The 72,089-nt window shown below is 36.6% G+C and overlaps 1 protein-coding gene across 1 annotated transcript; it reads left to right on the plus strand.

Moving 5' to 3' along the window:
• Positions 1-4,850: 4,850 nt before the first annotated feature.
• Positions 4,851-38,770, plus strand: SYT10 (synaptotagmin 10). Its single transcript, XM_035550875.1, has 7 exons — positions 4,851-5,001; positions 17,337-17,694; positions 23,112-23,676; positions 35,394-35,514; positions 35,873-36,044; positions 37,458-37,587; positions 38,699-38,770. The coding sequence occupies exons 1-7, from the start codon at positions 4,851-4,853 to the stop codon at positions 38,768-38,770; spliced, it is 1,569 nt and encodes a 522-aa protein (XP_035406768.1).
• The last annotated feature ends 33,319 nt before the right edge of the window (positions 38,771-72,089 follow it).

Below are 72,089 nucleotides of genomic sequence, written 5' to 3' on the forward strand. Positions count from 1 at the left end.
TATGTTGGAATCATGTGCCAGACTTTCACTTTAGCAGAACACTTTTTTTGAGCAGAGGCCTAGTTGTGACCAAAATGATCTGATCTCCATTCAATTAGGATGAAAAAGAATAAAGAACAGTAGCATTCTTATATCCACCTGACATAATGTTTCAGTCTACTATTAGATGCACCTCTACATAGCTTACAGTACCTTCTCTCTAATTTGCAGGCTAGAAAAATTCCTCTTTGACTGTCTCCTGTATTGCTGCATAACTGTAATAATGGCTTTTTTTTTTTTTTTTTAACATTAGTAGGGAAACGTGCTTGTTACTCAAAATTAGACAGTTAAAACTATTCAGACAAAGTACAGCCATCTTTAATGTTTTACAGTTTATTTTTCTATATATATGGGATTTAAAATTTAAAAAGATGCTATCAGGAAAAATTTGTACGTGTAACTGTTACAAATAAAAATCATATCTGTAACCTGTATCTTCACTTTCTTTTTCTACTGGCAGCCTCTTTAATGCTGAAAGCTGAAATTTTTCTTTTTTTTCCCCAAATCTGTTGCTTTTTTGGTATCATCACTGAATGCCAAATCAAGAAACCAAGGCCAAATTCTCAGATGAGGTAAGAAGATACAGAAATACTTGAAGTTTACAGTTAAGATCAGGGTGCCATTTTGTTAAATATACAGAGTGCATCCTTACAAAAAGAAGTTAAGACATGATGAACAAGAAACACTGAGGACAGCTGGTGAAAACTGCACAAGTCAAGACCTAACCATGGTTCTCTCCAGCTGTATCTACAGAGCCTCTAGTTGGCCATGCCCAGCAGTACCCTCATGGCCAGTCTCTACTTACGAGACTATCTACTAGACCATCTTTCCTTTGTGAATTACCAGTTTTTCAGACATTTACACTAGATAAATTGTGGCCTTACACTTAGCAGTGCAGTTTAGTTCTGTAAGACATCTGAACTATATCTGTCTTTAGGCTATCCATACCGACTGAACTTCAGAAATCCTTATACAGTGTCTGTTGAAGAATACATCTTACAAAACTGGGTATTTCTCCCATGCTTTTTCCAGTCCAAAGTATAATACCTTAACCACTGGTTGGATATTTCATTGACAATATGGGGATGTGAACATATGGAAATAATGTAAAAAAATTTGATTTTTTTTTTCCTTTGTCAACGTCAGTCACCAGAAAGCAGTCAAGCCAGTATGAATTTGGTAATGACCAGCAGTCAGCATAGTAAGAGTGGGTATGGTCTGGTGCAATCATGGAAGCCATGAGGCATGAGTCCACCATGTCTTACCAAATCACACGTGGTGAGACAGCCTGGGAGCACTTCCAAATGGGAAATAAGATAACTGGGCTTTGTAGACACAAGGGCACACAATGCAATTGCATATTCACTTGAGAACTGGCAGACTATTAAAAATACAAGTTTTGGAAGCTGAAATTAGAAAGCAAGCATGTATTTCCTTTCAGATGCAGAAAAAAAAATAGAATCATAGAATCATAGAATATCCCGAGTTGGAAGGGACCCATAAGGATCAAGTCCAACTCCTGGCACCACACAGGTCTGCCCAAAAGTTTAGACCATGTGACTAAGTGCACAGTCCAATCTCTTCTTAAATTCAGACAGGCTTGGTGCAGTGACTACTTCACTGGGGAGCCTGTTCCAGTGTGCAGCCACCCACTCGGTGAAGAACCTCTTCCTGATGTCCAGCCTAAACTTCCCCTGCCTCAGCTTCACACCATTCCCACGGGTCCTGTCACTGGTGATAACAGAGAATAGGTGATCTGCCTCTCCACTCCCTCTCACGAGGCAGTTGTAGACTGCGATGAGGTCCCCCCTCAGCCTCCTCTTCTCCAGGCTGAACAGGCCCTAATATAATTAAATATTAATTAAAATAAAATAAAATAAATAAAATAAATATTAATTAAAATAAAATAGTAGTTTTCCACTGAAATAACATGTTGAAGAAAAATGCCATGATTCCTAACCTGAATTCACATTTTTGACTAAACTTCTCAATACAGATGGGAAGAATTCCCTTCATGAACAACTTGTCTCCAACAACAAAAGGTATGTCTGAATAGGACTTAGGATAAGACTGTCATGTCTCATGAGAAAAACCGTTCATCTCCTACTAAAACTCATCTCATAGTACTAAGGCTGAGAAAAAAAAAAGATACTCTGTTGATGAAACAGAGTTTAAATCAATGCTACTTACTAAAGAATAGGATAAAGATGCAGTGATACTACTGACTGTGGCTGGTACTTTCTGTGTACATAAAAACATTTTCAAAAGTACTTAGGACAGCTAAGAGAGGTATCTGTCTCCAGATATCTATCTGAAAATCTCATTCTTCATAAATTTTTCATATATACCGATGTTGAGTATACATAGAATAAGCTTTTCCTTATGCATGTACCTATCAATACTACCAATGATAACAGCAATAAGACAGTATGATCTTCACTGAAACAAAGCTTTTGTGTGCGAAGGCAAACAATGTAAGAATGTACCTAGCTCTCATTATATAAGTGAATAAGCAGGGTTGCAAACTAATCTACGTGTGAAATGTTGACTTAATCGTATTCAATGGCAACAATGCCAGTAACCTGAGACGAAAGACTTCACTCATGAGCTCTGATACATCCATAGGCACATAGAGTCTGTAGAAAAGTTCAGAAGTAGAACAGCTTAGCTCTCTGGCTTTAAATGCAGTCCTCACTCTCTTTAAAACCAATTTCTGGTCAAGACCCTTCCTTCATCAGTCTGTATGTGTATCTCCTGTAAGCTTCTGTTAGAGTTATGAATTTGTCTCAAAGATAAACAGACTGCTTAATTATTAGTTGGTGGTGCATGACGGAATTTTGGGAACAGCACTGTTAATGTCACGTGAACAGTAAATATGCTCATACTTTGAAGTTTGGAAGTAGGTACCAGTTGCCTTCACTATAACGAAAAATATGTACTTTTTTATTATTATTATTGCTAGCAAGACTATTTTCATGAGATAATCATACTGATTTAGATCCCTATGAAGGCTAAAGGACTGCTCAAATAGGGCTCCTCAATTGTGTGCCCTGAATAGTTATAATAAGAGTCCAATCATTCTAGGAATTGTCAGAACATTTTGCAGCAATAACATAGAGTTTTGACAATGCTAGTCTCAGTAAATGCATGAGCAGTGAAAGATGTATTTAGTAGCATCTGATATTTTTGAAATGCCTGCTATGTGTATGAAAAAGCTTTGAGGAACATAATTTCTGTAGCTGTTACAGTTTGTGTACTACAGAATCTATTGGTTTCCTAAGATTTTGAAAAATACCTGTGAATGAATTAGTATGCATAAACGCATGAGCCGTCAAAATGCCAAATGGCTCTTTTTTAGAAGCAACTTTTCTTTTTTACAAGCATCTATACTATACAAAGTACAGAATTTCTGAATTAAACCTAGGTAAACATTTCTTTAGTATTTCATAATTTACAGTTATTGATGGTTATAAAGCTTTCAAATGTTAAGCTTTGCATTTTGTTAGAGAGAGTTATTAATATTCAGGTAACAGATAAAAAAAATAAAATCAGGGGAAGAAAGCACATCAGTACACTCATGCTTATGAAACCAAGCCACACTAGCAGTAGACTACAGGCAGTGCTGTTAAGCAATCTGCTAGCGGACTTCCTTTCAACTATGCCTAATTAGAATTAAGTATTGAAAGACACATATGCCATCGAAGTAGAAACATTTTTCTTCACAAACATAAAAAAAAAAATCAGAATGTCAGGAAGTATACTAACAAAAAGCATAAAGTCCTGTTCTGCTATGCAGCCAGTAACTGAAACAACTACTAGCAGTATATGCTGTACTGATTTCTCAACGTGTGTTCGAACACACACAGTACAGGGAACTTTTTATCCATAAACAAACTTAAAAAAGAAGAAGAAGAAAGAAAGAAAGAAAAAAAAACACAAAACTTTTTGAGGAAATACACCAGACAATTGCAAGCTTACTCTAACTCCTTTGCAAGTTAGAGGAACAGCCGAAGTCAACTGTTTCATAACTCTGCTGCTGAAAAGCATCTTGGAGATCTTTTATTATTTTGTTGTTGCTGTTAATGAAATTATCTGATGTTGCTCAGCAGACAGTATTGAAGATTACACTGCCCGGCTCATCTAAGAAATGATGTCCCGGGAAAAACGACGGGGCCGGGTGCTCAGTAAACTCTTCTTCTTCCTTCTGCGACCGAAGAGCCCCGCAAGACCCCCGAGTCCCCGGGTGGAAGCGGGGGGGATTCGTGGGGGCCCCCACCCGCCTCCCCTAGCGGCACCCCCCCCCCCCCCTTCCCCGAGCTCCCGGCGCCCCTGAGCGCCGCCGCCGCCGCCCCGCCGCGCTCCCGCCGGGCGCCGCCGCCCCTCACCCGGCGGCGGGGCGGGGAAGGCAAACTTTCCCCGAGGGATGCGAGGGGCCCCCCCGCCACCTGCGCCCCCCTCGCCGGGCTGCCATTGGCCGAGCCGCCTACCGAAGCCCGCTAGGCACAAAAGGCGTTGCTAAGTGGATGCTTTTTTTTTTTTCCCCTCTTTTGATTTTTTTTCCCTCCCCCCCCCCCTTCTTTTTTTGGTGTCTACCCCCCCCCCCCAACCTTCACTACTTCTTCGGATGAGAGCGCGGTTTTACTCGCTCCTCACCCGCCGCTCCGTCGCTCCCCGCTGCCGCTCCGCTCCGCCCCGCTCCGCTCCCCGCGGGAGGCTGCGCGGGTGCCGGTGCGGTGCGGCTTCGGTGCGGTGCCGGTGCGGAGCCGTCCCGCGCCGGCCATGGCTTAGAGCGGCCGGCCGGGGCAGAAGAGATGAGTTTCCCAGCGGAGGACGGCGTGGGCAGCCTGTGCCACAAGGCGCTGCAGATCATCTCCGAGCTGTGCCTGGGCGGGCAGGTGGAGCGGGAGAAGTGCGCCGGCATCTTCCCCCTGGAGACCGCCCGCCAGGGCATCGGCGGCACAGGTACCGCGCCCGTCCCGCCGCCGCTCCCGTCCTGCCGCCGGCGTGGGCGGCCGGAGAGCGCAACTTTTTCCTTTGCCTTCCCTGCGTGCCGAGGGGGCGGATGGGGGGGGATTAGGGGGGGCAGGCTCGCAGCCCGCTTTAAAATCCTCTCCCTCCCGCAACCGACGGCTGCGTTTGATGCTTGGGCAGCAGAGTCGGGAGAGCTTCAGTGCCACAGGGGCTTTGCGCCCCGTCGTCCCCTTTTTCTCATCTCCTCAGCTGCCCTTCGGGGCGCCCCGTTACGCGCTGGCGGTCCCCGGGCTCCAGGCACCGTGCGGTGACCCGTGGCAGCGCGCTGTGGGACAGGGGTGCGCATCCCCTCTGTTAGCTGGGGTAGAGCTCTCTGCCTGCCGGCAGGAGACAGTAAAGTCAGCGCTGCCCTCCCGGTCGCTCTGGTCCAGGACTCGTCCGGGAAAAAAATTTTTTGGGGGGTGGGATGAGGGAGTTCGTGTAAATTTAAATATTCCGAAGCCAGAAGAAAAACATGTCGGGGTCGAAACCAGCCAGACTCCTTATGGGTTTGTCTGCGGTCATTGATTTCTGGACAGTCTGGATCTTGTGGAACCGGCTCTGCTCATTTGCGTTTTTCTGTTCACTACACTCCGGAGCCGCTGTTTTGCCATGGTGCTGGTTTTGAGGACGGGGTTTGAAAATTAGTCCAAGTTCTTAATTTCTGCCAGAACTGATCGGTAACCTATTCTGTAAGTTCATAAATGCAGCAGGACAGCTTGCATTATGGCCAACAAATAACAAGCGTACAGCGCAAATTAAATAAATTGACACCAAGTCATGAAAAGCAGCAGGTTCTGAGCATGTGCTCCAGCTGCACTGTCGCTACCACGGCAGCTGTTAGTATTTTTTTTTTCCTTCTAATGCCCACATATTTTACTGCAAATACCAGGATATTTAGTATCTCAGCACAAAAAACAACCAACCAAACAAAATAACTGTTGCTGCTACCTTCCTTAGAGAGGAGCGATTCTTCTTTCAGACTTCGGTACCTGCACTGTTCTCCTGGGGCTTTGTGCTTGAGGCAAGTGCTCAGTTTGCAGCCAGTAAAGGCTGCAGGAGGGGCCCGGACGGACCCATCAGGGCTTGGACAGCCAGGGCACCAGGGCACGGGGGTGTAGCATGCTTCCACCAGCACGGTTTGTGGATTTGCTGTGCTTCGTAAATACCATCTGACGAGTATATGTACACTCTTTGAGCTGTCTTGTCCAAATCGTAAAAGGTTGCATGAAAATAACCTGATGAAGCTTTGAAAACTGGGCTCTGAAAAGATTAGTTTCTCTCTCTGATTTTTAGAGAGTACTGCACAGGGAGTCAGTATTAGGTGTAGTGTAAAAAACAAGTGAATATATAAACAGGTGGGTAGTGAAAGATACAGAAATGTCCCACAAGGTAAACCAAGTGTTGCTGTCGAGCAACTTTGAATCTCCAACACTTGCCTTCATGTTGCACTGTATATTACAGAAGTTTCTTTTGAAGAATTGTCTACATTTTTGAACAAATATCTTCATTTCCTCAAAGTCAACAATATTCTTGGTGATTTACATACAAAAACCCTAACAAAGTTGCAATTGTGAGATTAGAAAAAAAAAAAAAAAGACAATTAACCAAGAAGGGGCTTGAATCACATGGTCCCACATCTCAACTGAGTTCCTAAATCTAACTTTTTCCTCCTAAAAGAAAAACATTAAGGGTGTCGATTTTATTGGCACACACATTAAATTAAACATTGTCTCATCAATTACTAACAGTGCTAGTAATCATATTTTAATACTTTATGACTCCAGAGGAAGAACAGACACACAGTCATTGTTGATAATTGACAATATTTTAATATGTAAACACTTGGATAGACAAGATGTAAATATTACTCTCATGAATTTGCTGAAGTGAAAGATTGTAAATACAGTATCTAGGCTGAGAAAATGTGGTCATTGAAAGGTAAACCATGCCGTAGCCAGGTATTTATTCTGCTCTTCAAATGCATGTGGAGTACCTTTCCATCTCTATGTGTAAAGTTAATGTTGTCCACAGTGTTGAACATCCACAGCTGCTGTTCATTAAAGGTAGAAACCTAAAGTGTTCTCCATCTTCATTCTGAGAATAAAGCCATAAATGTTTGTGTTTTCCTGAAACTTTGGTGTCTGGTACATGGGCTGGTAGTATTTGGTGTGAGAGTCTATATCAGGTAGATATATCCTGCTGTGGCTGAGTAAATTCTCCACAGTTCTGGTGTCATGCAGCTGTAGCTGTAGGGTAAAGAAGAGCAATGGCTAATTTAGCCCTATTGGTTTTGCTGTATTTTGCTGTAGCCTTCCCCAAATGATGATGTGGGAAGCCCTTTCCCAGTGTTTGCCCAAGCTAGATAACACGCATCATCAGTTATTTGCTGGCTGGGTCTTTGTGCAGCATGTCAGGCATTAGCCCCTGCAGCAAGCACTGAAGAGTGTGGTGAAGAATCTACTGTAGTAAGAGTAAGAAGATACTTGAACTGTGAGAAGGAGTTCTGCAGGAAGTGGAGCTGATAAAGAAAAGACTGAGAGGGTGATTACAGAATGATGGTTTATTATTGTATGTTGTTATATTATAGAATCGGCTAAACTTTCAAATCCAAAAAGCAAAGAGTCAATGAGACAGCATAAAAAGAGGTGCAGAAAGGATAAATAAATAAATAAATAAATGTCTGTATAGGGTTAGTATATTGTCCTTTTGAACACTGAATTCATTTACTTTTTCTCATCTCAAAAACAAGATACCTAGAAGTGTCACAAATGTAGTATAAGGAAGAATCAATAAAGAGATTTCATGGGAGGAAAGAAGGCTAAAAGATGAGGAGACCTGTATTTGGACAGGAAAGGATAGTACAAGAAACATTTCAGAAAGAAATAGAGTAGATGTTAAAAAGGAAATAAAACCTTTTCTATTTAATACACGAATACAAGCATGTTCTGGAATTTGAAAATTTTAAAATAGGTAACTAAAACTGCTGTGATCTGGTTTTGTTGGTGGGTGTGATGATGTCTTTCTGTTCAACTGGACTGTAAAAAGCAGCTGAGCTTCTCAGAGGAATCACCATCAATTCACTGGCTCAAAGCAAAATATGGGACAACATTGACCCTGTGACCCAGGATGCTTCACTGGCAAGTGGAGAGGCTGGGTACTGTTTGTTGTTGTTGTTGTTGTTTTGACAGTGTAGGTGTCTACATATGAGAAAGAAGCAAGACAAGGGTAACAGAATCAAACACACAAGAGGGAGCTAGAGACACAGTACAAAAAACAGAGGGTATGGCTTTAGAAGGGCAGAATAAAAAATAAAAAATAAAAAATAAATAAATGAAACAACAAATCAGGAAAGAGAGCTACTGAGGTTTACTGCTAGCTAAGAAAAAAAAATAACCTCCATATGTTTGGTTCCCCTTTTTCTCACAGAAATAAGAGTTTGGACATTCTTTGTGGACAAACGGGATTACATCAAAGAAATGGCTGATTCTTCAATACATTTTTTTTTCTCAGTGACAGCAACAAAACCTTAGGACCCTCAATTACTGCTCACTGCTTGGGTCAAGAAGGGGTAATCATATTTAGTGTAATGGATAATTAATCCATGGAACTCATAGGAAAGAGTCTTATTGAGAGAACTCATTTTGTAAATTTCCAAGAGCTTTAGACAATTAGTGAAACTACAACATCTGCTGTTATATCTTCTGCCCTGGTAATTACAAGGACTATTAATTCTCTTATCTCAGGGGAATGCTCAAGAAAAAAGATTAGGAAGCTGTTTACATTTATGGTACTTCTATATAGTTAGATGACAGTGAGATTTCTTCTGGAGTATAATGGTTTTGGTAAAATGCTGAATTAGATGTGCAACTGGTTTATTTATTTTTTACACCTCCTTTATGCCCAGTAGATTCGGGCAAAATTACTAAGATGTTTGTCAAAAAATGGGAAGAGTTCAGGTAGAAAATATATGGGAGCTAGATGTGTGCAGGACTGCACCTAATAAAATTCATCTTTAATGCAAATAAATTATCTTCTAGAAATGCCCAAAATTCATAGGTACAGCTTGGTTATACCTGTATTTACATTCAGGCTATATGATCAATAAGGAACTCCATTTTTTTTGTTGTTGTTGTTTATTTGTTTTGGTTTTTGTTTTGTTTTGTTTTGTCAGTTAAGCATCCCTCCTCATTTTAAGGAGCCAAGCATATCAAAGTCCCAGCTGGGAGCATTTCTGAAGCCAGTTGCATAAGGCGTACTGAGAGGAAGTTAGGCTTCCTGCTCTAGGGACATGTTCAAAATTCACTGCTATCACATATCCTCTGCAAATAGTGGGCACTTACTGCTGTCTTTGCTTTGTTAGGCCTGCTGGTCCTGCAGAGCTTAATAACCTCATTATCCATTCTTATGGGGAACCAATGTTCATAACAGAGCTGGGAACACAGTTCTTTCCCTGCCAGGAGGGCATTTTAGTCATCTGGTGAGTGGCTAGAGAGTTCTTGAGGGTGATGTTTGCTCTTGCTCTTTTGATTGTCAGATAATGATTTTTTAATTTTTATTTTTAAAGTTGACCATGCAACAAGAATCACCTTCTACAGGATTGTTTTCTATTCACCTAAATATTCCACTCACAATTATTTTACTACCATAGAACTTTAACCTGACATGTCTCCAACCCCACCTCTGATTCACAGTTTACTACAGAAGTACAGGAGTAAGAAAACTCAAGAGCATCCTAAGCATGGCCATTCTGTAATATAGCCTCATGCCTCCCTGAAGAGCAATGTCATGGGGGGTCCTTCTGCTGCAGCCAGCATGAGTCTTCTGTTGGCTGTCAGCTCCTTTTCTGCCAGTTCCCATCCTGATTATGGCAGTTGGTGGTTTATATCAGCCCTGGTTCCTTTAAACATACTTGTGTGTACATGCATGTGAGGGTATACACATGAAGAGTATAAGCTGCAGATATACTTGAACCACCTGGTTACATTTAGGGGGATAGAGGAAAAGATTTATCCAGTAGTGTGCTTATAAGTGCTTCTCAACTGTGCCAAAAGCAAGCACAAACGGGACTACAAATGTGAAGACTACTGTGATCAGTGTGAGATTATCATACAAGAAAGGAACATATTTCTTCATAAGAAAGTAACTGTTGTGTGAAACAATTGAGCATTCTGTTACAAATAAATGTGAGAAAAATAAATAATAAACTTTTGAACAGTTAACAGAGAGATCAAATTGTTTATGGTATAACTCATCACCTGGCCAGAGCAAAATTATTATCAGAGAGAAATATGGTTTGGGGGAAAAAAGAAAAAAGTGAAGGGTTACTGAAAACTGCTTTCTGGAATGGATGTTAACAAGCTGTGAAAAACAGAGAAACAGCTAATTCAGCAATGTAGTTGTAGAACAGAAGGGTAAACGCACCACAGAAGCCAGATTTATTTACAGTAATGTGAAGACAGTCACAACAATGCAGAAGTGCTCAACACACAGACAACAGTGATGCACAGTAAAGGCAAGCATTTATAAAGGAATCTTCCTCCGTACATGTTTTGCAAAGAAAAAATACAGAAATGGTTACAACAGCTGGGGGACAAATCTGTAATAATGCCAATTTTGTGTGTTTTGCTAGGTCTTATCATGTGTGATATGTTCATTATATAATGCTATGTATGAATAAACTTAACCAAAAAATGACACTTAAACTATGTGAACCTGGTTGTAGCTACAACATGCTCATAACTGTTGGCTGTCCAAAGGGCCTATGATGTGTTTTCATGTTTTTTTCTTTTCTGAGAGAGGATAATGAGGTATTCTTGCAGATGTTTAGATATGCTTGCAAGTGTGAGAGCAGAATGGGACCAAGCTCAAAGCTGTTTTGTTTTTTGTTTGTTTAATGGAAGGCAGAGGGGGGAAAGGGGCTGAGCAGAGATGGAAATTTATCTCCTTTTGAGATTAAGTGAGAACTAACAAGTAGGAAAGTAGCTTAACAGGTAGGCCAGAAAAAGCCTTGGAAGTGGAGGCTTAGAGTTTACATTTGGTATGTTGGAGTGGAGAGGCCAATGTTCAGTCCAATGTCTTTTGCTTCCTACACTACAGGCAAAACACAATGATCCAGCCAGGCAAAGTAAAAGCCATCCTTTTTAATTATATACAGCATGAAAATCATGTACCAAGACTTATGGATACACTGCTGCTGTGGCAAATTCCTTCTCATTTCTGGAAAGCAGAAGGTGATGTATAGAGATAGGAGAAAGCTAACAAGCTTCTGGGAAATACCCGGGATCTACTGTACATCCTAAAGTCTAAAGGCCTATATAGGGAATTTTAATTAGTAAAAGAGGATGTTCCATTTGTGGTTAGACAGAAGTAGATTATCAGATGCATTAATAAACAATATAACAGATAAAATGATTTTGACAAGAGATTAATAATTTTATTTGCTCTAAAGATGCAGTAAATCACAGTCATACCTGACTTCATTCGATTCCCTTGCTGCTAAGAAACATTCTACCCTAGAGTTCTGTTAGCACTAAGTGATATATGAGCGAGGAGGTGGTGATGGCTATTTTGAACAAGTTCAGACATCAGACTGAATTAGCAGCATAGGAGGGAACATATTCACAACAGGGCAAGAGTCAAAAGATTTGAGGAAGTTCTTCAAAGTGTGTTTCATTGTGAGAACAGTAGAGGATACTACATACTTTTAAGTGAAAGATTATTTTTGTAGTTTGAAGTGTAAGTCAGGTGTTTTGACAGGTTCAGGTTAAGAGAAAATATGAGAGACTGCGCCTGCCACTTTGTGAGGTATGCTATATCCCTATATGTGGTGATTTAGACGATACAGAGGTAACTGTGGAAGATCTGCTAATGCCAAGTGAAAATGAACACCTGCAACTTTTGATGTTCTTCGGAGTTCCCCAAGGAAAACTTAACAGCAGAAATGATGGGCTGGGACAACTAGTTTATACAAGTAAAGGAGATTTATTGGACCCAGACCATTTATAATTGATAAAGCTCCCGCTTCTCTTCAAACTTCTGGAAAATCAGAGACATATTAATTTATCTGAATGAGCCAACTGCTGATATTCCAGACTACAGAATTCCATTCAGAGTGATCCCTATGGAGGTGGTAGAGTTGCTTATGGATGATTAACAAGAGAGAAAAAAATAGTTAAAGAAAATAGGTTTGAGAAAACCTTATGTGAAGTTGAACTTTAAATATTTAAGAGATCCAAGATCAGCTATAGACCAAGAAGGGGGTCAAAAGAGGATACAAGCCCTCTTTTTCCAGAAGTTCCTTTCCTGCTGTTGCTTTGTTGGCAAAAGTACATTCTCTTTAGCTTGGTCCATGTCAGATGTAATGCATCTCCTGCCTGCTAAGAACACTCACAGTACATTTCTAAAGTCAGAGCAAGGCCGTTGGGCTCTGCAACAGTCCTGAAGTATGAGTCCAATATACAGTCTTGTACTGCAGGCTTGTCCATATCTCCTTTACCCCAGCAGGAGCAATGTGACTGACTGCACTTCTGCATATCTTCTGGCATGTGATGTGATGTGAGAGAGACCAAATATTGTGACTTGACACAAATGTAGGTGACTGCTCCCTCCTTGCTCTGCCTGCCACTTATGCATGTGGACAGCCACATCACCACATAAGCTGGTCTTCTCTTTATATTCAATACCATGTGTTGGTGGAGTATCCTTTTTCCCAAGCTAAGCACTAAGGGCCTTATGTTTTCAGGGCACTGACTGAAATGGAAATGAACTTAATTTGGTCTGCACATGGAAGTCTGCCAGTGTGCATGTTCGAGAATGGATTCATATGCAGAACTTTTCTGAGGCAAATTTCAAACAAAAAATTGTTGCAAATGATAGTACAGAAACCATTGCTCAAAACATTCCTTACACCCAGAAAAAAAAAAAAAAAAAAAAAAGTATGTTTCTGCAGCACTTGCCTAATATCAAACACTGGCTGTCAAGGATCCTCTTATGCTGAATGTGTTTCCAAGGATATTTATAAAAAATGCAGAGAGAAGATTGTGAGGTAAATATAATTCAGGCATTACCCAAGTAGGTGTGTCTTTCTCAAATGAGAAATATAAAATTGTCCAATATTGTGCATCTTCAAATAGTAGTTTTAAATAGAAAACCATGAAGAAACAGGACACTTCATTTCAGTCATGACATTTTATCAAGACTATGAAGATGACATTAAAGAGAGGTCGGTAAAGAAAAATCAGCATGAGTGAAATGTTAACTCCAATGAAATCAGTGAAAGATTTCCCACTGATCAAAAGAGGGTGTGAGAGAATGGGAAATTTCCTCACATTGCTAAAATTATCCAGTATGTGAACAAGAATGGCAAAAACATAATTCTGTACACCCAGATGAGTATGCAGAAAGATGTCCTATTCTGTGCAAACTTATAGCATTGAAGACTAGGTGTAATTACCAGTTTGGAAAAAGAGTTGTCAAAAAAACTGCTTGTGCTTGAAAATTATTTTTTCTTAAGTGAGAACAATGTTTACAACAATGACAGTTAACATTGTCTCAGAAGAGTGAGTGTTCTCCTGCCTCTAAAAACCTAGGCAGTCTTTGAAGTTGTCACCATCTTTAAATAACACTTACATAAGTAAAGTACAAACCCAGCCTAAAGACACAGCCATCCTTTGGTACCCATTTTTCTTACCAAGCAGCTTTCCTTAATGGGGGTGCGAAGAAACTCCTTGTCTGCAGAACCATCTCTTAATGTTTTGGGGGCTTTTTTATTTGGTTTTGTTTTGTGTTTTTTTTTTTTTTTCAAACCAAGCTTCCTCTTAAGAGGTAATACATGAGACACATCCAGCGTAACATGTAAAGTGTCTAGGAAGCTCCATTTACTGCTGTTCTACAGATGATTCCAGTCTTCACATAACAGCAAATCTTTCACAATAGTTACTCAACCAAGGGACTGTCAGAAGTGAGGAAATGAAACAACATGATTTTCACATTAATGTATATGGTATACGGGTTGCTTTTTAGCAATTATGGCTGTAAATGAAATAAATATATTTTTATCCTAATGAACTATTTTTTGGTCCAATTCCTGACAATTACTGTATTTCATGATTTTGTTTAAGTATTTGTTGTACTATCAAGTGCAATATGTGAAACTCTTTAACTTATTATTAAATAGCAAATATGGAGACTGTAATTTGTACAACTATCTCTAGAAATAGCTCCTGCATATTTTTGCTGCTCTTAAGACTTCAGGTGTTTCAAGTGATTATTTAAATGTATGAAATTTACAATGCCTGTAAAGATTTTGGTACTGAGTTAGAAAGAATTTAAAATAGTATAATAAAAATATAAAAAATATATATATATAGAAAGTCGAAGAACTAGAGTAGGTGTTGAAAAGAGACACCAAGTTATTTGAAGGCTTGAAAAGTATCTTGCAGTTAAAAACTTAAAATAAGATTGGCTAGAAATGCTTTGTTAGAACGTTTTTCAGCTGATAGCGTCTGCTCATCAAATTGTAACTGCTGGAAGGCATCTATGATCATATTTCTGGTTTTGAAATGATTTCAGCTATTTCAAAGTAGTTACACATCCTGTTTCAACATTTTCTAAATGAAAAATTATAATTTTCAGTTCTAAAAGCCTTCAATTCAAAACATAACCTAGTTACGCCAACCACATCTAAACTGAGCTGGAAATACTGCAAATGACCCCAAATTGAATTTCTTTTTGGTTTTCTTTTTTGTTGCTTTCTGAAAAAATCATTAACCCTTTGCTAGAGTTTTACATTTGGTCAAGATTTGAGAATGGAGAATTAACCAAAAAGAGTTATTTCAATGGGGCATACCTCTGTATTCACTTCTTAAATTTACTTATGACCGTTCTCTGGCACTGAGGCCAATTCACATGTCACAGACTCTGTCCATATACTTAAAGTCTGTCTTCTACTAAAATATAAGGACCACATCCAAAGTGCCTATAAAGAGTGATTGTTGGTCTTCTGTAATTCCTGATCCATGCCCAGGAATTGTCTGGGACAGTATGAAGTGCCCCAGGTTAAAACCATTCAAGGGACTGGTGTAGGTGATTGACTTTCAGGGTTTGTGGTTTTTTTTTCTCCCAGCACATTTTGCTTAGGCATGTCTTATGAAGCAAATCATAGCTTTTAATCTCTCATACGAAGACATGAAAGAAGCAATGACTGTAAATTAGAACTACAGAATTACAAGTCAGAAATACAAATTTGCAACAAAGCGATTAATCGTTGAAACAAGATGTAAACTCAGCATCTCCTAATGCCTTCTCTTGCTGTCAAGATCAGACACTGCTGCGGAATGTGCACAAGCGAAATAAAAATTATCAGGCTCAGAAAAGATATCAGTGTAAACAGTAGATCAAACCAAATAGCCTAATAACCCATATCAGGCATTAATTCTCTATAAAAAATCATATGCAAAAGTATTGTTTGCTTCTTGTGTTACATTGCTATTAGGTATAATTATGCATCCATTCATTTTATGGACATCTTAAATCAGAATTTGCCATATGAATTTCTCATTAAGCTGACATGGATATTCCAAGGGCTACATTTTGACATTTAACTACAGGCAGAAAAGGATGACACCTTTCCTAGGACTGTCAGAAAAGGTTCATAGAGGCATATTTCTCTTCAAGTCAGGGCAACAGTTAGTGCCAAATGCTTTAAGTGCAGAAGCACATCCCCTGCTGATTCCTCCATGAAGCTGGCCAGGATATATATGAAGTAAGGTTAAGTAGAAGCATGTCTTTCAAATACCCAAACTACAAACATCTTCTGTTTATGTTGACTGTTCTCACCTAGTTTCATGCCGAATGGGCCTTAAGCTCAGTATTGTTTAGTGGGTGATATTGGTGGTAGGGGGATGGGTGGACCAGATGATCTTGGAGGTCTTTTCCTTAGAAGATTTCCTTAATGATTCTGTGATTTGTTACTGATAAATGTATTTGTAAATTAAAGAAAAATTTCCTAAATGATCTTGTGGAAACTTAATATCCCAAAAGTATTTGTGAGATACATATTGTTTCATAGATTCAATACACACCTAGAGGACTATTTTTCTTCCTGTGAGCCTTTAGAAAAAAAATATGCTCAAACTCTGGTTGTACTTTTCCATGAGTTCAGTTTAGTAGTCTGCAGCCTGGAGCTATGGATACAAAATATTAGCTGTTAAACTGTCAAATCTTGTTGTAAGAAGCAGCAGCAGCTATTACTTGAGGGGCATTTAAAAAGAGCTTATTGAATATTTTTAAAGCATAAAAAAGCCTCTTTTCAAAAGGAAAGGGATTTTTAAAGTCGAATTTTATAAGATTACATGATACTGGAAAAATCAAACTGAAACATGTCACACAGAATAAAAATCCTAATTAGGGCCCAATTGGCATTTCTGGTGATCCACCATTTCCTAAAATGCACATCTGTTCCCAGAATTTAGTTGGTATGAAATCTGTTCTCCTTACTTTGACAGTGCTATTGGATATGTTAATCCACTGTGGCAGAAAAAGTCAAATGCAGGGCAGCAGGGGTAGCTAAGTGTACGGTAAGATCTCCATAGAACCCAGGGCATTGTATAGTGTACTCTGAAGCCAGCTTCATTTTCAGAGCATAATTTTAGATACCAACATATATGTGTTGTCATGGTCTATCAGAGCTTAAGATTTAACCCCTGCCACTTGTCGTTTGTGACAGACTATATCTTGTTCCTGCTTATCCAGGTAAATGTTAGGTTTTAACATGTTTATGAAGCCGTTAGCACATGAAGTCACAAGTTTGACAAGTCCTGAAGAAATTTCTGTATCAGCCTCAGTGTTTTGAATTAACCTATCTTCATGTGCACTTATAGAAAATGTTGACTGTTGTTTATTTTTTTTCAGCAAGAAGTGTTCATGAGCAAACACCCTTTGATGACTATGGCTGGGTGTATTTGGGGCCATTTGGGTAGTCCCTTACTTCCTAAGAAGCCTGACTGGCAGTGTGTGGCTAGTGGTATTGTTACTGGCCCCTAGTCTGTGCAACAGTGAATGGAGAATTTAGAAAAGATATAGTGGAGAATGATAACATTTTAAAGGCATTTTAGATATCAATAAGGAAAAACAAACCAACAAACACATAAATAAATAAATAAAACTTTAAAGATTTTCATGGGATAGTGATTAAAATGCTTCTATCTCCTTACCTGTTTCTTTCTTACTTTTTTTTTTCTCCATGTTTGTCTGTTATGATGATCTCTGTTTCTAATTCCTTGCAGACATCTCAGTCAGTCTGTTAGCAGTAGTCGTCAGCTTCTGCGGGCTCGCTTTGCTGGTAGTCTCACTTTTTGTCTTTTGGAAGTTGTGTTGGCCCTGCTGGAGAAGCAAACCCCTCACTTCCAATGCCACTAATGTCCCTCAGAGCAACTCGAGTGCTCCAACAGAGGTTTTTGAGACCAGCGAGAAAAAGGAAGTTAAAGAAAATGGGAAACCTACAACAAAGGTACTTGAAGCTGCATTGAAAATTAGCCACACTTCACCTGATATACCAGCAGAGGTCCAGAATGCGCTGAAAGAACATCTGATCAGACATGCACGCATGCAGAGGCAGATCACAGAGCCCACATCATCATCAAGGTAAGGGACACTTACATTTATGGCACGTTTCCTGGAAAAAGGTACAACCAGAACATTCTGCTGAAAACTTCCAATATCATAGGTTATTTGCTGTGTTTTTACCAGTTATGGGTGAAACGGCAGTCATGTGAAGTTAAACAGAATATTCCAAAATAAGTGGTGCTACCACCTTCATCTACCTCACTGTTTTAACATGTGAAGATCAAATCTCTGTCTTCTTCTTGTAAATACATAGGTTACTGCTACTTTAAGCTTTTCCTTTTTAGGTTTTGTATATAGGAAAATCAATCTGAGTGTGATTTTTCCAAGTACTGCAAGTCTGTCATTTCACAGAGATATTTTTGTAGATATAGGAGTTGCTTTTGCAGTTGAGAGTTTTCTTCTTCATTAAATAAATGGCAGGTTTGTTTTTGATGGCACATTTCTTCAAGACACGGTTTGCCACTTATAAAGGAATTAAAATCCCAGTCTAAGAATGTAGACCCTTACAGACTGACATTAAAGCAGTATAGATTCTATATAGATTTTAAAATAAAAGTCAAGCACATAATATTGCTGCAGTGATTTCTTTTGTATTAAAGTGAAGGACACAAACTTTCATTTTGTCACAGATACTGAGTTATCTTGTAAAGTAGTGAAGAAGAGATGTGCAGTGACCTGTAGTATCGAACAGGGTTTTCTTCAAATACTGTCAGCAATTTAATGCATGGGAAGTAGACAGTGAACTACAAAGATCATTTCTTACATAAAAAATAAATACACAAATATTTTTTAAAAAGAAATGTTTTATAAACACAATATGGGAAACTGAAAGTTAAAAGAGGCACCTGAAGTATTGCATAATGCTATAAGTAAGAGTACAAATGCTATATAAGTGGCTTTCACTCAATGGACTATTTGCTAAATCAACGTAAGCTACAAAAGCAAAACAAAACAAGAAAAAGAAATATCCCTCACATTCACAATAATCATTGGAGGCACAGGACTAGAGAAGACACATACTTTACCTTTAGTGGGCACATATTTTGCTGGCTTTCTGAGAGTCCCTAAGACAGTGTTTTGCTTGCTCAGTGCATTCATTGAGCTGGTGAGTAGAGAAAGGCATTTTTTCCAGCTATTCTAACAACGGGGAACAGCCAACAGGCAACCACAGAAGGCTCCCAAAAATTAGAATACTCCATCCAAAGGAGGTCTGACTGTCTCTAGCAGCTGAACTATGCTGAATGGTGAGACTATACAGCTGGCTTGAGGCCACATTGCCCTGGTTGTGCCTGACTCCAACTACTATATCCATCTGCTAAGAGGGGGAGCACGGTATCCAAGTCTCTCTTAGGAACAGTTCCAAAATACTGGAAAAACAGCTCTGACATGGTAACTGCTATAGGAGACACAGAGGGACCAAAATTGACACAGCTTAGCATGATAAAGATATTATGCAACTGGCTGCTATCTAATTGGATATTAATTGGAAGAGTTTTATCCATCATGTACCAACAGGTAAATCTGTAGGTGATTGGACTCTCTGACCTCCTGAACAGACAGAAGAAATAGCTAGCTGGCAAACAGACTTGAAAACTCTCTGTGGTAATATAGGGGAAAAAAGTTCCAGGGACATGATCCAGAGCTACTTCAGGCTATGACAATATTCCCACAGGCCTCCAGAGTGATTTGGACTGGGATCTAAATACATAAAATATCCCTGAGGCCAAGGACAGTTTTACAAAATTAAAACCTGTCATCAATCATACTCTTCCTCTACGATGTAAGGGAGCTTTTTCTTTTTACCCTGTCTAGATTACCAGTTTTAAATCTTTCCTGAGAGGGACAGTTCCTTTCCCTTGTGTAGCCTTGCTTGTCCCACTTTAACCAATTAATAGTAGGGCGTAAAAAGCAAAACAAAAACAAACAACAAACAACAACAAAACACCTTGTTACAAAGTGTTTAGAATGAGATGTATCTTCAAAAGTACCTAGAAATCATCCTTTCTGTATTTGCAAATGCATTTTTTCTATAACCCTGCATGTCTGCTTGGTGAGTCTAAACCTTCCCACAGCCCATATTAATTATTATTGCCAAGAATGGCATATATAAGATGAAGGCAGGATATTTAGACCAGTTTTCTGGATTACTTCTTCTCTTTAGTGTGACAGAATGTTGGATGACATAATGATTAAAAACTGGCTCTGGTGTCTGATATCTGTGATACATGTTAGTGCAGGGAAATGATAAATTTCTGCTTAAGTAGAATGATACCATTTTCGTAGTTCCTAATAATAAGAAAAGGCCTGCTAGTTTAAAAGAAAAAAAAAAAGAAAAGAAAAAAAAAAAAAGTCCTTCAGTCCTTGATCCCAATTAGCTAGTAAACTACTACAATAGAAGAATTCCTGCATCAGTGGTGTTCATTAACATGCATTTTTGCTCTGTGTTAGAGAAAGACACTTTTCCCAGAACTTTGTGAAGTTATTCTGTAATATAGTGTATTGTTTCTATGATATTTCGTCCTTCAAATGCTCACCTTAACTTTCAGAGTGCTTTGAGCTCCTTGGTGTTAGGTGGGAGAGAAACTTGCCATTCAGTTCTACAAGAGTAAGTCTGCTCCCAAGAGGTATAAATGCAAAAGTGAGGTGCTTGGAAATGTTAAGTTTAAAGAAAAACAAGCAAGTCTCGAATTTGATGACTGCAAGGAGGAAACAGCAGCCTCAGTTCTGTCTAAATACAATTTAAGTGCTGGTGTCCATTCCTGGATTTGTTCCAAAACATCACTCTAATGTCATGTAGTAAAGCTAGACCAGAGTCACATGTCATAAATCTCAAGTCATATCATAAATCAGCATCCTATCCTACTTTTTAGTCTTACATATGTCAATCTTACTGAGTAAGAAAACAGCTTCACACTATCATTATTCCTGTACGAGCACATTTTATATTAGAGATTTATGTGCAGACTTACTGTCACTCAAAAAGTGTTTGTTCTGTCATAGAACACGTCTATTATAGGAGTGGTATGTAAAAGCCAGTAGTGGTCAAAGTGCCTGGATTTGCACACATTAGTAGCTTCACAGCACCTTCACAACCTGGTTGCCTGACATCCTTGTACTTCATTATAACAGTCATTAAGTCTTTTGTTATTGCAGAACAAAGGAAGACAAATATGTTGCCATGACAACAATGAACCATCTTAATAATTAACAGACCGATTAGCCATCTTGGTGAAATGCTGTGACTCAGAACAGATACTAGGCACTATGTAATTAGGGCATTGGCTTACTAGAGCAAAAGCACTGCTGGTTCCCATGGGGCATAGCCATACAGCTGCACTGTTCTACTTAGCGACACCTCACAACAATGACTGTCTTCACTAGAGGATCTTTTGTACGCAACGTTTGACAATTTGAAAGGAGGTTGGCACCTTAGAAATCATAGATTCATGTTTTTACATGTTACATTTACAAGTATTAACTCAGATCTTCATAAATGCAACAAATTCTAGGGAAAAAAAAAAAAAAGAGTTTGTCATGTATCCAATTTCATTCACACTGGAAATGGCATGCAGGCATTTTCACTGTTTCCCCTGCATAGGCAGAAAGTCAGAGATACTAGACAGCTAGCACATAAATCACTGCATGCCCAAATTTTTATTGCCACTACATTCTGGGTGGATTTCAGTTCCTCCCTTGTGTTTGGCACACCTATGAGACAGGACTTTCCAGTGGGCAAAGGCTCAAAGGAAGCCCTGAAACTCCCTGAGGACATGGTTATGTTTTCTGTCTAGTTAGGGCCTTCCTAGTCCTCACTCCAGTCCAGCATGGACATCATATGCTATGAATTTGGGGAGCTTAAACATTTAAGAAACAAATGAAAGGTAGAATGTATTATGAGAGGGGTGTATTATTCATCTAAATTTGAGATCAAAACACCTGGGTTTTTTGGAGCTACATCAAACCTGGCCTATGAAGTTCTCCCTCCCCTATTCTTTTGTTATAGCCGGACTGTTCCCTACACCTAGCAGTACTGAAAGAGCCAAAATGGGAAACATTCTTGTCTATTATTTAATGGCTGCAGATTACCCTCTTGTATCTCTGCCCAGCTAAATTGCAGTAGTTTTGTGCTATGTGCCTTCTGCAACCACTTCACTTACAGCAAAAATACAAATAATATCTATAAAATGAGTCCTGGTTGCTTTCAAATGGACAATTTGCATTTCTGATTTAAAGAAAGAAACACACAGCTGTGACACCTCTTGTTTTCAGAACACAACACCACAGGGAAACCAAGCAATAAGGCAAGGCTGCATTTGGCATTAATAAGCAATTGATTGCAAAAAGCAGAGGAAATTCTGACAATTAAATTGTTTTTTAATGGCAACTAAGTACGCTCACAGGAGGAGGTAGTGAGTATTTCCAGTACAGATTGTAAGGGTAGTGAAGTACCAAGGAAATATGAAAATGTCCAAAAAATAAACCGGACAGTATGGTCATAATGGAATCTGCTAATGATTAATTCTATGAAACCTTTTGGTCAACATTTTTATACTACTTTAAAACTGCATGGCATACCAGAGGTTTGATTTCAATCTTAGAAAAGGTAAAAATTTCTATTGATGTTCGTGAATCAGGATAAGTCCATAAATATGTACATATATGCTACACAGTATTCAGAATTACAATGATTTAAACATAATGTTTCTTGGTACGAGTACATGAATCAGTTTTCTAATATAATACGTAGAGGAGTATGAAAACATAAGGAAAATAAAAACTATCACAGAAAAATGTTACCCAAAACTTTGAAATGTATTGCAGCCAGAACAAAATGTTCACACTGTTATTGGAGAAGGCAACCTGTACCTCAGTGTACTGAATACCCAATAGATACACATAAAATGTTGTATGATGGCAAAGCACTATGCTGAAAACTTCCAAACTAAGCTTTGCATGGCCTTTTCAGGCCTTTCACAGCAATCAGTGTTAAGCATGGTAAACATTTAATTGGAAAACAGCCAACGAATGCCTCCAAACAACAAAGGAGGAAGTCTGTTGTCTGTAGGTGATTTTTTTTTTCTTCATGGCTACATTTTGTCCATGCAATAGCACAGTGGGATCAAGTAATGCTGGAACTGTGAACTTGTTCTCCGAAAGAACCTCAATGCAGTTTCAGCTGCATAGCTTGAAAATGAGGTGATAAATATATGTATTGCCGGGACACTGGATGTCTCTCGGGTCAAGAAGTTCATTCTGAATGATCATTTCCTCTCAAAGACATTTTAACACTTGTAAAACCTTTGGGGGATTGTTTTAAAATTATTTTAAAGATACAAACCCTTATTAATTTAGTCTTCTCGGTGTATTTTCTATTTAGTAATAGCCAGGTCTTTTTCTGGAGGTAACTATGGCTCATTTTGTGTGTGTGTGTGCAGGCACAATTCTTTCAGGAGGCACTTGCCAAGACAGATGCAAGTGTCCAGTGTTGATTTTAACATGGGGACAGATCCAATTTTACAAAGGGGAGAGACAACAACCAGCATTGGAAGAATAAAACCAGAACTCTACAAACAGAAGTCTGTGGATTCTGACGGGCAACAAGAAGATGTGAAAACATGTGGAAAACTTAATTTCACTCTCCGGTATGATTATGAGAATGAACTTCTGGCTGTCACAATTATCAAAGCCTTAGATCTGCCTGCTAAAGACTTCACAGGAACATCCGACCCCTACGTTAAGATATATCTGCTTCCAGATAGGAAAAAGAAGTTTCAGACACGAGTTCACAGAAAGACATTAAATCCTGTCTTTGATGAAACCTTTCAGTTTCCTGTAGCCTATGATCAACTCAGCAACAGGAAATTGCATTTCAGTGTTTATGATTTTGACAGATTTTCTAGACATGACATGATTGGGGAAGTAATTCTTGATAACCTTTTTGAAGTCTCAGATCTCTCCAGGGAAGCCAATGTATGGAAAGACATCCACTGTGCCACCACAGTAAGTAATGTGTTACCATTACCAAAACCATTAATGTGATATTTTCATTTTTCTATTGTAGTTCATGATGGCAGAGCATCCTGTTTATCAGCAGATTCTGGAAAGAAAAAAAAAAAAGTCAATATTTTCCTTTAAGCACAGAGAATAAGATGCTTAGGAAGCCATAAAATTTAATTACTAAAAAAATCTGAGAACATACCATCATCCTCATGGCTCACTGTACAAATGTAAATTAGGTTTATTAATTAAATAGTACATCACAAAAAGTCACTGCTTAACAAGAGCTATTAACATTTTCCTGGCAGGAAAATACCCTGTCCTTCAAAGTAACCATCTATTAAGGAGCAGAGCCTGTTCTGCACTTGTTAGCAGATTTTTATGGGGTTGGGATCCTGTGAGAGACATGAGAGGCTCAAAATACTTGAAGTTTAAAATGTTATTTGCTGGCTGCCCTTTGCCTATGGTCCCCTAGTAGATGTATCTGTGTTGCTGTTGGTTGCTAGCAAAACTCAAGAGACACAGGGAAGGAAAGTTAGGAAACAGAAGTTGTTATTTTGTTGTTGTTGTAAGCAAGAAAAGGAGGTGTGTGCAATTCACTCATAGAACAGATGACAAGCTACCATCAGGAAAAATACCAGTGTCCAGCCATTATCTTTGTTAACATAGAAATCCAAACTCATCTTCCCTGGCTAGAATTTGAGAAGAAGGGGGAAACAAGTGTTTTTTGATTGCTTGTTTTGTTTGTTTGTTTGTTTTGTTTGTTTTGTTTTTTAAACTATGTTATTTATGTAGAAAAATTTCCCGTCCATTGTTCTGTAGAGATAACCAAAACAGTCTGTCATCCGTGTCCTTAAGCATGAGCTGGACTGCCATCTATAGGGTAGCAGGGATGAACAGAGGACAGAGAAGTACTAGACACTGCTTCATTGACAGAAGCTTCACACCATTCTTTTGATAGAGCCAGAGACTTCCCATGCTTCTTTTCCCAAATATTTTCATGCTGTGCATACCTGCTGGACAGGGAAATGTAGGTCTGCATGACTAGGAAGACAAAGAGGACTTGGATTTGCTCACCAGTATGAGTATGAGCAATATGTTTCCTGGAGAGAGAAGTACAAGAGAGTTATGGTCTCATAATGAGGGCAGTTTTCAGAATTTTGTGAATTCTTGAAAATATTTATTTTAACTGTGGGGTTTACCAAACTGGCCTGAACAGCCTCTGGCACATGTCCAGAAAACCACAACTATGTACGCTTTATTTGATCAAGCTCAGATATAAGGTAAAATTAAGAGCTATGTTCCCAACCTTTAAAATTAAATGTGTTTAGGGTCTTGAAATAATGGAATAATATCCTAGTAACATTATATATATATATACAGGCATATGTGTGAGATTTTTAGCTGACAAGTAGAACAATTTCAGTAAGTTAGAATACCTGGATTGTTCACTGGTCTTAGACAAATTGAAATGCCATACCAGATGATGCTGTGGGGAGGGATGCTGATAAACATCTGGATGAAAAGGCTTGCTAATCTTGTCACTGAATTCTAATCCAAGTTTCTTCATCACAAAGGGTTGGAACATGCAGATATAGTGCTTAGTTCATTCTGGTTTTTTGTTTTTTTTTTTAGTGTGTATGAAATTTAGGAGAAAGCATTTAGTTTTTGGATTTCAGCCTTTCAGGCTGAATAAGTTGTCCTCACCTAAACCATTAACAATAAACACACACAAAAATAGGAAAAATATTCTAGTATTCAATGACTGCTTACTTTCACAAGCCTTACCTTATTCTCAGCTAATTATGTAAGAAACTGATTTATTTGATTTTTCCTCTGAAAATGAAACCCTCCTATAGGGTGTTCTGTTATTATATGTGCAATGTGTTGCCTTGTGTTTTACTTCAGTTGTTTCATGTAGATTAAAATTTGCTTACTAATAATTCCAACACTTCAGAAACTGTAAGATGAGGGAGCCAATCCTGCACAGCAATAAACAGTGCATAAGATGTTAATCAGTAAGGAATTATAGAGTTACATACCAGATCTAAAGTTTACCAGTGTCACTAACTAGCAGTTAAATAGGTAGCACTTGCCAGAGTCAGTAGAACTTGGGTCAAGCTTTGAAAAATACGACTCAAATAGTTTTGCAATTAGTGAAAAATAACTCTTCTCCAGGAACACATGCTTTGGTGTTCATAAAGAACCTATAATAACAAATAAATAAATAAATAAATAAATAAAGTGGCAGTCTTAACAGGAAGGTCCATACTTACACTGTATAGCATAGGAACCAAGATGCCAATATGTAAATATATTTCTCTCACTCTTTTTTCTTCATCGCCTCTGCTCTGTTTTCATGTATGTTGTATGAAGTTTCCAGCCTTACTGTTCAGACATGCTTCCTGTACCCAATGGTTTACTCATACAGTTGCTAAATTGTAAGTGGTAGAAAACAGGAAAAGTAAGAGCTCGAAGAGCTCTAAACTTAAAAGAGCTAAAAACTTAAAATACACCACAGAAGAGGCCTCTCCTCAGCTTTGAGTCTTTTATGTCTTTTCCATAGTCAAGGATTTTCTGTTGAGAAGTTAGAAATTGGTTAAATCCCATTCCTATTACCTAGTTGGAAAGAATCTGATTTTATGACACAAGGCTCTACAGTCTAGGAGTTGAAGAGATTTACAGATTTACCAAGGAAATGAACTGTAAAATTTTGCCAATGAAGGACGTTACCACAGCAGATCAGGAGATTCTCCATTATGCAAAGACTGTCAGTTGTTAAGAGAATTTTAAAGGCTTTGCTTACAAGGTTTTTTTTATTTGATACAGGAAATACAAAACCTAGGGAAGATCAGACTGGATGGTTGCATTGAGTTCTTTTGGCCATAAAACCAATGAATCTGTGGGAGACCACAGTTTGAATCCTTTTTTTTTCTTCTTTTCTTTTTTTTTTTTTTTTCCCCTCAAGATAGTCATTTGAAATGATTTTAGAAGTGCAGGATTGGTCCCTCATGTACTCATTTTTATTCTTATAGTTTTCAATTATTGATATTTATTCATCTTTTGTAGTTTGTATTTTGTTCCTTTAATTTTTCATTCATATCATTGTTTCTCTTTTACATGTTCTGTTGGAAACCTGTAGCTGTTGTATAATATGTAGCATGTACCTGTTATAAGTGGTAAAGCATTTTCATTTTTAATGTTTATTTACCAAGATAAATTTGGTGTAAAATTGATTGTGAAAAAGAAGTATCCCAAATATCTGATGATATTAACATCCCCAATTTTTGCTTATAACTGGGTGGTTGAACTTTCAATAAATAATCCATCATTAACTTTTGTTTGTTTGATTGATTAATAAAAAGACAAACCAGAGGCAGCTTTGGACCACCTGCAGAGGTTGTTCAGTATATTGGAATACTGCAGTTCTTAAAACACTATAGGGGATTAGTTCAAAGCATCAAAAGCAAACAATATTACATGAACTATTTAGTCAAAATATCTGCCTTCTGTTTTTGCAAAGTGCTTGTGAGCTTTGCATATATTTCTGAGGTTTGTTACTGTCAATATATATAGTGAATACTAAAAAAAAAAATGTATTTGAATTGATAACAAGCATTTAAGTGCAAATATTCAGTATTGTAAAATCACTCAGGATAAAAGTCCCCCTCTTGTTATGATCTAACACTTTCTGGATTTAAAAGTGTATTAACTTCTGATTATTCTTTTAATCTTGATAGATTGCTTTGGAAATATCTGCCTCTAACATCATTGCCCAAAATATTCATGGAAAGTAAAGGTATTCTGTGAACTCCATTAGTGTAACCAATTATACTACACTATGCAATTGGATTAAAAAATTAATAGGACTTAACATTTAAATGAAAGCCACTTCCAGGATAATGGTCATCTCCTGGGGATGTTAGTCATGGAGATGTCACATATTTGTAGCCTCTTGAATTATCTCATGTAGATGGATGGAACTTGATTACTACTTCATTTCCAGCACCAAACATTACAGTGCTTCAGTTTTCCCATTCGTGAAGCAGGATGTTAAAGGTTGTATAAGGTTATGTAAGGATACAGACTTCATATGATGCACATGATGAATGACTGCAATTTCTAAAGCACTTGGAATATAAGTGAATAACGTTGCTGGAAAAGACAGAAATGCTTAGGTAACTTAAAAACAAACAAACAAAAAAACTAGACAGTAACATTTGTCTCAGTAGATCTATCTCCAACACTCGTCAGTGTAGGACATCACACAGGTAATCCTATTTGACATTGACTTCTGTTATGAAGAGAGATTGAGAGATTCTTTTGATTCAAACAAAATCAAACAAAAATTAAGCCTACCTCTGCAGTCCATCTAGAGCAATTGCAACCATTGTCTTTGATTAGTTTTCCTCATAGTTATGCTATTTCATAAGTGGATAAAAATAATACACTGGACCATACTCTGAGTAATGCAATAGTGGTACAGAGCTGACATACATAGATTTTTTTTATGTAGTCAAAATTTAAGGTCACATTATAAGGATTATCAGATTTCTTGGCATTCAAAGAGCAGCACTATTAGGAAATGTTTTATCACTGGGAATGTAAGTGACTGTGTCCTACAATTAACCATCCTCATCAGACTGGGTTTACACCACTGTTGTCTCTGGAAATATCCATAAAAGCTATGAAACAATGTTAAACGTGAAAAAGTAAAGGCTTGTAAGTACATTTATCATCTCTATAATGGGAACAGCCCCCTAATAGCCAAGAATAGATGGCACTTGTCATTTCCAATCAATGATGATGGTATAAAGGATCCATGTGATCACCTGCTGCTGAGTAGATGAGACAATATTCTGGGTCAGGCTTTACAGGAAAAGTGTTTAGGTTTTTCATTTAGGTTTGGGACTTCCTTAGGTCTGGGTGATAACAAGAAAAGACAATAGAGAAAGGGCAAGTTTCTTTCCAGTTACTGAAAGCAGGGAAGGCTTTGATTATTATTGAATGATTGAATTATTGAACAAATTGAGTTGAATGAATTATTGAATTATTATTATTAGTTTGAAACAACAAATTATTTGAATATTCTGTTTTGCTGGAGGCAAACTGCTACTTTCAGTCTACCTTAAAAGTAGGAAATATTAGATGAATGAAAAATACAGTTTTCTCAAGGAAAATTAATATTTCTGTGTCTAGGTGGTACATGGTAGCTATGCTAAAGTGTTCAGCTTGATGATCTGCTATACCCTAAGCACTCTCTGAGTTTCTCGCTGCAAATATTCTCTTTGCAATCAATGCATTGCTGCTTCAGAAGTGCATCTCTGTATTTGAAGCCACTTAGTTACTGTTTCATTCACATGCCAATAGATGCCACAGTTAGGTCGCATAAGTATCTCCGTCCCCAGCTGATCTGAAGCAGGAATGGGCTTCCTTGCTGTCTGGCAAAATGAAACTACCCCCATACTACACAAGGCAGATGGCTATGTACAGAGGGGATGACAAAAGAAGCACTCAGGAGGTTTCCTGATCTCCTGTTGAGAGCATTCAGCCTGCTGGACCCAGCCTGCTGTATCAGGGAGTCCTCTCTCTGCAATCAGGACCACAATCAGCAGCTGCGCTTACCCAGAGAAATCAGGATATCAGGCTAAAACAAGATTTAGGCCTCCAGAAGCAGTAGACACAGTCATTATGAAGCAACAGGCCCCAGTGTCTCCAGACCATCTTCCACAGAGGCAAGAACAAACACAAATCTGATTGATTTATTTCCCAGGAGAACAGCTCAATCAATAAGTGGTGCTGGGAAGAAGAAGAAGAAGAGTTGAATTTGATATGCAAAGACTAACAGGAGAGGGAGATAAATATTAGCTGTGGGGACAAGATTTTCAAAGTGAAATCCCCTTGATGGGAGAATTCTCTGTCCTATTGAGCTTCAGGTAACTTTTGACAATGTCTGTGATAACATAAATACCATCAAAGTCAAAATGCACAGACGAGAAAACAGATTGTTAGAGCTCTGTACTCCTCTTTTCTGTCATTCTTCTAATTCTTGATCTACACCTCAAAAGCAGATATGTCTTAATACATTAATACATTAATACATTAATCTTAGCTGACTCTCTGAGGGGACAAGCTTCTCTTTTCTTTTTTTTTCATTCAACCCCCAACATTTAGCTTTATCTTTTATTTCATCCCTGATTCTTGAAGATTGAGGTCATGCAAAGATAGCTTTTATTGGAAATAATAAATTTCATTTTGGGAAATTATCTTTCTGCAGTATTCAAAAAATCCAAGGTCTTTTTTTTTTTTTAATTGCATACTAAACAGAAAGACAATCCTCAGTGACTGAACAGCTAAGAGTCTAGAAATGCAAATGCCTGAATGACTTCTTTCACATCTAGTAAATGATTGTTAGTACAATTGCTCATTCAATATACAGTAAGAAAATTAAAAGAGAAAATGTGCAAATCATTTACTTAGGAAATAAGTGCAAAATAAATTCATGTCACTGTAAGTATTTTCACTATTTTACTTTCTCACGTAATCATTAAAACATCATTTAAATTACAATTATTAGGAAAGTAGTTCTAGATAATAAAATTGAGATTAAGAATTAATTTATTACCATAGATTGTGATAATCAGAATGAAAATGAAACTACCCAGGATGGTTTTAGGAAATTAGATTTCTAGTGCAGTATTAATTATGCAAATAATTCATATTTTAACAACATAAATTAATGACACTCTAGTACCAATAAAAGTATATAATATTTTGAGTTCCAGTAACATTTACATAGATCACTGAGTTGTTGTTTTAAGATTTTGTTTGAATTGCAAAACTTGAAAAAGGGAAAGGCATGAAACAAACATCAGTTAAACAAATGGCTAGAGTACATTTTCCATCAAAATTTGATGCAAAAATGACACTGTATTTCATGTATCAGCTCTCTGTCATCTTTTCTCTCCTGCTAGCACATGAAACCAGCAAAGATCTTGGAGGAACACTGCACAAGTTCTCTCACTGTCAACTTAATCAGTAAATAATTTTTCCCATTCAATTCAGGATTATGGGTGGATATATATGAGAAGGAACTTCCTTGAATGTGAAAGGTTGTCTTACTAACTTCCTCACTGAATTTGCAGATATTCTTAGCTGAAAGTTCTCTCTGATTGAATTCAATGGTAACTGGAAACATTAATCAGAGTGAGAAACAGGAAAACTTTCTCCAGCAACAACAGTTCTAAAAATTTGATCAAACTAATTGATGTTCCCATTGAAGGGCTTCAAAATTCTTACACCCCTCCACTGTTTATCCATATTGTGAACATGGAGCATTTCCGTAGAAATGCTGCTACTGCCTCTACAGGGTTACGTGTGAAGGTGCGACCACTGCTCTCCAGTGAGTCTGATAAAATAATAGAATAATTATTTTTTGTTTTATTTTGCCAACCCCTGGACTGATATCCCAAAACCCCATGGAGCAATGAATGCATACAGATCCTTGGCAACTGATTAGTTTTTGGTTTGGTTTCTTGTGTGGAATAAGAATTACACTATTCAAAGAATCTGTGTTGTATAGCTAAAAAAAAAATCAAATTCATCTCAGTAGCTGACAAACACATTTGAAGTCTGTGTTTTCTCTGTTTTATTTTGTTCTAGTATTGCTGTACCAGAAAATGGATTGGACAGTGAAGTAGATTGGGAACCATAAAAATAACTGAAGCTGGTATAGCACTTACCACTGTTCCAGTTCCTTAGTTCTGTATGATGGCTTGTGTACACAGAAGGGAAATAAATGAAGAAGAGATAGGCATTACAAACAAATGCTTATTTTTGTCTTAGTGCAGCTATGCTAGAGCTATGCTAGTTTTTTTTTTTTTTTGATCATTACAAACATCTTTAAAGTTGGCTGTTAATTGAAATCTAAGATTAATTTAAGAAGAAAAAAAACCTCAAAATAGGTGAAGGAAAGGAAGAAAATTTCATGAGAGTTACCTAAGTAATGCACAACTACTCTAACAAAAGTTATATGTGAATATATAGTACATGCAAGATAATATGAAGGATCATTTAAAAAGTGTGTGAGAGGCAGCCTCTGGTTCCAGGTTCATGTTTTCTGAATTGTGTTTTGTTTGAAGTGGAATGCAGCGCAGACATAGTTATTGATGTGGTCCATGCTTTAGCTTCTATAGATTTGCTTGTACTGAAGGGTTCCTGTCAGATGAGTTGTGTGAACTTATTTATCAAGTGTATTATAAAGTGAGAGAAATATGAATTTTCTAAAGCGCTGGGATTCTGAAGTAATTTAAATCTTATTTTTAAATCTCAATTAAAATCAATAATACTTAAGCACCCAGGGTGTTTAAAAATGTTACTCATTATAATCAGGGCAGTAGACAGACTTTCATGAAAAGTTTAAATGTAGAGTTTTACTTTGTTCATTATCCAAGTCTGCACCTGTGTTTTCGTCTCCAAATTTATGAACCTCTAACATACAAGTTAAGAAAAACAGAAAACAAAACTGGTGATGACCCAGCCTTTTTATGTGATACCCAGCCTCTGATAGTATTTATTTATATGTGAATAATTTTATCCTCAATTCTTCAAAAGAACTTCAAAAGGAGGTGAGTTACATGGTGTCTACTGCCTTGTGCAGGGTAACTACACATTTTATTTCTAGCCCTTTGATTGTACAATAAGATGCTCATAAATATCTTTGACATAGACTATGTTTATCTGAAGTAATGTGTATTCTATTCTACTGAAGAATTTATCTATTGCATAGAGCAATATGAGTTGTTCCACAATGTGAAAATCAGGCATTTCAGGGCAACATGAGCCACTTTTTCTCTAGGCATAGGTCATAGGTGTCAGAAGATTCCTGCATAAACATTGGAATGGTAAAGACAATTTTTCCAATCCTAAATCCATAACTTTTTACTTCAAATTGAGGAGTACCAGAGCACAGATTACAGAGCCCTGGTAATTTCAGTGGACAGCCTGCTGCGTGGAGTGAAAACATCCTCCTCGTTCATTGTCTAATCATTATTTTTGCATTAAGGCATCTTGCTTACTCATTTCATGGTCAAAAACACTGGGTTTGATTACAAGGGATTTTCCAAGCTCATTTTCAATATAATTTCAGTGCATGGGGATTAGAAAGGAAAGAAAAAGGACCAAGCATAAGCCTCAAATTGTTGCCATTTTGTTAAGCACTGAGGTTTCCACAGGTTTGCAGAAAACTAAGGTGAGGTAACAATCATGAAGAGTTTTGAAAGTATTTTGAGCAATGTTTTTTTAAAAGCATTTAAGTCATGTTAAATAGCGCTGTCTGTGTTCTTGTTTATAATTTCAGCTCACCCAAACTTCTGAGTGCATATAATTCCTCTCCAGAAAGAGATAATAGAAGACTCAAATTCATACACACCTCTTGGAGGGGGAAGACTTTTTCTCTATTCACTTACACAAATCGTCTCTCTGAAAGAAGAATTTGTGCCCTCTTAGTTTTTTTCATGTTCTGCCCACTATGCTCTATGATACAATCCATCTTCATCACCTCTCTCAACACAGAATTCACACTTTGAAGTGCTAGATGTGGGGGAACTGTGTTTACTTTTCTAACAAAAGAGTGAAATATATTTCATACACACATATGAGGATCAATGATCAGACTGAATTCAGAAAGCAATGTTAGTAACAGAAGCTGTGTTTAAAACAGATTTCAGATGTGACAAAACTGCAAAGTATAATAGAAGACATCTATCACTTCAACAAATGATTGAAAAGAATTACACTTCATTTGTTCAAGCTCTATTTATGTTTTCTGAAATAGGAAAGTAAATTTCTTCACTTTCTATGTGTGTATTCTGTGGCACAAATTCTTCATTGTGTGTGGCAAAGTAAGGGGTTGGGCAAACGGGATGTCAAATGGCTGTTTATCCAACGTAGACTGAATGAGCTAAATAATTTTGAAATTCTGAGAAATCTTTACATGTATGAAATTTCCCCTCGTAGCATGTTAATATACATATCAATATATTAATTCTCAGAACAGAAACCCAGTAAAATGACTGAACATGTGAACCAACCAGCCAAAAGGCAATATTTTATTAACAGTGCAGCAGAGAATTTAAGGATATTCTAAAACTACATTCTTTGAGCTAGAGTCTGCAAGGCAGGAAAATAAAATAAAATAAAATAAAATAAAATTAAATTAAATTAAAATTAAATTAAATTAAATTAAATTAAATTTAAAATAAAATAAAATAAAATAAAATAAAAATAAAAGAAGGAGAGGCACGTGGTTAAGTCCATCAAGAAAGATCTGAAGTACCTACTTCAATTTAGATAAAGCATTAACAAAAAATAAGATAATAAAACTATTCCAATAAGGAGCTGAGATATGTGAAGAAGTCCCACTCTGTCTCATAACTATTAGCAACATATTTGTCATATACACAACAATGATTATTTTAGCATGTATCATTTGAAAATATATCACACTTGTGTTCTGATGCTAGAACAGCTGTACCATAAATCCAGTAGTTCTCAAATTCACACTCAGAGTAGTTGCAGGTTTGACAGATAACATATGAAGCTGGGATATTAAAAATAGGCTTTTTAGTAATGTCAAAAATAGTCTTTTGAGATCATATGACCAAGCTTGAGAATTGCTGCCTTACTAAACTGACTGCCTTACAAGCTCCTTAAAAACTTTCATTTAAAAATTCTAAATTGTTCTTATGTTTTTGTTGTTGTTAATTGTCGTTGTTTTTTGTTTGCGTGTTGGATTTTTGGAGTGGGGGAGAGGTATTTAAAATCTTAAAAGAACAGAAACAATTTGGAACATAACTAATATCTCAACAACTAATCTTGTGTGATATTAGAGAAATCACATGTTCTCCTCATGAGAGAAAAAAACAGGAATTGATGGAACCTCTCTTCTTTAGATCACATTCCTCAAATGTTGTAGCATCTGAACTGTATAGCAACATCATTTTGTTTGAATTTGCAGCACATGGTCTCAACAAAGAAATTATCTTTCTGTGAGTATTATTAAGATCCATATGTACCTTATCCATCTTTTCTAGTATACCATCCTCCTAGAAGTTATCCCTGAGACAGGAAAGTTAGAGGTGTTACTCTTTTGCTTTACTTTTCTTCTGGTACAGAACCCCCAAAACATAATAAAAGCAAGAAGGTTGGCAACGTTTACAAGTGCTTTCATTTTTTCAAAGCTCTGGGGATGAACTTTTCATGTGCATACATATGTGCACAAATAAAACTCCTACATTTCAGTGGCCAAACTGCAAGGAAATGTGTGTCATTTAAATATCCCACTTGATTTCTTTCTACTGGGGATGATGGAATCTGAGTCTTTTCAAGGGCAGAACTTGACATTCTACATTCATCACCTTTTCCAACATGAGTTCAACACAAATGTATCAGACATCAAAAAATTTTTGACCGTGTTTTTGATTTAAATTCTCAGTTTAGCAATTCCAGATCCTGTCACTAAAATGTTATCCTATTGTTACTCTTTCCATATTTTGTAGAAGTAATTTCTGAATATTCTTGTTTATAATCTCTTTGAATGCACCTGAAGCTGCAAAAAGAAGTCTCTGTGAATGTAAAAGTATTTCTAAAATTTTGCATGATCTGAATTTTGCATTAATTTTTGTCCTTATAGTCAGATAATTATTGCTTTTCTTTTTCAGGAAAGCATAGATTTGGGTGAGATCATGTTTTCCCTTTGTTATTTGCCTACTGCTGGGAGAATGACATTAACAGTCATCAAATGTAGAAATCTCAAAGCAATGGATATAACTGGCTCATCAGGTGAATCTACTTCTTTTTTAAATAACAAGGTAGAGTCTATTCAGAAAGTGGACGAATAGCAACTCCTTTTTTGTATGTGTATGTTTAACATGGTTGTGAAAGGAAGCAGTAAGAGAGTGGGTATAGTTTCTGTACAGATCTACTTGCTATCTCTAGTATGACATTTAGTACATTTATTCAGAAGCCTATACCTTTCCATTGCATTGACAGCACATTGAAAACACAGTTTCCCAAGGTCATAAATTTTTTGTCATTTTGTGTCTTATCAATATGACATACCTACAAAAACACTGCTTTTATGATACATATTTGAATGACTTTGAGTCCAAGTGCACACAACTGATTATTTGCTACTCAGATCCATATGTCAAAGTGTCACTAATGTGTGAGGGTCGAAGACTGAAAAAGCGGAAAACAACCACGAAGAAGAACACACTCAATCCAGTTTATAACGAGGCCATCATCTTTGATATCCCTCCAGAGAATGTGGACCAGGTCAGCCTCTCCATTGCAGTGATGGATTATGATCGGTAAGCACAGTTTGCTCTCTGAACATTAATCTTCAGTGAGACATTATCCGATCATTGCAAGCAACCGATTTCTACCTCCCTGAACATTCAAATAGGTTCAGTATCACAAAAGAGAAAGCCTTCAGACCTTTTCCTGAAGCAGTTTAAAGCTTCCTCAACTTTTAAAGCTCAGTTCATTTTATTTCTGTCATGAATAACTGTGATGAGGAAGAAACGTCTCAATCTCCTTACCTGCCACTAACATTGGCATTTCTGTCCCCATCTGGTGGCTGGACTATGCAAAAAGTTTGTCAAGTGTCTTCTAGTTTAAAAGACAATGGAAGAATTAGGGGCTTAATTGTCTCATTGAATTAAGTCATAATAAGTCATATGTAATTCTTTGGTTGATGCAATAAAGAAGCTTTGTAACCTTTGGGTTCAGCCCTCACTGATAATGTTTCCAAGCCTCAACAAATCTGTAACCTCACTGAGAACTGAAGAGACTGCTGCTTAGAGTAGCACTAAGACTGAAGGTTAAATTAGATAATGATTGACAATATCATGTCTGAGCCGAGTCTGCATTGTTCAAGGGCTATTAGTAATGAGTTCTTGAGATTGCAGGGCAAATAACAGTGAAAGTCCAGTTTAGTAACACAAACCTCAGATTATTTTTTCTCAGCATCAGGTTTCATTTTTTTCTAACTTCAGTCATTCAGGCATTCCCATTCAAATATGAAAGGGGTGCTGCAGTGCTATTAGGGGGAGGATAGCACAGCAACTTGTACACCTTCAATGCTCATCAGCTGTTCCTTTCAAAGCATTCAGTAAGAGAGAAGTAGGAAACGTTATTCTAAGGCATCTGTAAGCCAGGTGCAGAAAATGACCTTCTGGATTCCCTCAACAGGCATGTAGAAATATTAAGGTATAGCCTGTTATGGTTACACCCCTTGTCTTTCGCATTTTTGGCTGAAGTTCCAATTACCACATCAGTTAGAATTAGGAAATGTAGTGTGAAATTATGTCTGAAGCATTTGGAACAGGAAATTTATTCCCTGGAGCAAGAAATTTATTATTTCACCTTCCTCAGCAACAAAATTTAAACATGCTTTCCTTCTAGATCATTTGGTGTAACATGGTCCTTTTCTGTCTTTGTGTCATTTGGGCTGTAATCTTTTTATGGCAAAGGTTAAGTCTTCACTGCTATTTTTATAGCTTCTAGAAGCACTGTTAGTGGCTGGAGGTTTTTGATGCTGCCATTAGAGAACTTCATATTACTATATTACCACTAAAACTAATATCTGTAATAAATAATGGAAGAACCTTGGGCATGGATTCTGTGCTGCATTAAACTAGTAAATTGAATTATACATCAGATTTTATTTAAACTATTTTTATTTAAAAAAAAAAAAAAATCTGTCTCTTTACTTTTCCTAGAGTAGGGCACAATGAGGTCATTGGGGTATGTCGGACAGGAATTGATGCTGAAGGGCTTGGAAGAGATCATTGGAATGAAATGTTGGCTTACCCACGTAAACCAATAACTCACTGGCATCCACTGGTAGAGGTAAGAATTAACACAATTCTCTCCTCAATATTTTGAATATTTTGTGTTATTTTCTCTCTAACATTTATGTGCTTCTGAGAATCATTAAATTCAGTGCAGCATGGGAGTCACTGTCCATCTATCAAGCAGCTATAATATCATTACCTCAGTCTAAATCTATTTTCATGGGTTTACTCTTTATTTAAATTTTCCATTTCAAAAAAAAATGGCATGATACAGCATTGTAATATTAAAACATTTAAAATACCAGAAATTAAGGAGCTTACATCCACTTATAAGAGATCATTTGCAACCATTTCAAAAGCAATCATTTCCTATTCAAAAATATTTAGGATTAACAGTTATGTTGCTAAAACATTAACCTGAAACTGGCCTTCTAATTGTGCTAAGTTGAGGAACATACCAGCAGCTACCTCCAGAGTTACTCAAGCAGACACTTCTTGGAAGCTTATTCACATGCAGGGGTGATAATACCTACAAATCCCTGGGCTTAGACTACCTCTTCAGCCTGCTGTGGCCACATCTTATGGATTTTCTGTATACAAAATGCTCATTAGGTTTGGGTTTGAAAAGATTCATACTGAGGTCTCAAGAAAGAGTGGACCCTACTTTCGGACACAGAGGACACACTTTCTAGCCCTCCCCTAAATCAATCTCTGTAGAAAAATGAGCTGCTGTCCAAAGCAACATGGTCCATTTGGCTTCTCGATCATGTAGCACATGGCTGCACAGCATCTCCAGTAACAGATAGAAGCAAACAAACAAACAAACAAAAACAACCAACAACAAGGCCTCAGTAGAACATCTGAAAAAGATCAGTGCAAAACTGAAGCCTCTTTTGATAGCTTCCTTGCTTTCTCTGAATTACTTAGGTTTGAAGAAGGAGGTATCACCCCTGGGTGGTGAAACCCACTCCTGTGGAAAGAGTCAGAGATTTTTATGAGGTCACTTTAGGAATTTTCTTTCCATTATCAGTTCTGATTAAGAGTTTGATCCAGAAAGGGTCTGGTTGTGACTCAGGTTCTTCTATGAGGGATTCTCTCATCTTCTGAAATTAGTGTGAGTCATGGCCATACTACTTACATCTGTAAAATTAACATTTTTCTTGCAGTTACCTGGCCGAGCAACCAGTTTTGATAGCCAGGGATCTTGTTCATCACCAAAACCACCGCTTACACCCTAGGGAACAAGAGTGGATTCATCATGTTCAATGTCCAATGCTCCTATGTAGCTCACATCTACATGTACAGAAGGTTTGGCTTCTGCAGACAAACTGTATCCATATTTTTGTATTAAAACACATTTTTCCTATTCTGTCATATTACAGTTTATAATAATTTCTTATCTTATGAATGAAATTGACTTGAGCTGAATATAATCTTTCTTCATAAAAATTCATTCACCTGTTTTCTCTCTGGCATATATCCAGTGTCATATCCAAGTATTGTTTTTATATGACCTGTATCTTTGCATAGACAAAGAAATCAGAAAAAAAAAATCCCTTACGCAATTCAAAACCACTGCATATCATAATGCTTAATTCTTTTGAGGATAAGCAAATAGTCATATATGGCTATTGTATTAAATCTCTAAGTTGCACTAAATCCTGTATGAATTCTAAACACTTCAAGCTGAATATTGCATGAGAAAAAGAAAATAATACCAACAAAAAACTATTGTCACCTTTTTACTGTATGGAAAACTAGTTCATTCCTTGTGCAGGGAGACAGGGCTGATCAAAAACCCACTGAAGCCAAGTTTACTGAGTAGGACCCTACTGGCTTCACTGGGTTTCAGTTCAGCCTTTAAGGAAGAGGTCCCACAAGTGTATCTATGCAGTTATAACTTTCCAGCAATTAGGATACCCACTGCACCTACAGGAAATCATTAACCTGTCTGTCATAACCACTAGGCATGTGCACCCGGACAAGCAGCTGTGCTTGGCAGCTATTTTGTTTCAGCTACCCACTGGTTGATGAAGAGCTAGCTCAGATGTCTGCATGGTACTGAACTACACATCTGAACGTATCACTGTGGACAGCAAATGTGTCTACAAGAAGCTATGTGGAGGTTGATATAGCTCCACAGAGATGTAGTAGGTGTCTCCTTATGAGGTGCATCTAGCCCCTTCAGTAAAGCCTGTTTGCTGTGGGCATCATGTAGTCCTTTTTCAGTCTTTATTCAGGCCAAACCGTAGATAAGAAAATGCTCTGAAATAGAAGAATTTATTTAATGAATTTTAGTATTCAAAAACTTGAACAAAATTTTCAGTTACACAAAACATTTTTCTGATTCTTGACTTAATATGACAGTGTTAGTTTTGTTTGAAGTTATTTTCACTGAGTACATAGCTCATGTGGGATAGTTTCTGGTCCCTGGCTGGATGCCTCAAATTAGATGTCTAAGATGAATTTGAAATATGTTTTGTGTCAATATATATGGGAAAAAAAGAAAAAAAGAAATGTAACAATTTTATAAACTAGTAAACTTATTCATTAGAATACAGAGTGAGAGCAAATACAAATATATATATATATATATATATATATATATATATATATTTTGCCTGAAGTAAGATAATTTAAAAAATGGAAGAGAAGTGCATATTATTTTCTGGATTTAACTCTTCCTATTACAGATTATCTCAATCAGATATTTTTTCTTCCCTTCTTTTTTTTTTTCTATGAAGAGCACAGAAAAGACTGAATGATTGGGCCTGAGATTTTGAAAGCTGAACTGCAACTAGAAAAAATTGGGTTGGTGGCTCTTTTTGTATCTTTATAACATATAAAGAAACATGTGAAGATAACATTTTCCAAAACGTTACAGAGGAGTCATACAAGAGAAAAATGGATTATTTTACAATAATGGAAAAAAATGTGGGAATTAATCTAGCTTTGAATGGAAAGGGGGTCTTAGACAGACTTCTGAAGAACCATTTGGGGCTGGTTAGTTTGGCCTGGTTGACACAGAAAACATTAATAAAGATCCAGCTCCTCCCGTAACTAATCCCTAAGACAGTCAGTTGTACTCCAAAGTGTCTTGACTGCTCTGGGAAAGCTGGGAAGGCTGGTCTTTACATTCCAGGTGTTTCTAAGGAAAAAAAAAAAAAAAAAAAAAAAAAAAAAAAAAGAGGAGTCATGTAAAACAATTTTGTGCACATACAGAAAGCAAAACAAACTAATAAACAAATAAAGCTTTCAGGCATTCTTTACATATTAATGATAATAACAAAAAAAGGCTCCAACCCAAGTTTTTGAATGTCTGTTCCAGGTTGCTTTTCATGGTTTCTAGACAGGTTTCCCAGAGACGGTTGGTAATGCTGAATACTGGTCCTCCCTGATTAAGACTGTATTTTCAACACCATAACTACAGAGCAACCTTGCAGAATTCATTCCTCCATTTGCTCCAGGTGACTAATATTTTAAATAGGAGAACAAGATCTCCTTTCTGTTTTGTTGTTATTTTTTTCTCCTATCATCATCTTCATGAGATTTTGTGGCCTAGATCATTCTCACAGTGATTTTGCAAGGTTCTTATACGTACATAAATATATATGTTGATATAGAAAAACTATTTTGTGTATACATGTATCTTAATATAAATTACATCAGCAGTGGCCTTTGTGGCCTAGAAAATACTTTTTGTAATGTGGTACTGTAACAGTTGACTAAATATTCTTTGCACTTTTTTGCACCTAATATCCAAAAAGTTAACAATTTCACAATCAAATGTAGCATAAGTGTTCAGCAATGAGCAACATCTTTTTGACTTTTTCATTGTCCTCTATGAGTATGTTTCATCATAAGTAGTATGATATTTCAACTGTCATTTCCTTAAATTTAAATTGTTGACAGACGCCAAAGGAATAATAGCTCACTATGTGCCCTGTTCTTGATTTTGTTGTTGTTATGTTAGTTTTGCTTCTGTTTGGAGGGGGGGGGGGGGGGGGGGGGGAGGGGGGGGAGGAGGTTGGTGGTTGGTTTTTCTTTCTTTTTTTGTTTTTGTTTTTGTTTTGTATTGTTAATAATAATAGTGAATGACTTCTGTGTCTAAACTTGATTTATGGGTTCTCTGCATATATGAAAAATCAGGCTGCAAAATTATCAGGACATCTAATTTCAGAAATTATCCCCTGGTTGATTCTTATTAATCCCTTTTCAGAGATTAATAGAATTAATGCAGAAGATTATAATTTTTCATTTTTGCTTCACTATCTCATAAGACAGGGTATATATTTAGTATAACCTGTCCATTGGCTTTGGAGCCTGGTTCACACATTACTCTATGAGTGGACTCATAGAAGTACCTTTAAGTAAAAGCTTAGCACAGTTTGTCAATTAATATGTTGCTTTATGAATCTCTTTATTAAGATATGTAAAATGTTTTAATTTGCAGAATAGTTGTAAATTTCCTGCTTCCATACTGAATATTTATTTGTTGTTTATCCACATTTCTGTCATATCACAAACATTAGCCTAATTTGAGAGAAATCAAATTTGGAAAACGGTGTAAAACATATTGTAGCAATTTTACAAGAGTTTGAAAAACTCACATTCCTGAGGCTAACTCACAAGCCTGAGTTATTTTTATTGAAATGTTTTGCTGGATACAGTAACTGTACTTAATAAGAATTGTATTTTGCACTGCAGAGCTTTTTTGTACTTTCACAACAGTAAACCACAGATCTGTACAGCGAAAGTACATGATGGATTAAGTGGTTTCAGGGGAGCTGTTAAATTTTACATTTATTTTCAATAATGCACTGTAAAGTGAAAAAAGCCCACATACAAATGTATCTAATGAGCCATTCTAGTCTTTTGGGTAAATATTGTTTTCAAACTGCTTCCCTTCCTCACATTAAATAAGTTTTCAGGGACCATTAGATTTGCTCTGAGCAACCATAAAATTGTTATTAGGTCTATGCAAAATATTAAGTAGGACCCTAAAACACAGGTAGATTTAGGATTCCAGTGATACTGCAGACAGTAGCATAGGTTAGCAGATATTCAATAAAGTGTAGGTCATATATTGTACTCTATGAACTCAAATTTGGATGACTGTATTGTATCCATCTGATGATATGGGCCTTCCCCTCACTCTCTCAGCAAGTGACTATCACTTTTCCCACCGTCTTTTTTCTATATTGGGTTTCTGTTCAAGCAGTAGAGACTTGACCTTTATTTTTGTCTGTGCTGCTAAAAGATGACTTCTGCCTTAAAATACAGTAATATGAAACCTGTGAGGTATAGGATAGCTAAATCTCTCATTTTCATTCTATGAAGAACTGTCAGGGAAGTAACTTCCATGTTCCACAGTCCCTTACAATACCCGGAAGTTTATGGAATCAATGATACTGTCTGGTTTTTGGCTTCCAGCAAGCACTGAGGGCAATATATGTGTCTCAGGGATATGTATATTGTCTAAGGACAAAGAAAGTGTCCAGAATCAATAAGATAAAACTAGAGGATCAGGACAAAATTTCCCCTGCAACATTTCTTTTTCAATATATGGAAATGTTTTAACTTCATATTTTTACAAAATATTTTTTTTCTTAATGAATCACAACAACTTTATTCAATATTTTTGAAGAAAATTTTGAGCAAGCATGAAATGTTTTCATGGTTTTTTTTTTTTTTGTTTTTGTTTTTGTTTCTTTTTTGCCAAAGAGAAAAAGCAATTACTTCCTATCTTCTTTCTATAGATACAGTTTCGGAGCAATATTAAGAAAACTAAGTTTCCAAAAACCATTTGTTCAATCTAACCATTTCTCCTAATTTTCCATTTTTTTTTATTGGCTTCTATTTAATCCTTTTGAAAGTTTTTAACATGCACAGCACATGCATGATTCTTTGGTTCCCATATTATTTTTGCTATGTTTTTTAATAAATTAAGTGATTATATCCAATGAACTTTTATACATATTAACTTTTTGTCACACTAGCAATTAATTTGATTAATGATCTTAAAAGCTTTATACATCAGTTTCTGAAATCATTTGACTATATTTTTAAATGTGTAAAAATTTTAAAGTAATTATTTTAGTGAGTAACTATTTTAGAACTCCGTAATAGAATTCTTGTCCTGCTGAAAATATTTTTTTCAGAGATCCATAAATGTGCCTGCAAAATTTGAAGATGTTTTTAATAGAGAATGCAAAAGCTTAGATTTGCACATACAAGTATTTGCACTTGCAAAATGTATAATCATTATTTTTTAGCACTTCTATCAAAACAAAACACCCACACCTTATCAGAATAGTTTTCAATTCATGAAAAGTACTGGACAAATCTGTGCTGAGATATAGTTCTTTGACCTAAAAAGTTCATATGACTCTATTTCTAGAAATATGAAAAATCTGTATGTGTTAAAATATGATCCAAGTGAGATAACTTTTAGGCAAAGCTCATATAATATCTGTCAGACCATCCAAAATACAGATAACATACAATATATGTGACAGGAATATTAATGCAAGTTTTGATGGAAAATGTCCTCTCTCATTCACAGCACTGCTGAGACTCAGTTTAAGCCTTTGCTCAAAATTCACTTTCACTTGTCTTCTGAGGCTTGTCAGTCTAAACCAAGCTCTCTGGTGTCAGAAAACAGATTGTGCCAGAGAGCAGACTGCAGAGCTGAGAAAGACATAGGAAAATGTGGCAGCAGATGCACAGCTAGTCAGTTCAACTACAAATGCTCTCAAATGAAAAACTTCCCTTCAAAACTGATGGTCATCCCAATATTTATATCACTTATGCTTTCGTTATGTACTATAAAGCAGGAAGAAAGAGGGAGGTACCTGAAGAAAAGTTAGCATTAAGTGTAGGAATTAATTGAGGTGCTTATCAGAGTAATTTTCTGTGTCCAAGGTAAATAATATTTTAACTTCAAAACTGTCTTTTGTTTACTCACCCAAATGAATTAATGCCTCATACACAATTCCCCTTTTCCTTAGTCCTGGCTGGAAATAAGCAGTTTTGTAACAGCACACAACAAACCAGGAGCTGGAGCCCTAAGAAAAGATGAAGCTGCATGTGGGATTTAAATATCACAGGGGAATCTGGCCAGAAAATGAAACTAACACCTTCAATTTTGTGCTAAGTGCTAGGGGATGCTTGATGATAGTAAGTGCTCAGGACTGTGATTTTATATTTCATCTGATAGCACCTCTACAGTGTTGCTGTTGCTGGGAAACCTCTTTGAGTCTTTATTGACTCAAAGAAGAGAATGCCACTGGTATTTCTAAGTAAAATTTTTACACTCCATTATAGACCATGACTCTTACATTACATGGAACTCAGTCTTATGAAAGATCACAAAGCATGTTAAATTTGCAAAACAGAAAAAAATCAATTCAGGCTGTACCATTGTAAGGACTATTCACTTTTTTGATAATAAGGACAAAATTTGGTGCCTTACTGATCCAAGAGAGCATTTTCATGAGTGCTCTATAGTGCTAAGTTTATGGTGGTGAACTGTTTTAGCACTGTTGAAGAGCCTCACTATCAACGCTGGAAAAATAAAATTAATGAATGTAAGTACAGGCTAAATAGATTATCACAATACCAAAGCACTATCTAGTGGGGAAGACATAAAGACTCTCTAATATATAATTCATTACTGTGTTCTGAAAGCTGGATCAGTAGGAAGTCAGATAGCTGTTGTGATGAAAGTGGATCTTCTCTGTAATAATTTATGAATACAATATGTTGACTTGTCTATTGGTCTCAAATTAGGGAAGTTCAACAGATAAGATTCAGGGAAAAAAGAATACGGAGAGAATGCTTGTCAGTGGCATGCCTCTTAGAAGAACGTGAGATTTTCAAAATGTTAATATCTGTCCTGGTGGACCAGGAGATTTGACTGATGCCCCAGCCAGTCTGAAAAATGCATCTCACCTAAAATGGTGACAGTCCAAGCAGGCAAAGGAAAAAAATATAGATATGAAAGATCAGGAGATCTGTTTCAGAACAGGCTAGATTTATGTCTAAGCGGGTTAAGATGCAAAGCATTGCTAAATTTTATGAAGAAATTAGGCTGGATTAGACTCCCATTAATGGATGGGAAAGCTTTAACAGAGCGGATATACATATTTAGACTGTTATTTTCAAATCCATTTCTTTGAAATATTAAAGCTTACATATTTAAGCTTAAATATTTAAATAACATTCTATATTTAATTAAGTGGAGTATTCACAGCCTCCCGAAAAGAAAAGTTGGAAATCCATTCAGACTGTCCAGGTTAGCACAGTGTCCCAGAGCCCAGAATAATTGTGAGAATTGTGAAATCTTGCCTCTCCCCTGAAGTGGTGAAGTCAGGAAGCCTGACAGGAAAGGAGATCTGAAAACAGACCAAGGAAAAAATAGGGGTACATCCATTTCATGACATCTTCAGAGCTTATAGAGAACTTTCCCACTCATTTATTACACAGGGCATATCAATAGAGTGACACCAACATGTTTTCATGACAGCAACCTAGCGTTTATACAGCATTTTACTCTCCTTCAGAATACAAGCATGTTTTGGAGAGATTACTTTTTAAAAATAGTTTGGGACTTTTGCATACCTAAGACATTCAAACCCTTGAAGTAAAATAAATCTGTCAATGCATCCACATATAAAAAAAATAATAAAAAATAATAAAAAAAAATGTAAAATAACTGTATGGATTTAAGACCAGATAGTTTGAGACCTCTTAGAGTTAAAAGGAAAGGCTGTGCTTCCCATTCTTAAACAGTCTTTTTCTGTAGGTGCAGACTTCCTACTTGTGTAATACCTGCATAATCCCTGCATAATCCCTAGTATCAGAGATATTCTAAAAAATGCTTGTCAACATAACAAACAGACATTTTAAGCACATAACATGACCGTCACCAAAAAGGAACCTGCATTTTGGGACAGTTTGCAGATAAATTTCAGGGAAGGAGAGATTGTGGGCTATTAGCAGGTTTTGTGAAGCAGATATGCTTATATAAATACAGTCTCCAGGAAGAGAGAGAGAAGGGGTTTTGTTTAATATGCTGTGAGTTGAGACTGATGATTGCATTAGAAGTGAAGAGTAATGAACAAGAAGATATTTAAATCTTATGTGACATCTGAGTCATGAACACAAGAGAGGAGAGGAGGGAGAAAAACCTATTAAGCATGTAAAGAGCTTTCTAGAACAAAAAAAAATAAAAAAAAATAAAAAAAGTAGATAATACCAAAAGTCTGTGAATTGAGAGCATTTTCCATAGTAAAAAATGTACATGTAGCAAACACTTCCAGAAAAAAAAAAAAAAAAAAAGAGAGAGGGGGAGATGTAATTCCCTTACCTTGTGTTTTACACAGCTGTTTGCAAGTTTACAATGGGAACCATGTTGTGGACTCTGGATCTATTCTTAAAATAAATATAGTCCTCCACCCACAGATCCTGATCCCAGAGGAGCCACACTGCAAATGTTGCTGGTAGTTGCACAAGGCACATCCTCCCCTTCTGGTCCCTCTCTTGCATCTCTTGCAGCATAATTGAGGCTAAAAAGAAACATCACCAAGGTGCGCTCAGACACATTCCTTTCTAGGTGCTGCAATGGCCTCCTTTTTCTTGGCATCTGGAATAAACTGGAAAGTTTCTGATAGGTGAAAAATCTTTTTTATATAATGCCACCTCTTCACATTTTCAAAGCTTCAGACAATCAGTAATTGAATTAAAAACCAACAGGCAACACCTTTAAAAATGTTGCTGAGGCACAAGGCACTGGTTTTGGTTTTGAGTCAGGGCTAGACTAACGTGGACACCAACTCTTCCACAATGGTGGAAGAGTCACTAGGCTGTTGCAGGTGCTAATTCCTCAATGACTCACAAAACTGAAGTCATAATTATGGTGTATTTCTCAGTTAATATACCACAGCTCTTTGTGTATGAATAGGGTACTCGAACCAATGTTCTAGATAAATCCTGTCTCCTCCTGTTTTTTCTACTCATGCAGGTTCAGCTGAATAACGAATTCTTATTCCTTTGTCCGAAATTGTTACACAGTACTGAGTGTACTAGATTGCTTCACCCTGGGAGTGGCTGCCTCTTACTGAAAATCATTGTGACCAATACGTGACCATTACCTCCCTCACCATGTTTTTCTGAGGCTTAATTGCATAATAACAGTTATGAGGGAAAGGACTGCATAGCTGAACAAAACATAGAATTGCCAATTGTAATTGTTCTTGGCAAAAGGGTATGTGTGGATGGGTGTGTCTTTCTTCTCTATGTGAATGGAGATTTGGCTACCCCAGAAAATGAAAAAAGGAAATTTATTAGACTCTCCAAAGGGCACTTTATACTATGTTGCATTTATTCCTTTCAACTTTCCTTCAGTGTGTTTCATGATCTTAATTATCCCTGAAGGACAAGAACTTAATTTGTTTAGTTAAACCTACAACCCTTTCACTTTGCAGTCCACCAAACCATTCTTTACCAATTACCAAGGTAAATTTGGGCCAGAGAATCAAAATCACTGACTATAAAGTATAGCTTTATCTTAGCCAGCAACTGAATCTGCACAGTTAGACCTTTTCTGTATTATTCTGAAAGGTAGCCTGGCACTATTGCACTTTAGCTACTTGCCAGTAGCACACAGAAAATTGTAGGTCACAGTTAAGTTTCAGAGAAGCTCTGAGGATTAACCTCTAAAATCTTGGATCTGATTCTGCATGCTCTCCAGAAACAGGGCAACCCATGAAATGAATGAGCAGTCCTACCTAAATGAATAAGCAGTCCTACCTAAAGAGGGCTTGACAATGAGAAATCCATGCTGAGAAAAGAGATTTCATTCAAATTAAGGAATTTCAAGGCATTTTTGATATATATATCAAAGCCTTTTTTTTTTTGTACTGTTGTTAAACCTTTTCTTAAACAAGACTTCATGATTTAATCTTTAGCAGAGCAAAAAGTGGTACTTAAGTACCAATCTACTCATGCACTGAAAATAATATTGATGCAAAAAAAAATAAAGTAAAATAAAATAAAAATTAAAGCCTTTTAGCAAAAAATACTTGTGGCAGTAAAATATAAAGATGCTGATAAAAAGACATTTTGCTTATTCTGAGATTTTTACCCCCCTTTTTTTTTTAAATAGAATTAGAATACTTCACCCCTTTTTTGGGTCTCTCTCAAGAAAACCACAAGTTGTTAAATGTATCTACTGTAGCTTTAATATTTATTGAAATAATATAGCACAAAAAGGTGATTCATTTCAGCCTCTTAATGCATAATTTCAACAACACACATTTGTATATTTTGCATTAATAAAGAAAGCTTACCAAAATCTATTAATTACCATTATATTTCCAAGGTACAAGTGTACTATGCTTTCAAATCAAGCATTCATTTAGGTCTATCACTTGCTATTTTCTATGGCAATTGGTTTTGTGTTAATTAATTTTTTTTAATATCATGGCAATAGACCATTAAATCAGCCCAACAAAATTATTCTGTAGGTCTTTTAAATATGTTATTCATTTTGAAACGCAGCATTATGTACGTGACCAGTCCACTGTTGAAATCAAGCAGAAACACTGCTATTGATTTCAGCTGGCTTTGCATTAGGTTGTATGTGATGTTGTATGATAGCAACTTATGAAGTGAACTGAGGAGTCTCAAGACAAGCAGAATGAATTCTCTTATATCCACCATGGATGTTTGCAGCTTGGTGACAATTCAGATTATGCTAAAAGTCTTCAGTGTGTCCCTAGGGTATGAACTACTGTTGCAAATGCTGATTTTACTAATACCGGTAAGAAATATGAGCCTCAGCTGCCTGATTTGGTAAATAAAAATGTCTAGTCTCTGTAGTCAGGCATAGAGGTCAGGTGTATTTTTACTGGATTTTTCCTTTTTAATAATGGCCTACAGTTTTCCACGTAATGCCATCTTGCTATTGAAGCTCAGAGGGTGTCTGTATAGGTAAAAATCTTTAATATATAATATTTAGATAGTCCTGTTGCAGATATAGGAATTCTTTTCAGTCTATATTTCTATGGTAAAAAGATACTAAGCAAAATTTACTTTTGTTAAATAAATAGAAAAATATTTCTCAAGAAAAGGAGAAAGTATAGATATATATTTCATGTTGTTTCTTTTTTATTTTTCTTCCAAGTGTGAGTCTAAATCATTACCTATTCTTCTGTATTTCCATGAATAAACTTAATAGGATACATTCGACTTAAATGCACGTGTAAGGACGGGATATGGCTAGTTCTCAACCCTACAAGCAGCCACTGTTGGCATACTGATTCGGTGACACACTTCTGACTTGTGTGCTTTCTCTCCTTTGTGGTAGAGATCACAAAGAGGGCCTTTGTTCAGCAAACTATCTGCAACGTTTTTAAAATGTGAGCTGCTAGTTGAGACCCATTGAAATCACCATGGCTTGAGCATGCACCCTGACCTGAGCACCTGCTCAGGGGTTTTGTATTGTCTAGGAATGGACAAACATAGAGAGTCATGACTAGACAGGATGCTTGTCTTAGTTTAGACTCTAAAAGCACATCTCGACACCCTCCATGCCAGCATAGCTATACCAGCCAGGATGGGAGAGGGCAAAGTCAAATTGCATTTCCTTATTATCCGGCTCTGCCCAGTCCTCACCACCTTAGACAGCAGGCCTGCGCAATGGCTCCTGTGCATGCGAGGAGGATGCCCTTTGAACCACTGCAAGGGGAGTCCCCAAAAGCCTCTCCTTTCTTCTCATGAGCCTGTAGTCCACTTTGGATTTAAACCAATCGGCTCCAGTGGGCTATTTGTGAGAAATGAAGCAGAGAGAGTAGAATACAGAAATTAGCCACATCTTTCCTTCAGCAGAGATCATTATGTTTTTCTAGTATATGCTTATTTGTGGAAAAGGCATTCTCCGGAGTGTATGCTTCAAAAGGTAGGAAGTTAAATTGGAGTTCCTGGCCATAGGAAATGTTAAAAAATATTCAATATTGAAACACTAAATATTTTGAAATATAAAAAGAAAACACCCAACACAATGACCATCAGAATAAGTATCTTTGCTGTAACAATATGGGGTTTGGATTAGGCCCCATCTGGCCCAAACTCTAACAGAACTCCCTACCTTTAAAATAATCTTTTGATTAGATCAGAAATGTTGCCAGGTCTATGTAGCTTACAAAGAACTGCAGAGTTCTTCTAAGATTTTTTCTGTTCTTGCTGTGTGGTGTTGGCTGACCAAGACCTAATATTAAATACCTGACTGTTTTAGTAGTACCCTTTATTTCGTGTTCATGACGTGACTTTTTAAATGAAGTCTGTGATTTGATACTTAGCCATTGTTCAAGTCAATATCCTTGGCTTCTGCGTTATAAAGAAAAAGAAAACTTTTTGGACTTGTGTAACTGGCTTTTTGTATGCGCTAAATGGCCATTTGTGAATCTTGAGAGCATATAATTGTACTACTGATAGAAAATGTTTTTTTTGCACTAGCCTTTAAGAGCTGTAATACATTTCAGTATTTTTACAATGTATTCTCTGGAAAGTGTGAACTTATTTGTCAGTTCTGAAAAAAAAAATGTAACAATGAAACCTCAAAAGATGTTATGAAGTGTACAGTTTGTGATAATTTTATATTTAAAAATAAATAAAGAAAAAGAACACAATTGAAATAATTTTATTCTAATTGTTTCATATGTATTTTGAAAAAGAAATAAAGTGATTAAAACTATTCTCATTTTTGTCTTTTTTCAAAAACAAACTGTTCAAGAGAAAACAGAAATCAGTAGGTTAGAGTTGTTTTTTGCATTTTAATTTACAAGAAAATACTGAGCCATACTGGAAAAAATAATGCTATCTGGTTTACATTTGGAGCTATAACTAAACAGATGCACAGACCATCTTCCCATTTCTTCCCTCTCTCTTCCATACCAGAATTCATTGTGCTCCTAAGGTATAATCCATATTCTTGATGCCTTAAGATCAATGCTATACCTGAAAAATTATTTCATTTTCATTTCCATAGAGAGGAAGAGCAGCCTTCATAACCTTTTGACCTCACATTGAGAACACTTCCTATACCCAAGTATCATTACAAAACGTTTTCTTCTAATGAAGTTATTACTTTAAAATTCTGAACCATGAAAGGGACATTTTTGCCACCAATTTTCAGGGCTGAAGACAGAACGTATTTGAACGAAGACCAATTAAATCAAATAGCTCCATTACATTAACTAGTACTTTGTGTAATGCTTTTCACATTATCTTCCATTTCCTGCTATGATATTGTTTACTGTAATCTTCAAAGTCATTAGAGCATGTTTTAAATAATAGGTTAATTATTCAATTTAAGATTATTAAAGTATTTAAGGTTATTGAAGTATTTCACTTAAGAGACATAAGTCTAATTTCCAACTGCCTTGTTCCTAATTGCCTAATCACTTAGATCAAACAGACAAGAACTTTACTACCATGCAAGGCAGACAAACAGATATGGATAGGGCTTATTTTATGCTTATGTTCAACTGAAGCTAATGACAACATGTTATGAAGCAATGATGATCCAGGGTTGACAGCCTGAAGCACATCTGATATTCTGTTGGCTTTTAGCATGAGGATACTTTTTAAAATAGGAAACCTAAGTTTCAAGTGTCAAATTTTAGCTGGATATGATGTTTTTTCATTCTACCAGATGCCTAATTCCATCTGATAAAAACAGAGATAAAACACCACTGTTGTATATCTTCCAACCTGGAGAATATTTTCTGAAGAAAAAATAGTACCCAAGTTTCAACATATAAGCAATTGTCCTTTGGTATGCTTTTGTAATTCTTTTGAAGTAAAAGTAGATATACAATATTGAGGTTCCAATCCTGTTTCTGATATCTGCTGGCAGAACATTAATCTATCCTTAGTCAGATGTCTGCTTAGGATATACAATGCAATTCAGTTTTCAACTTCATTTCAGGGACTTGGTTTACATCGGTGATTGAAAGATTCAGTTTTCTTTGAAGAACTGCTTATCTTTATCTAGCAGAAGTAATGTCATTCTGGTTTGATATTACCTTTAATCTTAATATTTCCTCTTTAATGTAATAGAGTACTCATTTTCATTAGAGGGATAGGTTCTGATGGTTCTGAGTAGTATAGTTTATTTTGGAAAATTAGCTGCAATTGAAGTAGAAGCAATACCATGCTCTCCAAGATTTCATTGTAGTCTGTGCAACATAATTTCCTATTAAATTCCTAATCCTTGCACTTAAATCATTCCTGAATGTCTCTGCATTCCTTACAATAAACAAATTTACTAACCCACTGAGGAGCTGGAGAACATGCAGTTTAAAATAGTGGAAGAATCAAAGAGGAAATCAGGAGATGATTTGTCAGGAAATGTGGAGAAGATGGGAGGGCAGACAAACCCTTGAGAGGTTCAACCTTTCTACTAGTTCTGCTTCCCTCAAGGAGAAAGAAGCAGGTGCTCAAGAGCAATGTTGTGGCTTCTCCATGGCTTCTCAGCACAGGTTGCATGAGGAAGGCTGTTCTTCTAGCAGGCATAGATCTCTTCCCCCTTCATAGAGCCACACAAAGCTCAGGTCATGTTGCACTGTGGGAGGCTTCATCTCTCCCTCAACTTTTCAGAGCAGGACTGCACCTGCTAGTGCAAGTAGAAGAGCTCATGGTGCACTGCGATTTTTCCAAGTTTCTGTATGTTTTCAGACATCATGAGGTTTGGAGAAAACTCTAACAACTTGTGGTGGCTATCGACTGCCTTTCCAGCTTTCCTCAGAAATACACTAAAACAATTACACCTTATTGACTTCAGGAGAGGAGAATGGCTTTTGTGGGTGGTCACACTGTTCTAACCCCATAACCCACTGAAAAATAGACGTGATGTAATTTCACAACTTATTAAATATTCTTACATACAGAGAAGAGCACCCTGTCTCAGCCAATGCATGCTATTACCACAACATTCAAGAATGATGCAGCGAAAATCAGGGATACGAACTGAATATCTCCTGTCTTCTAGGCTACAAAGTATTTCTCTAGATGAACTTATATTTTGCATGGAATACATGACAGTTTCACAAAAGAAAAAAAAATACAAAGGAGACAGAAGTATGCATGTATGTATATATATGTGTATATATATATATGTATATATAATATCCTTTTATGCTGCTAAAACACATTAGTTCAGATAAGGAAACAGAAATATTACTTTCTCACAATATTGCCTACTACATCATTCTGAAAGTTGAATAAAAGCCCTCCTGCTGCTGCTGTTGTAGATAACAGAGTCAGTTGTTTAACTCAAATGACAGTCATGTATTTTTAGAACAAAAGGTCCTGCATGAACTTCACTCTCTGTGCTTCTGTGCTGATTGTATGCAGCTCAGCTGACCACAATGCTTGTGACAGTCATACCAGAGAGTTTGTTTTAAAAGCTTTAAGTCTCTGGCAATATAAATACAGAAATATTTATCACCTGTCACATTCTGAAGGCAGTATTTTGGGAGAAGCACAAGTACTCTGATTTGCACATGCACTGATTTTGCCTAACATGCCCACCATGCCTAAATTGCCCAATTACTCTCCCTTTTGGAATTGTAAAATGCAGCAATCACATCCTAAGCTCTGCTACTGAATTGGTGAGCATATTCACTCCCACTCAGGTGCTTTTTTGCCTTCTCCAGCAGAAATCTGTTCTCAGGCTTCATACCACACATCTCTTCAAAAACAGCAGTTCTTTTTGTGTCAATGTCATACATCCCATGGAGCAGTCCATTTCCAGTTAAGTTGACCAGCCACTGTAACCAATTTTAACTTTTTTCATAGCTTTTCAAAGTAAATTCTTTTCACTGTAATGACATTTGTCAAGGAAAATGGTAAAGAAAACCGCTTGGCTGCATTATGAAGTTTGGCTGTGTTGTGTATATATATATATATGTGTGTGTATATATATATATATACACACACATATACACATAGAGTGAGAGAGAGGTATACATATATATATAATATATATATTATATTTATATATATTTATATGTATCTTCTAATGGCTAATTTCCATGTGTTGCAAATTACTTTTCTTTTGTAAATCAAAAGTGAGATTCACAAGAGTGTGTTGCCTGTTCCAACTCTACCAGAATTTCAAAAGAACCTTTGAGGATCAACTTTTTTTTGAATGACTGAAGAACACTTTCCATAAGGTTAGCAGTTATGAAGCACTCACTGAGGTTCAAGAAGAGAGTCAAGACCTGAGACTTTACATATTAAATAACACATATGAGGTTATATAAAATAAACTGATTTATAAAGTCTTTGCAACAATGTGATTGGGTAGACAAGCTTTATATAAAGTTGACTGTTAGTAATTAAATATTGTGTCAATAGTACAAAAAAAAAAGCACACTTCCTTAAAATATTGGAATATACTAATGATTTTGTACTTAAATATAGATGAAAATAGCAAAACAGAAGCATGGCTAACTTACACTGAGATTTTATCTAAGTTAGAACTTGCATTTGGGATAGCTGAGCTTTTCATTTCTGAGCCCTTTATTTCTGAGCTCTGTGTCCATTAAGTCAAAAAAAAAAAAAAAAAAAAAAAGAACTAATAAATTTCTTTGCCCTTTATTCTTGTTCTTTAGGAAATGCTTGTTAAAGGCAGTTTGTTAAAACCAAGACACGGTTATGTTCAGACATTCTTTAGTTAACAATCATGAAATATTTTTCTTTAAGAAAATATCCTGGTAAAATCCCTCTGCTACCAAGACAGTTTGACTTGAGCTATCTAACCAACTTAGCTAGTCATCCACCACCTCATATAAAGCTCTTATAAAGCCCATATAAATCTCATATAAACTGATTGTCTTCTGAGTGCAGTGAATTACGCGTAATTTTGACTGACATTGTTGTCTGTTGTAATATTTATCAACAACAAATTACAGACAAACAGAAAATTATCTGCGCCCAGAGGTCCTTAATGCCAGAGCCCTGACCAGCATAGATGCCAATCTTCTGAACCCAGAAAGTATCCAGAACGACAGCATCAAACAATTCCTCACTGATTTTCCTTAGTGCATTCTGCTTCTGACTTAAATGTACCAAGATTTTTGCCAAAATTTTAGTCTTCTAACTTTCTAACTAGAGCATCACCTCCACATAGCTCACTAGCAGCCGGGAATTGGCAACCTAGATAGTTTTGCCTATGCCTACAAGCAGAAGTAGAGGTGTTTCACAGGAGGAAGCTGTAGTAAGGTTTTGATTTGAGGTTGTGGCTGCTAGCTAAAAGATCAATGTAGATGGTTTGGGAAATGTTTGTCTGCTGAGAGAGATCAGTTCTTTATTCCTAAAGCCTGATAAAATCAACCCACTACGGCTGGAGTTTGGGAGCTGGAACCATCACACAGGCATACAAGTGACATGCGTCAGAAAAATTATTCCTTCCTCTTCTTCCTTCCCCAGCTCCATAGAATCACTTGTGTATTCAAAATGACCACCCACTGGAATAACATGGGAGATGGTTCTCACTGTCTCACAAACATTATGGCTGGCAGCAGGAATATGTTCACATGCTCTGTCTGTGGCACAAATGCTTTTTAACGAGATCAGCATAGCCATATATTCAACCACCATTTCAGAGAGTCAAGCAGTCATTGGAGTGAAACAGAAGGAAGAAATCCAGGATAAATAAGAAAAAGAAAACAAAATGTATTGTCAAACTACACAGTGTTTGGTTGCTTTCAGCTGATACCCTTTAGTTCCCTTGGCCTCATTTTAAAGTGATTTTACATAAATATCTACAGCAGAAAAACAAACGTCAGTCAGGCAGATAGAGCTATTTATCTGAATAGCTGTTGAGCCTGTTTTGTAATTCTTTCAAATGTGAGAAGTAAAGCTATCTGACGTTACCATTCCATGGTACCACATGGGGTCTTAGCCAGCTGATTATGATAACCTGCCTACAGTGTGGTAATACAAGCTAATTTTGGTATCTATTTTATTGCATAAAGAACTCACAAGCTCATATTAACTGTGATTGTCTTCCAAGTGCAGTGAATTACATGTAATTTTGACTGACATTGTTGTCTGGTAATATTTATCTGTGTGCTTCCCTGGTAGTAATATTTGGATTTAAATATTTACATTGAGTTCTAATTGAATTTGGATATTTAAGTTATATTATTCAGACAAATACAGGCTGCATACTCAAGTAAAATGACATCAAGCATAGCTTTTAGAAATCTAATTGAAATGCTGTAAGTAATGTTTTAAAAGTGCATTCTGTATGAATGACTGTGAAAGCACACTGTGAATTTCTTTTAAAGCCTTTATCTTTTTCTTCTAATTCAGGAATTAATACACGTGGATGGGAAGCTTACCTCTATATTCTTTCCTATTTACTAATGAACATATACTTCTGTTTCAGCTAGAGACCTTACCACAGCAAGTTGTGGGGTTACACTGAAAGGAACTACTGTATTATTTCTTCTCAGGAATGTCACTTATTCACCAAAAAGCCTTTCTTTTGTACTATTTAATCAGCTTCATTCCTTCACCCTTCATGGTTAATGTTTAGCTTACTGGACTGAGCCTCACCACTCTTCCCATGGGCAAAATTTTAAAAATCCAGGATGAGCCTGGGGATCTAAATCTAATCTGTGACATTTCACTGTATTCATGGCTTCTCCTTTTAATTCAGTAAGGAAAGCATGTGTGATGGCTTTCTTCATAACAAGTTATTCTTTCCTCAATGCAGGTCATTTCTATTTGAAATGATTATTTGGAAAGAACTAAAACTTAGGCCTTTTCCTATGTTCTCTGCCTTCCTACGCACATGCAGAGGAAGAACATGATATGAATCTTGGAATGACTGCAGCTCTAATGTACAGAATTTGCAAAAGATATTGTGGGATGCTATCTTCCTCCACTGTATAAGCAAGACCATGGCCCATATTTCATGCTAAAGTGAGCACGGCCCAGGGAAATGCTTTTTCCCACCAACATAATTTTCAGCAATAGGGGTGACTATCCGCCTTTGTCATTAGTATCTGTTTATGTTAAACACTTCCAAAGTAACAAGAAGGATGAGGAGATGGGGAAAAAAAAAAAAAAAAAAGCAGAAGGAAAAAAGAGGAAGATGGAATATATTCAGATCTAGTGAAAGTCATGCAGTTTTGGTTCTCTAAGTGTATTACAGCTGGTGTTGCTTGTTTTTGTTCATACAACTCGACAGACTGGGAGCTATTTCTAAAGTAGTGTTTTGTCCAAAGAAATTGAATTTAAAACTGGAGCTAAATTTAAAACTGATTGTACAAGGTGAGATGCTAAAGTGTAAGCATATTTTGTTACATATCTTCAAAAGTTTTCAGAGTTGCATGGCAAATTGGCCATGTGACTACTGAGTGGCAGGAGTGACTACCCTTGCCAAGTGCCAGCTTCAGTTCTGGGCTCAGGACAAATCCACCAAAAATATTTTTCTATGTTGAATTCAGGCTGCCTGCTGCTGCCAGTATTAGATTCATCACCAGAATATGTTATTCTTCTTTTGTGCTTGATGCACAGTGCTTGATGATGTCAGTATTAATGAAAATGCCCTAGGGCAAGAACAGAGGAACACAGACACATTTCCTTCAGCTGTTTACCTAGGAAACAGAAAAACTCAATGAGTTTTATCATACATCTTCTGTAGCAATGCTTGGTGACAGCAGTTAGACAAATCACTTTGAGTATTTACTGTCACTTAGTATTACTTTTACTTAATAATCAAGTTGTTTCCACTTCTGATTTTGGATCATACCTTCAAACTGCAAGCATTTTGATTCAAATATAACTATGCTTTACAGAGAAACTAAATAAATATATATATATATTCACATATGAACATGGATTTTCCCCTGAAAGAGGACTGTTCTTGTTCCCCACAACCAAAGAAGATTTTCTGAATGTGCAAGTGGATTCATTACAGTGCACAGTCCTGTTTCCAAAACAATCTTCTTGCCCTCTGGGATGAGTAAGTAAAGTAAACATTGTTCATTTCCTGCTTCTGAGGAGCACTGCTATACTGGCATACAGCACTGGCTTCTGTATACAAACTGTAAAGGGTTTTCAAATAGTAACATATTTAATTATTGTCTATCATGATTACTACAGTCTTCATTTTAACCTTCCTACTTGTTATAGGGTTTTTGTCTGTTCAGGAAGAAATTAAAACACAGGCCATGTCATTTTGAGCTGGCAGTTGCCACATCTCTCATGTTCCTTAAGATTTCTACAGTATTTATTCTGAGGTTTGGTTTTGGTTTTGGTTTTTGCTTCCTAAAACCCTAATCTCTGGCCCCATAAGAAGTTTCAAGACTTTAAATTTTATTAAATCAAATGTTGTCACTATTATGGTCAATAAGTTTGAAAGTGTAACTGAGGTGTATCTGGAAAGACTACAAATTCATACACATGTAAATGTTGACATTCACCACCCACAAGTACATACCATATACTTTTTGAAATAGTCTGATGAATCTGGGACTCTTTTGGATTGCGAATATTGCATTTACATTCTTGAGAAATCTGTGGTTGTCTCCACTTTTGAATGAATACAACAACTAAAGCCAAGGATTTGCTGGGTGGATTGTTAGAGAGAGAATGTGCAAGAGTTTGTATGATAGCACCTTATTTATGAAAGGCAGAATAGAGTTTCTTGAGCTGTAGACAATCTGAGCACAACCAAGGTTATCTCATTTGTTTGCTGTCTTACCCATCTTCATGGATAAATCTATGGCCTCAAGTTGCGTCAGGGGAGGTTTAGGTTAGAAATTAGGAGACATTTCTTCTCAGAAAGAGTAGTCACGCATTGGAACGGGTTGCCCAGGGAAGTGGTGGTGTCGCTGTCCCTGGGGGTGTTCAAGGAAAGGTTGGACCTGGTGCTTAGGGACACGGTTTAGTGGGTGACAGTGGTAGTAAGGTGATGGTTGGACCAGATGATCTTGAAGGTCTTTTCCAACCTTAACGATTCTACGATTCTATGATTCTATGAACTTCATAGTCCTCAACTTGCTGAACCCTTATCTCATAAATATATAAGTATCATCTTCTGCCACAGAAAAGAGAAAATTTTCTCTTTTGCTTTGGTCCGTCTTCTCTTGTATCCAAAGTCTACACTATAAGGACAAGGCTGGCTCTTCCATCATCTGAACAGGCATGCGTAAATGAATAAAACTCATGTCATGCTGTATTTGGGAGGAAGAACTCGTTTCACTTTCTGAGGATATCTATGCAAAATCAGACCATCTCCACAACTAGTGACCTGGTTTTCCTCTACTTCTCCACACACTCTGATAACGTTGAGCATTATATGTTGATTTTGAAATGTGCAATACTTGTATCCCATGTTCTTTAGGACCTCTTGTTATTCAAAAGATTGCTTACTTTGTCAAATCTGAACAAGTGCCACAGCTGAACAAACTCTTTCTAACTCCATTATTCTCTCTCATTTAACATAGTGACAAACTGCTTATTACTATTAGAACCATGTTTTATTTGTTTCTTACATACATACTTAGAACAATCTCTTTCCATTAAAGCAATTCTGAAATTTCCTATACAGTAAATCTCAGAAGACTGGACAGAAAAATTGTAGACCTGATTATTACAAACACTGCTTTCTCATCACCTTTCTTCTGCTTTTCTACTAGCCCTACTCCCACCCCACAAGTGGCTGCCACCACCATATGATTTGCTTCTCTCAAAGGATCTTGATACCTTTGCCTCTTTCACAGTGAATAACAACTTATCCTTTTTACTCCTCCATTGTTATGACTAAACTACTTCCTAATTCTATAGGGCTAATTAAAGCTCACCTACTTATGCTGACACTGTTGTCAGCTAGGCTTAATTTATGTCAACTTCCATACTCATGTACATACTTCATCTATTCAACATATTTGGAATACTTTTTTTGTATTGATTTTCTTCTTACATTTTTTTCTTTTCCACTATTTTTCTTTCACCTTTATATAAAGGTATCCTGAAAAAAAAAAAAATATTGAATTCAAATTTAGCTTGAAAGTAAGCTTCTGTAGCCAAGATATAAGAAGTACACCTGGCAATGCTTCCAACACCTCAAACAGCACAGTGACCTACTAAAGTTGCTCCAGAACTATATGTGGAAATAATATTGATTAGAAATTATAAGACAATTCATTTAAGTCTTTCAACTAGAAAGAAAGAAGAAGAAAAAACAACCCTTAAACCATCACAATTTAATACTGGCCATGAGTAACATATAATTTGGCATTGTGGCACTGTAACTAGAAATAATAATTTGAGATTTGCCCACATACTATTTAAAACAATTCAGATTAGAGAAAGAGAAAAAAAATGGGTTTCCTTATCTCTTGTATTGTAGTTTGTACAGACATATGTATATGTACAAAATGCCCACCCATCTCTGAATATAATAATGTCATCTTTGTGTCATCACGGGACACAGAACTGGGGCAATCAACTTGAGTATGAGAAGACCTAGGTGATGCTACCCATATCAATTACTTCAGGAGAGCAGCCCTCATCTTTCATTCATGTCATGCTCTTTGAGGAAAAGTCCAGGACACAAGGACTACGTACAATTGAACAAGTCCTAATATTCAGAGTAAATTCTAATCTTACTTTTGTATATGTCAGTATTAAAAAGCTGAATAGTTCAGTTCGTACTAGCTACCTAGCCTATGAATGGAACTATAACTATATTCCAGATGCAGGATTAATTCTTGAATGAACAATGAGAACATTTGCAGTAGTGAGAATTTGGAAATATACATTGCTCCCACTGCCAATTTCTAAAGCATAGACTGTATCACACAGCCAAAAAAGAATCAAAATATAAACAGCAGGAGAAGAGAATTCTTGAGAAATAAAAAAAAATGAAATATTTTCTGAAGAGAATTTTTTCCCCTGAGGTGGATTACATTTCCCCTGTGGTTCCTACTTACACATAAACTGTAATTCTACCTGCAAGTCATCAGTTCTATGTCTGTGTTTCTCTATAAAAGACACTACCATGTATGCCAAAGCAAGTACTAGCTGATGATACAGAGAGATTCTCAACTGATGACCAGCCCGAGAACTCTATATCTAAGACTTCTGAAGTTCAATTTGATCTAGTCTGATTTGGTGAACAATATGAAAATGAGCCCTCTGACAAGCAGCTGAACTGATCTGGTGCCTTTCAAGAGATTTGGGAAAAGTAAACATATCCCCTTGTATGTTTTTTCAGATCTCCATAATCTCCATATATATCCAGAGTTTCTCCATGTAATCAGCAACAGATACAGTCAATATGTTGTTTTTCCCACTTTCTACAATTAGCCTTTTGAAACCTTCCTACAGTAGTAATATTGATAATCATGGTGGACATTTCACCATGTATCTGAAATCAGATGGGCTTTTTTTTTTTTTTTTTTGTAGCTGGAAAAAAATATCTCAGTATGTCTTGATTTAGAAGTGCTTGATAGGTCTTTTCTATGGCTAGTTTAATCTAAGATTAACATCCTATTAAAGGTGGATGCATGTTTTACAGCCATGAACGAATGTCAAGACCTCTAAATCAATAGTGCTATTTTAGCATTAGCATTTTCTTTTATCTTTCCTTTCCTTTCCTTTCCTTTCCTTTCCTTTCCTTTCCTTTCCTTTCCTTTCCTTTCCTTTCCTTTCCTTTCCTTTCCTTTCCTTTCCTTTCCTTTCCTTTTGTTGTTGTTTGTTTGTTTTGTTTATTTCTATCAGATAAAAATAATGTGGGTGTCCTTGATTGCAAGCTGTCCAGTCTGAGTACAGAGGCTGACTTGCCTCGTGGTTGCATCTGAAATCCGGGACCTAAAATGAGTTCCTTGCAACTATTTCCTTGCCTTGTCCTTACTCAGCACTGGGTCTTGTATTATCCCTGTATGTTGATAGTTAACTGTTTCAAAATATTTTTTTGTAACTCACCTGAGAAAAATGAGATCTTCAAGAAAGAAAATGGTATGAGATACTACCGGATTTGTCTGTGCCATTGCTGGAAAGCATAGACTGAGTTAGCAATTCCCATCTCTGCTGTTCCTAGAGAAGATGGGTTAACCTGTGGGCTAGGAGACCTGTTATTACACACTGTCCGCAGCCTTTCATTCTTTAAAAAATAAAAATAGAAATAAATAAAATAAAATAAAATAAAATAAAATAAAATAATAAAAAGAGGAGAGAGGAAGAGAGGAGAGGAGAGGAGAGGAGAGGAGAAAAAGTGAGGCAAGCATGTAAAATTATTTCAATAAATTTAATCCCATTTTCAAAGGAATAAATAAATGTAATTTTGCATTCTAGTTTATTTAGATGCATTTATATGTTCTTCTTAGATAAATGGTGTCAAACAACCATCCGCGTAATGTACTTTAGTCCCATACTGCAGCTATTTGCAGTGACTAATATCTTGTTGCCCATCACCTAAGCTATTACAATGCCTGATATGCTAATTACTTCCTTGAATGTGCAGTACAAAATGTGCTTGGCTTGAAACCATTCTTTAGACAAGTAAAGCATGTATTCTTTTTCCTGGCAGTTTAATTGCACTACTGTCAGCTGGATCACAGCAAACATCTTTTACTTCCTTATCTTTCATGCCCTAGTCTGTCTTCATGCCGTATGTTTGCAATTGTTAAATAGCCAAAAAAAAAAAAATCTACAGCTCACAAAGTTCCATATGTGGTTTTCTAAATGCATGTATAAATATACGTGACTAACATTATCTTTGGGAAAAGGAAAGAAATGAAAAGCCACTGAAAATAACCAAATTCCCATGAACATTGTTGGCATGTCTATCCTATGGAGCTGTACAAAGGCCACTGACACAAAAGGGAATATTTACACTGAAAAAGGTGGTGTTTGATCTGCCTACATAAAGAGGAGATATATCACATCCAACTATTGAAGGCGTTCCACTGCATCTAAGACCTATTTTACAAGCAGGTAGGGATGGAGGTAAACTGAAAGGCAGGCAAGGGTCATCAGGAAACATCACAAGGGGTACACCAGGAAGATGGATAATAGAAGGACAATTGCAACTGTTGAATAGCTGCTAGGTTAAATCATCTGAAAGGCTGTTTGTTTGTGGTTTTTTTTGTTGTTTTTTTTGTTTGTTTTTTTTATGGATGTTATAGAATATAGACTTCCTACTTAAACATATCTACCTTTTCTAATTTTGATAATCAGGGTGATAGTTTTAACTCCAAACAATACAATTCTGCAATTTTAAAATTAGTTTTGTTTTAAGAGAAATCCTACTTTGTCTTTGTAAAACAGGTTTTCTTCTCTTCCCAGAATCCCTTGCTCCTCCACATAAAAGTAGGAAATCCTCAGAGTTCTACCTCTGCTTAAGCTAGGACTCCCGGCTTCCTTCTACATCCCTGTGTTGAAAACTACCCAGATCAAGACTACATTCTCCATCTACTTTATGTACCCACAGGAGCACTCTTGGTCCATGTGAGAACACACTCCATCTGCAAAATAACCCAAATGGGAACTTTTATTTTGTGTCTGGCCCAACAGCCTCCATCTAACCTCTCTGTGTTCTGCTGATCTGTGACCAGCTCGAGGTGGATGAAAGAGTCTGACACGCCTTCCTGCTGGAAAAATCCCAGTGGTGGGTGCTGAAAAGATAGATGGGACCTATAATCTATCTAAATTCAAACTAAGCACCTAAGTTCCCTATAAGGCCAATATGGACATAAGATGCAAGCTATCCAGTGTATTCTTGGTGTTCAGATTGCTGGTATAATATCTACTAAAATGTGAACATAGACTTGACACCTTCTTTATCATGTTCATGCATATAGAGGCAAGGAAAATCCTTAGCATTTATCCATAAGAAAAAGAATAATTTTAAGTGGTATAATTTTCTTCATTTCACTCTGCTCCTCTGTTGAGACAGCAAGTAGCCTTGGATCTTGTTTCTTAAGAGTGTCAACATCTCTTCAGCCACTCTGAATCCCTTCAGTTGTTGCTTATTACCTCTGTGATGTACAATGTGGTCCTGAGTGGAATTTAAACATTCGATGTCAAACTAAGTTTTGTTTAGTGTTGTTGTTATTAACACTGCTTTTTCTGAGAGTTTATTATATGTACCATATCTTTATGAAGTTTGAAAAAATATCAGCCTTTCAATCTCTTCAAAGATTTTCTGAGCATACAGATAAAATTTAAGAAATATTACAAAATAGTTTACTATAATTCAATAGCAGAACAACAAACACTCAGACGTTAAAACAGTATTTTGAGATGTGTTACTACTTTGTATGCATGGAAAATGAAAAGAAAGAAAAGAAAGAAAGGAAAGAAAGAAAAGAAAGAAAGAAAGGAAAGAAAGAAAGAAAGAAAGAAAGAAAGAAAGAAAGAAAGAAAGAAAAGAAAGAAAGAAAAAGAAAGAAAGGTTGCTATGTTGCTTCGCACATTGATACAATTAACACCTGCAAATTCTTCAACTTCCTTCTCAAAACCAGTCAAGAACATTCTCTAGATTTTGCTTAGTCATGCTGTGATAATGATAGAATTCTAGTCTGATAGTGATACCAAAACAGAGGCCCTAGCCTTGGACATTTAACATGGAAAAACACAACCTGAATTTAGACCCCCGGTCTTAATTGTAACTAAATGGAAGTTCTTGGAAGAGGAATATTAAAATCATGTATCATTATTATTATTATTTATACATAATCCCTTCATACCTGCAAAAGCAACTGAGAATAACAGTAATGTAAGAAAGCACCAAGAACAGAAGAGAAGACTATGACTTACCACTGTGCATGTAAACCCACCAATCAGCAGACATAACGATAAGAAGTACATGGACTTGTAATCCAGCTAACTACAGGAGATGAGCAATGCTGTAATTTTTCCTCAATAGCCTTTGAAAAACAATACTTTCCTTTCAGCCAGACCCACCATAACCAAACCTGCTATTTAGAAGTCATGACAGCACCTTAAATATCTTGTTGTTTTTTAAAGGAGGTGTGGGGTTGCTAGGAGAGATAATATATTTTGTTAGTCCAAGACATGAAGTTGTTGTTATCTGTGTTGGTAACTTTTTTTATTTGCCTATGATTTTGAGCCTTCAAAGCTAATATTCTTTTTCTTTTTTCTTTTTTTTTTCCTTCACGAAGGAATGTCTTTTTATAATGAAATGGATATTCTTATGTATTTTACATACATTTAGGGAAAAAAAAAAACTACCCTTCATATAGTTCAATGAAAGAGAAAATAGAAAGACAATTAGCAGGGCTGAAAGAACACAAAATATAGAAACCCCAGTATTTCCTATTAAAAATAAATCTGTACCCCAGTGTTTCCTATTAAAAACACATCTGTACCTGCAAACTAGTGTGCATCGTGCGAGGATGTAGACAGATTTTTCAGAGCAATCCAAAATAAAATGCAACAATTTAAAAGTTTCTAAATATATGTATTTACTTACTTTTAGAATTTCAATAGTATTCTGCAGTTCAAGAGTTACTTCTCAGTGCAACATTTTATATATGGTGTTTAAAATTCCTTACAATGAAATACAAGACCAGTGGTTTTCAAACCCAAGGTTTTTCGTCTGAGGTCTACCTTGCCATTCCAAAGATCTCTATGCCCTTCATTTATATGTGTGAGAAGAACAAAGTGCAGCCTAGCAGTACAAAAGCATACCTTTCACCAGCTCATATGTCTTCTCCCACACACCAAGTCATCACCAGGCAGACAGTCCCTGTACTCTGTATCATTGCAAATTCCATCTATAATTTTACTGGAGAGTTCATACATATCTTCTGAAGAGTCTCTTTCTTTGAAGTATGTATAACTTTCTAATATGCTGCATGCTGATAGACTGATAGTGCATTTTTTGCCTCAGGCACTTCTTGCCATTGCCCTCAGCTAGCCAACAGCTCAATGGCACATTATGTCATTGAATACAACTGTGATGTGCAGCTCCACAGCAAAGCTAGGTAGATGAAGCTTGAACCCAGCCCAGAAGCCTCATACTTTAAACATTTCCAGATTTATCCTAAATCTTTCATTTTGCCCCAAATAGCAAAATACCTAAAAATGGCAAAAGCCTTAAAGAGGGAGGATGAAGGATATGTTTCTTACTCACTTTTAATCAATTAGGCTTTGGATTTATACTGAGTCTCTCTCATACTCCTGAACCCCAGAGACAAAATTTTGGGTTAATAGCAAAAAAAAAAAAAAAAAAAAAAAAAAAAAAGACCAAAATTAAGCAGTAAAGAGAAAAAAGATATACCAGTATGGGCGCATTGATGCATTCCATGCTGTAAATTAACAGTGTCAATCAGAATAAGAGACAATTTTTATTTCTGCTTCTGCTATTGTTAAGTTGTGCTAAGAAAATACAAAGCACAAGCCCCATGCATTCAACTTTGGAGGTATTATTCATTAGAGGTAGTTCACATTTGGCACTTTTATTTGTTACGGTGTCATCCAGGGAAGTTTCTTATTGTGTACTTTCAGAAAGATGATTGTCAGATGTAGAAGAACAAAGAACAAGTTTCAGCTGTTCACACCACCATACAATAGGTTTGACTATAATCCAAGGAAAGAGGTAAGGAAAAATGAGCTCACATTAATATTATTTCTTTTAAGGTTGTGCAGAAGGCTGATGTATGTAAAATTGAAGTTTTCTGTTTACATGGAATACAGAAAAAGCCAGGCACTGCATCAGTGTGTCAGTGGTCAACTAAGCCAATACTTGTGGGGTTGTTGCCAGATATGTCAAAGAAAATAGTTCATTGTATCCAAATGCTGCTCAAGCATAAAAATTCTGGGAGTCCATTGTCTTCAGCTGTGCTTATTTCACAGTGACCTTAGAATAGCTAAAAGTACTAGAATAGATGAGGTATGGCTTTTGTTTTGTTTTGTTTTGTTTTCCTGCAACTACTTCTTCAGCACCTTCTTCCCTGAAATGCCTTCCATGTGGAGTAATGGAGAGTGACTGGCAAGCAGCTAAAGTATCATATTTCAGATAAGTTTCTCTCTCGTTGAGGTAGTTCACTGCTAAACAAAGATGGACATTTTGCTATATCTGAATGGCATAAAAGTCATAGGTTGGTAATGAGATTCTGTACATCTTCAGACGGCTACACCTGGAGTACTGCATTCTGTTCTAGGGTCATAAGTGCAAGAGAGACATGGACATAACAGAGAGTCCAGAGAAGGGCTACTAAGATGTTCAAGGGACAGGAGCATCTCTCCTAAGAAGAAAGGCTAAGAAATCTTGAACTGTTTAACCTAGAGAAAGCTCAGGGGGGTCCTATCAATGTATATGAATAACTGAGGAGAGGATGTAACAAAAACAGAACCAGGACTTTTTCAGTGGTACCCTGTGACACCCTGTGGGACAAGAGGCAATCAGCACAAACTGGAATACAAGAGGTTCCCTCTGAACAAGAGGGAGCACTTTAATGTGTGGGTGACCGAGCACATGCGTAGGTTTCTAAGAGAGGTTGGTGTCTCCCTCCTTGGAGATATTCAAAAGCCACCTAGACAGGGTTCTGGGCGAACAGCTATTGGTGGCCCTACTTGAGGAGGTTGGACAAGATGACCTCCTGGTGTCCCTTTCAACCTCAGCCATTCTGTGTTTCTGTGATTCTGTGATTCCCCAGCTACCCTGTAACCACATATCTTAGCATGCAGAGTCTATGCTAAACATTGCCCGACTCCCTTGCCAAGTGAAAGAGGTGTTCGATTCCTGCCTTGTCTTGTTTCTGTCCCTCAAATTAAAAGGTCTTATACCTGAAGCTCTTTTGCGTGTCAGGAGAACATGGTATATCAGACTTGACTGAGTGAGAGGAGCAATTGTAATGATAGTTGAGGACAGAAGAGATCAAGAAAATAAAAAGGAAAAATGATATGAATCAACTCAGAATTAGTGGAAAATAAGGTGCCTAGAAGAATGGATAGGCAAAATGTAACTACATTGTATAGGAAGGCTTTTATCATATGGAAGAAGTTCTTGAACCAGATTAACCTATTCTTTCATCAGAACAGGTCCTTTGTGCCTCTCCTCAACATCTGTCTCCTTGCAGGACCTCAGCAAGCTGTGACATGGGAGTTCACTCCAGTCATAGGACTCTATTACACAGACCAGAGTTCACCACTAATCTGAGCAGTTTAACAAACAAAAGAGATAACATTCCAAAACAAATTGTTGTCAGGGATGAGGAGAAGTGCTTATGAGCAATATAGACTCATCATTGACAGATCACCTTCAGAATGACCCTTCCTAAAATTAGGATCAAATGTCAGTGTTGTTCTGCATGCAAAATGTTCAAGATACTATTGCTCCTCTCCTCAATTCAAAATAAAAAAATCTTCAGTAAAACAGTGTCTAACACCAGAGTCTAAATTTCTTCATACTGTGCTTTTGATCTGGACTATTGATTTAGCTTTAATATAATTGTAGATTCTAATATTGCTTTCTTGGCATAACATTTTGGAACTACTTGTCCAGCTTCCCTGGCAGAAATAATAGGCAAACATAGCTGAAGTCAGTGATGCTATGAGCAATGACACCAAGGAAAAGTCGCTTGCAATATGAAGCTGGGTTTGATTGTTTTGTTTTCCAAAGAACTGAAAAGAAAAACAAGAGAAAGTGGATATTTCCACCAAGTGGAATGTGGATATATTCTTGCTCCCTTGGACAAAGTATCCACTTTTAAGGACAAAAGCAAAAAAATGATGAAATATAAAAATGAAATTACACAAGCAAGCAAAAAAAATCATAAAATTTCTGTGTGATGGTGTTTAGAATTTTGTAAAGAATTTCCTTAAAATTATATATATATATTTATATATACAAATATATATGTATAAAGGCATTTGGTATTCTTTCAAGACTGTTGGTACTGAATTCTGTTGTTTTCCATTTAAAGTTTCAGGCTTTCTCCAAGAGATATGCAACTTGCTTTTTTGTTTGTTCCTTTTTTTAAGTCAGACAGCAATATTACAGTAGGTTCCTTAGCCATATGTATAATTATTTAAATATATATGTCATATAAAATAAACTTTAAAACTTAAGGCCCAGAGGTATACACATAACAGCAAATCAGCTGTTAAAACAAAGAACTCCTTTCTTAAGTCAAGCACTTTTAAGAACAGTGGTACAGAAGGACCCTTTAGGGAAGAAAAAACCTGACTGGATAGATACTTTTTTCTTTCTTTTTTACTTCCCTATGGAATTGTGAATTTATCTTCTGCAGAGTGAATAGGCTTTTATGAAGTTTTCTTGCATTAAATTGATTTCTTTAGCACTAATCAGCTGTTTTTAAAGAACAGACTTTGAAATACAACTTTTTCTCTCTCAGCAGGATATTTTATATCTATGTGGAAAAAAAAAAAAAAATTGCTAGTAAAGATTGAATCTTCATTTCAGTAAGCCAGGTAAGAGAAGTCCCAAGTCTACCAAGGTATTATGGAAGACGGGGCCAATGAAAAGCAGTGTGTGAGAACTCCATCCAGGAATGTTTACTGCCTTGGCATTGGAGGCAAATATATTTGCATCTGTATGGTAACCTACTCAGTGGGAATAAGGCAAGCTTCACACTTCCAACACTACATCCTGTGCTTTGTTAAGCTGGGCCCTGCCTGTGATGGCTGAAACCTCTCAACAGCTGCACATATTATACATCAGTAACTATAGATTTTTTTTTTATATACAAATACATACTCATATGGATATACATATATATACACGTGTAGCTGAAACCCCACCAGCTGAGACAACCCCATCTGAGACAACTGTGCTCACAGCACTTACCTGGAAGTCGATACTCTTTTATGAATTTATCACCACATGAGCCTCCCAAGACTACTGAAGTGATCCATAGGAGCCTGGTATGGATGGCCCCACAGAGGTAGTGAGTGTTCATTCCTTGAGGAATATCTACCTTAGGAAGGTTGGTATTCACACATAGAGACAAGTAGTGCGCAGTGGCCCACCCTGTACCTGGCAGACAGCATGGCCCCAGGCAGTAGCTGCTTATGTACATTCAGGGTTTTTGTTGCCAATTTTCTTAGAAGATTCAGAGCACTGAGGTGAGACATTGCTGCCTACTGCATCAGTGATCTGTACTGAAGCATCAGGACAAATTCCTAAATGACTATAAATACATCTTTGCAAGTCACTTGATAAAATTACACACACAGGACATGTATCATAAAAATGACAAAAGCATATATCATAAAAATGATTCTAATACCTAATGCAGGGGAAAAAAAAATAGAAAAAAAAATGTGTTTTATTTTGCCTGCCTTCTTGCTTATCTATAAAAAAATTTACAGGCTTTTCATTATCTTTGTGTTCACAGTCCATATACATATACAGATGAGCATTTTAACTGCAGACACAAACTTTTCTCATAATGTGGCTATATATTCTGCCATTGTCTCTTGCTAAGTGCTAACAGTTTTAACAGTTTTAATATAACCCTGCAATAGTTGCAATTTCTGTAATATTTGTAGTTTCCTTGTTTCCTGAATGACACATATTTCAGGAGTTTATTATCTACTAATTTCTGAAATAAATATGCATCATTTTTCTTTTGCTTGATCCACATGAGCACTTTCTTATGCATATATCCAGAAGCAACTAAAATGGATGCTGTTTTCTCTAGTAACCAGCACCCCATAGTGTACTAATATCTACCTATTGAAAACCAGAGAAAACTGCTATTAAGTGGAGAATCACTATAAAAAGATGACAGATGATCTAGTGCATAATTTCTCCAGCCAAACTCTTCCATATTAATATTAAGACTTACAAATCTTTTAGGATAATATTAAGATTACATATCAAAGGACCATTAGTGCAGCTACATCACAAAGCTCAAACTGACCCAGTAGCTAATATCAGCATATCTAATTGCTAAGCAAGCTCCAGCATATATACCAGACTAATTTTCTGCTTGACATCCCTCCTCGTTTCCCCACTGAGTCATTCCATTTTTAGAAACTAAGGGTCTTTGATGTCATTTTTTGTCCTTATGCTTTCCCAGTTTGGGAACCCAACCTGCTAGTTACTCAGCCACAGAAACAGAAGAAACATATCACTTCATACTCAGAACACAACCATTGGGTTCCATTCATGGGATGCACACAGAGAACATATAATTACCGAAACACTGTGTATAACTCTTCAGCTACCATGCTCTGTTTGTTTCTGACAGCTAGCTATCTGGTATGTTTTCAAGGCTTCTCCAGGGTAATTCATTTTCCTCTAGCTCCTTTTAAGTTCTTGCTACATAGTCAATGTGAGAAAAGTACACAATGTGTTAGTTCACTTTCTATTACCATAATCATCCTTGAGTGACCTCAGTGTGTTCCTCCATCTTTTGTTTACATTTGTTTAATGTCTTCTACAGAGAATGGAATAATGGTCTTCTGTGATGACTGTAGACCAACCGACTTTGGCCATATTACCCTTCTTCTACAAGCTAATAAATAAATAAA

Source organism: Cygnus atratus, chromosome 1 (assembly GCF_013377495.2).
Source record: "Cygnus atratus isolate AKBS03 ecotype Queensland, Australia chromosome 1, CAtr_DNAZoo_HiC_assembly, whole genome shotgun sequence".
NCBI lineage: Eukaryota > Metazoa > Chordata > Aves > Anseriformes > Anatidae > Cygnus > Cygnus atratus.

Excerpts from the sequence above, each read along its gene's own strand:
- SYT10 (XM_035550875.1), top strand. The coding sequence starts at position 4,851 with ATGAGTTTCCCAGCGGAGGACGGCGTGGGCAGCCTGTGCCACAAGGCG. Across the intron at positions 5,002-17,336 it reads CCAGGGCATCGGCGGCACAG|ACATCTCAGTCAGTCTGTTA; the intron begins GTACCGCGCCCG and ends AATTCCTTGCAG. Across the intron at positions 37,588-38,698 it reads ACTGGCATCCACTGGTAGAG|TTACCTGGCCGAGCAACCAG; the intron begins GTAAGAATTAAC and ends TTTTTCTTGCAG.